This window comes from Crinia signifera, chromosome 2 (assembly GCF_055691185.1).
Source record: "Crinia signifera chromosome 2, ASM5569118v1, whole genome shotgun sequence".
Taxonomy (NCBI): Eukaryota; Metazoa; Chordata; class Amphibia; order Anura; family Myobatrachidae; genus Crinia; species Crinia signifera.
Window position 1 is genome coordinate 251219520 of NC_139218.1, and position 72089 is coordinate 251291608.

Below are 72089 nucleotides of genomic sequence, written 5' to 3' on the forward strand. Positions count from 1 at the left end.
TATTGGAAATGTGACAATGGTCAATGCATGAAAATGTCCACATGAGTTTTTCTTGATCTTTTAAAATTTATCAGATTTTTTCATGCTTTTAACATCCACGCGGGCTACGATTATGAATGTTAAAATATGTGATATATGGTCCCATATACCGCATAAGTCCCATAAGTCTTTGCGACCTGAAGTGCACGTGACTTCCGGAGTGCGGTTGGAATGGTCGGAAACGGGGCAGGCAAGATTCAAAGGAACTACAGTGAAAGGAACTACAATGCCCACAAGCCTCAGTGGTGTGTAACACTGATAGTACCCTGAGTAGACTTCTTTGCAGACTGTGTTTGAACTATATTTATAGTCTGTTAATGTATATATTTACTTTAAACTTTCCTGGTACATAATAAGTGAAGTTTTCATCCCAAACAGTGACACAGAACAAACAGGAACAGAAAGTGCAGCCATCTTTAATAAGAATTACCCTTTATAAGGAGATCAATGGATAACAGTCTCCATGCCTTCATAAAGAGATCATCTCGAAACGCATTAGCAGGAGGCAGTGTCCAGCTGCAGAATTTGGTGTGTGGATTCACCCTGGTGGAAGGTAGGATCTAATATTTACCATCTATATAGTGATTACTGGTATTACACTATAAGATTCAAGCCTGAAACCTAGGTCACCGCTGCTATACTCCAAACGGAGCTCCAAAAGCTTTTTTACGTTTTTTAACATGCAGTTTTTGTGCTATATATTTTGCTTGAATAGATATAACTTTCACAAGTGATGAATCATGTGCAAAGATACATTTTGAGGATTATACACACCTCTACCATTGTGAGTATGGGTATGCACTCCTAAAGAAACCTTTATAAGTGTCCCTAGCTACATGTATGTGTAAGTTAGGTACGCTTGTCAGCCAATAAACACCAATACCCATTTATTGCATAAAGACAATACTACAAATTGGTTTCATATCTGGAAATTCCATCATTACATACCCTAGAGAGGAGACATCCGAGGAGTGAAATTTTTTCAAAGATTAGTACACAATATTATTTCAACTTTCTCAGTGTCCTGTTTATATACCCCTTCACCAACCTCACCATTCTACTTTTCTAGGATCTAAGGGATTGATTCTGGGGTATAAAAAAGGCAGCAAAAACCAAGAAGCCCCTCAATATTTTCTTCCCAAACTCCCAAGAAATGCAAAGGAAGTTAATAGAAACAAACAAACAAGAAATCATCTATATATCTTTATCTTCCATAGAGGACCAGGTTTGCAGCAAAGTCGCCACTCGTACATGGACCTCTATATATGCCTCCTGAAAGAGTGGCTTATTTGGGGGACAGGGGGAAGGCTTGCTGGAAACCTGGTCCTCTATGGAAGTGCAGGCTCCATTATCTTCCTTGACATTTTTACTCACCATTCCCGATAATAAGGTAACTACATGTGCATATAATAAGGAAGTGAATGTAAATAATTGTATTCACTTTAACCCTCTCAGGTCCAACATCTAGTCAGGCTCAACAGCCCTAGTGCTAATAGCAGATTTAATGGTGAGCCAATATAAAATAAAAACATTAACATCATTTAACATTCAATGTAGACCATTTTTAAATAATAATTAAAAAATAATAATTTAAACATTTAAACCAGAAAGTTGAACTGCAAAGGGTTTAAAATATCCATAATAAAAACTATAATAAAACACTCCCTCCGGATAGTTTAGACGGCTATATAGGAATTGCAGCAATAAAGAAGATTTCAGGAAAATTTTAAAAATATAGTATTATTAGAGGCCTTTGAAGAGAATTAAATTTCATCCCTAGACAGAAATTATCTGCTGACCTATAAAAAAAGAGCGATAGCAGTAAAGATAGACAGCAAACACAGTTTCAGCACTCTAAAATGTATTACAATATACAACCTACTGGAAAAAACATTCTGAAAATAAATCATTGAAAATAAGAGGAACTAGGCACTGGAATTAAAACCACCTTGGGTAATTACCTAAACCCTGAGTTTTGGGGGGAAATTATAGATACTTACAGTAAACCTTATACAGGCAGCTCATTTACACAGAAAATAGGATGTTATACAGGTAAAAACTTGAAAAATTAGAATATTGTACAAAAGTTAATTTATGTCAGTAATTCAATTCAAAAGTCGAAAATAATATATAGACTCATTGCATGCAAAATTAGATATTTCAAGCCTTTATTTGTTATAATTTTGCTGATTATGGCTTACAGTTTATGAAAATCCCAAATCTCAGAAAATTAGAATAATTTGAAAAGATTCTATATTGAAGGCTCAATGTGTCACACTCTAATTAATCCAAAACACCTGCAAAGGGTCGCTGAGCCTTTAAATGGACTCTCAGTCTATTTCAGAAGAATTCGCAATCATGGGGAAGACTGCTGACCTGACAGTTGTGCAGAAAACCATCATTAACACCCTCTACAAGGAGGGAAAGCCTCACATAAGGAGTGAAAGGGAAAAGTGTGGAAGAAAAAGGTGCACAAGCAGCAGGAATGACCGCAGCCTGGAGAAGATTGTCAGGAAAAAGCCATTCAAAAATTTAGGGAACTTCACAAGGACTGGACTGAGGCTGGAGTTAGTGCACCAAGAGCCACCACATACGGACGGATCCTGTACATGGGCTTCAAATGTAGGATTCTTCTTGTCAAGCCGATCCTGAACAACAAACAACATCAGATGTGTCTTACCAGGGCTAAAGAAAAAATAACTGGTCTGTTGTGCCGTGATGAGAGTAAATTTTGCATCTCATTTGGAAACCAAGGTCCTGGAGTCTGGCTGAAGAATGGAGAAGCACACAATCCAAGATGTTTAAAGTCCAGTGTGAAGGTTCGGTACTTGTGTATCATCAGGGCACCCATTACGTAGTGGAGCATTGAGAATACCAGTACTATGCTGGCTAGGTAAAGTACATAAGTGGCTCTGGAGCCCTGAAAATACACAATGTTTAATATCCCCACTATCTACATCATACCCCCAGTATCCACGTTGGCGTGGAGTTGATTTTATAAAATGTGGCGTGCGCAGCGAGCCACTGAGCCTAAAGCGTGGCAAGCTCAGTGAGCCCCGCAAGGGGACGTGGATACGCGTTACCTCGCCACGCTTCAGGCTTGGTGGCTTGCTGCGCTCGCCACACTTTATAAAATCGGTACTTGTGAGTTATCCGGGCTGCCGATTTTTTCATCGCGCCCGAAATCGTGGGCATCGCGTCGGTCGTGGCCGTTATAAGGAGCCGCGACGCGATGCCCGCGATTTCCCATAGACAGTAATGTTAAAAGACACGATGGACACGATTTCCGACACGATTTCCCATAGACAGTAATGTTAAAAGACGCGATGGACCCGATTTCCCATAGACAACAATGTTAAAATAACATGACAATGGAAAATTGGCCAATATGGGCATTTCACATTGCATATGTTTTAAAAAAAAATGTTTCATGGCCCCCCACCACCGTTAACGCCACCCCGCTATTGACGCCAACCCGAAGCGTGGCGAGCGCAGCAAGCCCGCGAGGGGCGGCGGTACGCGTCCTCCGACCTTTTCATACCCCTACTATCCACTAGGGCGTGGAGTGAGAATAGAATAGTGTGGCGAGCGCAGCGAGCCACCGAGCCCGAAGCGTGGCGAGCGCAGCGAGCCCCGCGAGGGGACGCGGACACCTGTGAAGCCCGCAAGGGCATGCGGATACCTGTGAAGGTATCCACGTGCGCTCGCCACGCTTCGGGCTCGGTGGCTCGCTGCGCTCGCCACACTATTCTATTCTCACTCCACGCCCTAGTGGATAGTAGGGGTATGAAAAGGTCGGAGGACGCGTACCGCCGCCCCTCGCGGGCTCGCTGCGCTCGCCACGCTTCGGGTTGGCGTCAATAGCGGGGTGGCGTTAACGGTGGTGGGGGGCCATGAAACATTTTTTTTTAAAACATATACAATGTGAAATGCCCATATTGGCCAATTTTCCATTGTCATTTTATTTTAACATTGTTGTCTATGGGAAATCGGGTCCATCGCGTCTTTTAACATTACTGTCTATGGGAAATCGTGTCGGAAATCGTGTCGGAAATCGTGTCTTTTAACATTACTGTCTATGGGAAATCGCGGGCATCGCGTCGCGGCTCCTTATAACGGCCACGACCGACGCGATGCCCCCGATTTCGGCTAAATCGCGGGCATCGCGTCGGTCGGGTGTCCTTAAGTTAAGGACAAAATCGGCAGCCCGGATAACTCACAAGTACCATAAAATCAACTCCACGCCGACGTGGATACTGGGGGTATGACATGGATAGTGGGGGTAAAATGGCTGGTCTATATTTACCGTCCTCCGGTCCGGGCACTGCATCGATCCCAGCAGTCACATTCAGTCCCCCTGCTCAGGCACTCGCCACAGACGCTGTACGCAATTAGCGCAGTGCCGCTGGGGGAGCAGGGAAACCATGTGATGCGCCGCTAGGGGTACTACGCTGAATTATGTACAGCATCCGCTGCGAGTGCCGGAGCAGGGGGACTGAATGCGACTGCCGGGGAGTCATCATGGATCGCAGGGAGTCAGCGGGGATCGACGCGGTAACCGGGCTGGAGGCTGACAACGTAGCGTAGCCGGGCGCCCTGATAATACACAATTACCGAAGTTTCCACAGTCTGTGTTGATTTGGGGTGCCATGCCATCTGCTGGTGTTGGTCCACTGTGCTTTAAGCACAGAGACAATGCAGCCATTTACAAAGACATCTTAGAACACTTCATGCTTCCTTCAACAGACAAGTTATTTGAAGATGCTGACTTCATTATCCAGCAGGACTTGGCACCTGCCCACACTGCCAAAAGTATCAAAACCTGGGTCAATGACCATGGGATTACTGTGATGGATAGGCCAGCAAACTTGCCTGACCTAAACCGCAGGCCCGCCATCCGGAATTTTCGCGCCCGGGACACATTTCCAGTCTGGACTCCTCACTTGACTTACTGTAACCCGGCTCCTGCTCCCCATCTCCTCTTCCGCTGAGCTGCAGCCCAGAGGTCCCGGAGCGCAGGCTTCTTCAAAATCAGGATGCCTGTGACCATTTAAAATGCAGCACCGGCTGGTGAGCCAATCAGAGCTTGCGTGCCGGCAGCCACTCTGATTGGTGTTCGGTTGAATAAGCCTGCGCTTTAGGGACCTGCTTTGTTCAGCACAGCGGAGGCAGTCGGGGGTATTTGCGGTGGGCAAATTGAGCTGCCTGGGCCCATCCAGAGGCCAGGGCCCGGGACAGCTGTACCCACAGCACCCCCCTATTGGCGGCTTTGCTAAACCGTAGAGAATCTATGGAGCATTACCAACAGAAAGATGAGAGACATGAAACCGAATAAAGCCGAAGAGCTGAAGGCCACTATTGAAGCATCCTAGTCTTATATAACACCTTAGCAGTGCCACAGGCTAAAAGCATCCATGCCACCGAGCACTGAGGCAGTAATTCATGCAAAAGGGGCCCAAACCAAGTATTGAGTACATATGCATGATTATACTTTTCAGAGGGCCAACAGTTCTGTATTTAAATTCTCTTTTTTTATTGATTTCATGTAATATTCAAATTTTCTGAGATTTTTGGATTTGGAGTTATCAGCTGTAAGCCATAATCATCACAATTATAACAAATAAAGGGTTGAAATATCTTACTTTGCATGTAATGAGTCTATATAATATATTAGTGTCACCTTTTAGGTTGAATAACTGATATAAATGAAGTGTTGCATAATATTCAAATTTTTTTAGTTTCACCTGTAAATGTGGCTTTAACCAATGCCTTACATGTGGCTTGATTACAAAAAAGACATCTTATACATAATTAATTACTACAGAGAAATATAATGTGAAATTGCACATAAATTGAAATTCTTCCATATCTAGATAGTACATTGTAGATGCAGTGTCCGCACAACATGCAGACTGAAGTATAGTTCTTGGGAACACCATAGGACAGTGGTTCCCAAACTGTGTGCCGTGGCACCCCTGCACTTGCAGGGCTGCACTGGGTTGGTGGTACAGGACAAATTCATATTATATGAATGTAATAAGGAAATGTAAAGCATTCTCAAGAACTATTTAATATCATGCCACAAGAGAATGGAGGGAACTTGAACTTTATATCCCTAATAGGAATAGAAAAAATTTGGAAAATTGCAAAGGTTGGGGGAAAGGTACAACAAACTGTGCATTGGAGGGACATTTTGGATTAATAGAATGAGGATGTTGAATTCAGAAATTGAAGTAGTTTTTGACCTTTGAACCTGGATATCAGGAATTACGAGGAACACATTTTAATCAGATGAACCTGATAACCAAGCCACATACCAGAATACCTGATAACCATTGGGAAACCAAGGATCTACTCAAGGCAAACTATAAATGTCACCTTAAGATAGAACTTAATCCTATAATTATTGGAAAATAACTATAAAAGTAAAATCTGTGATTCACCCAACTCCATATAGGGGGAGTGCCTGCATGTCACTCACAGACACTCCCTTGAGGTGAACCTCTGCATACACAGCCAACCAGCAGTTTTTAGCCACAACCTGGATCAATAAATCTGGTCAAACTGTTTACACTGCACCATTACTTAGGTCTGTCCCTGGTAGCCAAGGTCCCTCAACCTGGGTTCTTTTTTACACCAAGCTGTGACTTGGTTAGACCTAGCAGTAACTTAAAAAAAAGCTCCTAAAATGGTTATTTTTACAGACCGACACCAATGTTCCCTGTTTAATCCACTAATATGTGATGATTAAATACATTAATTTTCTATTGAGAAGTCCTGAATACTATTACTAAGATTCATATAAAAAATGTCAATAGGCACAGAAATGTTTCTTATTACCACCAACACCAAACAGTCAACAAGAGCCTTGCTTAAGGCACCCCTTGAAAAAATTGACTATTGTAAAATAACCCCCAGCCGCAATGTAAAGTGCAGAGCTCAGTGGCAGAACTACCATTGGTGCAGCAGGTGACAAATAAGGGGCCCGCTGCTACCCAAACCAGCAATGTATTATTGTGAACTTAGGTTGGGGTGGAGAAGATGGGCCTTAACCCACAAGTTCCCCCACTGGCAGAGCTACTACCTGCTGCATCCCTGCAGTATATGCAACACCAAAACTCCAAATACCAGCGCAATACGAATTACAAGTAATCTCTCTACATTGGACCTCTGCCCATGGTAATGGACAAAGAAAGGCAATCATTGCCAGGATTCTTACCCAGCTTCAGAATTACAAACAAATACTGGGCACCGTGTCATAGGCACACAGCAAATGGGGAGTAGGACTACTATTGCGGCACAGGCTATTACATCGAGGAAAAAAGGCGTTTTACTGATTCAAGAGGTGTTTCCAACAGCTAGCAACCTATTGGTTTTGAGTTTGCTCCAGTTCTACATCTTCACAAGGTACCTTGGAAACTTAATAACTGGCCCATGCACAGAAAGAGGAAACTTTCTATTAATCCATTATTCTTACCCTCCATCAAACCCAGTAACTTTACCATGGCGAAGTTATTATCACATATTATGGAAATGATCTGCTTATTTTATCAGATTTGTGTCTTATGCTGGGTACACATTTAGCGATATAGTTAACTATCTCGGCATTGCCACGGGAAAACTATATTGACCGTACACACAGTGACGTCACCTGCCCTCACTTAGTACATGCAGTCGCTGATGATATGGCCAAATTGAGCTGCATGTACAGACAATAGGGGGAAGGGGTGTCGTTAACGACCTTCGGCTGCGCGCATCATTTACCATATTGGTCGATATATTCGCGACACCGTCCATATTGTTGACAATATATATTGTCCAATGTGTGCCCAGCTTTATAATAAAATTTAAATTGCAGAACATTCAGGAACCTAATGTTTTCTTGAAGCAACGTGACAATGGTCGACATGAGTTTTTCACACTGTACCATCCATGTGGACTATGCTTGGGACCAGCAAAGGGTCCCAAAGTACCAATACATGCAGGGGAAAATGGTACATTAAAGGGGGTCCACATGCTCAGATGTCAACAGTGACACCAAAACACTTGACAAAAACCATGACTACTTTTTCCAGCATCGAAAAAAAAAAAAAACATAAAAAAAAAAAAAAAAACGCATCTAAAATATATTTCACACAAGCAAAATGCTTTAATTCTTGTGGTTGGGCTTCTTGGTAACATGTATACCCAGGGATATTTTGCTTTGTGTGTAGACAAATACCCTACCCGTATGTTTTTGAAGTGTGGGAGGGAACTGGATTACCCAGAAGGAAAGCCTAGAAGACATTCCATACAGATAGGAATTTAGTTTGTACCAAACTCATGCTGTGTCCAGTAATGCTTTCACTACACCAACATGTTTTTGGCAGCCAGTGGTCTCTTAGGAAACTAAATCAGATGCAATGAATTAGGACTAGCATTGACAGTAACTTACGACATTCATAATCATCACTATTAACTGAAGACAATAAATATAATTTCAAATGTACAACTTTATTATTTTTTTTAATACAATATACACGATATACGATAGATATTTCAATATTTTGTCCACAAGACATACTATGAAGAACTTATGCAATTACTCTATAAACATACTTATATTAAATAAATATTCAATAATTATCAATACATAATAACGTGATAATACAAAAAGTGGGACCTTGGAGTCTTACAATTTTATAACTATTGTTTGTTTGTCCATCTCAATACATAGAGGTCCTATCAAATCAGAAAATGGTTTAAAAAAAAAAAAATATACAGACTTCATTTTAATGAAGACTAAAAAAAAAAAAAACATTTGATTTACACATTAATTACAAAATGTAATAAATTACTGCTTAAGTAGACTCCTTCACGGTCAGTATTTTACACAAAAAAATATTAAATTATGAAAAATATAGTTAGAATTACATAAGAAAGCAATGTATTCAAACAATCCTAATTCATATATATATATATATATATATATATATATATATATATATATATATATATATATATATATATATATATATCTTATTTTTTTTAAAGGATAACTGATCAATGGAACTTTTGGCAGCTCCCCATTATGGTTTTATTTGTTTATGGTTATTTGCAGAACATGTAAGAAAGAAGAAGAAGTGCTCCCAATCCACTATAGTAACAAAGGAATAGAAAATGAAAGATCAGGGAATCAAGTTTGTTGTGAGTTGTATTAAGGTCACTATATAATAGTGAACAATATCAATAGTTTCACAGAAACCAACTTTCATTTGTCCTTCAATAAGACAAATGTATTTACATAATAAAAATTGCCTAACTGGCATGAGTGTAGAAGTGGATTACAAGGGAGTCTAATAAGATGGTAAGCGTTGTTGAATTGATTTTCCTTTCAGAACTCGTCTTATCTGGGAAAAAAAAAAAAAAAGTTAAACTCAAACAATTTACATTGATGCTTTTACAGTCTTATCTGCGTTTTATAAAATACAGTACACTAGCTAGTGTACTGCAATAGGCCCACTACTCTGACTTGTTTACATCTTAGCGCTATTTTACTCCAATAACTAACTGGCCAATAATTCATAAAGAGAAAAATTTGAGCACAATCTAAATGCAACTCCAAAATGGCATTTGAGTGTGCTGTTATAAAGCACTCACTGAACATGTCACAGACAGACATGTTAGCAGATTATAGATTGGAATAAAAGGAAGATACTAAAACAGCCAATAGGGTGCCATTTAAACAATGCTAAAAACTTACAAATGCAATAATATATGTATCTTCATTAAAGCCTTCAGAAGAAATATGAGGTTAAAGTCTGACCAACTTTCATTCAGAGCTAAAAATAAAACACAAAATATTTCTTAACAAGGGGCGATTTTCTACCCCATTTCTAAGAAATCTGACTAGATCGCTTAGAAATGAAACACTGAACGATCAGTGTGTGTATAGACCCGGGTGGTCGCTCACATGCAAAGACAGTGCTTGCATTGTCTTTCCTGCTAGATTGCGGGGCTTTACCTATAAACAATAGGCAAAGCCCCTCCCTCTCTGCACAGATCACTCAGCACACATTGCAGTGTGTATCGCGGGTGTACAGCGATGTGAGCTGAGTGATCATGCTTAATTAAGCACGTTGCTCAGGCTCCCTGCACCCGCCGTACCGTGTGTACGGCTTTAGTTTCAGAAACAACCAAATAGTACACGCATACATCTTTTTTATCACCACCTTTAAACTTACTGAATAGTTTTCTAAATATTGATAACAAGTTATTAATATAAACATTGGGCATCTTGTTCGTGTTCCATTTCCATGATATAAAAGCATAAATAAATGTTTTCATGGCACCCCTAGGGTAAAAGTTTTTTTAAATATTCAGTCAAGTACATTTCGCCTACATGTCATCCTTCGTGTCAGTTATGTGGTGGTGTACAGTTGTGCTTCTGATCCACATGTTTTATGACTAGCAGTGACTACCATTGGCTTTGCCGATCACTTTGACCAGAAGTAATTTAATTTGGTCCTGGACCACCAACCCAAGGCACCCCTAGAATAGCCTTGTGGCACGCCAGGGTGCTAAGGAACAGTTTTGGAATCACTGACTTTATGATTGGGGAATATTACCTCTTCTCCAATGAGTCCATCAGGTACAAGGTGCACAGGTTGCTCATTCTCTAGGTTCCTGACACTTGGGTCAGCCCCCTTCCTCATCAGAAGTCTCACTGCACCCACATGTGCTCTTCTGTACTGAAGACTTGATGCAACATGTAATGCTGTGTTTCCATTGTAGGCCTGAAAAAGATACAATGTTTCTTCAATTTAATCAAGACAAGATAAAATTATGCTACGGTTTGTCAACAATTGCCTCAAAGTTCAGCATCACAAAGAAAAACCGAATACATACTTTGCTGGTGCCAAAAAGATTATGAAATTTAGCAACTAAAAGCAAAGCGTAGTTCATGCATACCTTGGCATTGATGAATTGCAAACTGTTTGGCAACTCTAAGAAGAGACTCATCAGCTCTAGATTTGCTTCTTCACAGGCCAAGTGTAGAGCATTGCGTCCACTTTTACGATCCTATAAATGAAAGATCAGCAATGAGTTACACATAATCTAGTTAAAAAACCTCCATATTAAACGTGTACAATGCACTTTTCTCGATAATGTAATTTTTTTTTATACAACAACAACATGGGGGGGGGGGCTTTTAACGTGCAACACTGTGTACTTACTCTTGCATCGACAGAAGCACCCATCTGGAGCAAGGTCTTAACAGTGTCAACCATAGACTTATTCTTCACCAGCAGGTTATCTGTTGCAGGCGTGCAGTGATCCCGACTCAGCTGTAGCTGCTGGACAATGGCATTGTGGGCAATCACAGCACAATGCAGTGGAGTCAAACCTATGGAACAGAAACAATACAGATATTCTCACCATTAAGTCATAAACAATAATAGCATTGGTAACTCAATCTAAAGTTTCTGGTGGTAGGGGGGGGGTCATAGCAAATAGTAATAGGTAACCTATAAATCGTGTAAGTAATAGTTCATAGACCTACCATCATAATTTGTTGCATCTACATCAGTGTATTGATTGCTAGCAGCGATCCCTTTTTGAATTGCCTGAAAGAAGTAAATGCAGAAATTAAATACAGATGATAGTAATTAAGTCCATCAAGTTCAACCTATGTTACTATGTATATCCCAACATTGATTCTAAAAAACAGTTATCTACACAGGACTAGTGCATAGCGTAGAACACTCACATAGGTGCCAAAATAGGTAGTGGAAGGGCTGGCAAATGTGCTGCTCAGTGGCACAGTGTGGCCACCATAGGGACACCGCTGGTAGTATCAGGAACATTAGAATTCCTTGTCCAGCTTTGCAAACTCCTCCCTCCCTACCTCTGGAGTGTTCATTATCCACTGTATCTAGCTAAACAAAGTGTGTGGCCAGTAACTATAGATTCTCCCTCCCCTGGGACCAGCTCTGTGCCCTTCTCACCTCCAACACTGCTTCCCTCTTCCCCCTCAGCTCCCCCCCTTGAAACCAAACGCACCCCACTTTTCCAGTTTCCCATACCCCCTACCATAAAGCTTGTGGTGCTCTTTGATGAGAATTTGGAGACTTAAAATGACCTGCACTACCCATTACAGCCAGCTCTATGCCCCCTACCTGTCTCAATCTGGCCTTTATCCAGGGCTGGCTGAAGGGCCATTTTAGGAGAGTGGTGGGCAGGAGGGCACTAACCCATAGGGCTGCCATCCGTGGCTGAGAGAGGGGGAGCTCAGGTAAGTTTTCTGTGTTGTACTGGGTTGATCATCTGTATTTTATTAATTTTCTTTATTGCTAGGGCCAGTGGGTTTTATGGGAGGTTTCTTTCTACCATAGAAAACAATGGGGTAAATTTACTAAGATGGGAGTTCTGTTGAATATGAATGATATTATGGGCAACCAATCAGAATCTACTTCTTATTTAGCACCTTCTAGAACAGTGGTTCCCAACCCTGGTCCTCAAGTACCCCCAACAGTGCACGTTTTCCAGGTCTCCACACAGAATCACAGGTGACATAATTAGCTCCACCTGTGGATCTTTTCATATGTGCCTGAATAATGAGTGCACCTGCCGGGTGACCTGGAAAACGTGCACTGTTGGGGGTACTTGAGGACCAGCGTTGGGAACCACTGTTCTAGATGATAGAATCTAATTGGTTGCCCATAGCAACATCCTCATTTTAGTGTTTTATATTATTCCTGTGGGAGACAAATGGTCAGGCTTGTCAGGGCTTTCAATTTCACTGCCCTCACAATTACTAGGTTTGTCTAAAGCAGTATTTTTAACAGAGAGCAAAAGAAAGTCAGTTTCCGGCAGTGTACCAGTTAGAGTATTGCAACTAGTATATAGAATTTTTTTTTCCTCTATAATGAAAATGAGCATTTAGTCATTGTCTAAACCGGCAAGTCACTAACAATGATGCAATCTAGAACATGTAGCTACAATAAGTGCGGCTCACCTGAAGCACTTCCTGGTAACCCTTTCCAGCGCAGACATGAAGTGGTGTCCTTCCCCAATAGTCTGTAGTGCTGACTTGTGCCCCAAGACTGATCAAGTCTTGAACAATTAAGTGCTGATTGGCAGCCACTGCTACTTGTAAGGCACTCTAAGAAGATTGAAAAGGAAAGTATTACACATTGGTATTTTCTCCATGCACAAGGAAACAAGAACAGGGGGGAAAAAAAGAAAAAAATACATATTTTACTTCATTCCAAGAAAGAAAAACAAAGTGATAAGAAGGGTGGGATAGTACAGTACAAATGCAGATATTGTTAGCTGCCAAGCCTTGAGTTATGGACTTTGCCTTTTATTATCTCAATGATAAAGAACACCTGCGTAACAGTGTCTACATGATTACACTTTGATTAACCTTGCAGACTTGTCAAAATTACCATGCAGACTCGTCCATATATTGCTCTGCATATATCACCTACATCATTAAACTGAATGCTAGGACAGAAACGGGCACCTTCATTTACCAAACTTATTACTGTAAATATGTAGGATCAAGGGCAGGTTTCTTTGTTTACCTGGTTGTTATGTTCTTTTATATCCAGCATATTAAGGGCAGCCATCTTTCGTGCTATAACGTAGGACAGAGCTCTTCTTCCTTGTGCAACAGCAATGTGAAGGCACCTGAAGAAGCAGTCATGCATTGTTATACACTAGTTCAACACATAGGCACATTTGTACATCTGCAAATCTGCCACTGCAAAGTCTAAAATACCCACCCTGTTTATCAGTCAGGGTATATTTCCAAAAGGGGAAGAGGTGGCTGAAAAAATGTATCTATTTTAAAAAAAGTATTGTAGTTCTATGATGTACAGATGGAGCCATCCCCATCTAGCCTTCTCCGGATAGCCATGGTGAGCCATGGCTATCCAATGCCTATTGTTCTCAGCTACAATACAATACATAGAACAATAGAGTAGGGGATTAGCAGAGTAATCCTATTACTCACTTAATCCTATGAAAGGGCTAGATGAGGATGGCTCCATCACAAATAAGTAGTCTCAAACTCTTTTATTTGTATAGCACAGAGATGGGCCCCCTCCAGCTGTTATTGAATTACACATCCCAGCATGCCCTCCAACAGTTTTAGCATGGCCTGTTGCAGGGTATGCTGGGATGTGTAGTTCAACAACAGCTGGAGGGCCGAAGGTTCCCCATCCCTGGTATAGCACAACAGTAACATGGGGAAGACCAGAAAACACTTACGTATCACCATCTGCATCTTTACAGACAAGACGCTCAGGAGAAACATTTGCCAATTTCTTTTCTTCTTGTTCTATCTGCCAATGGAAGAAAGATTTGCCAATCTGGAACGGGTTTGATTGGCTTCCACCAGTCTGGCACACTGCTGCGGAGGCATCTGGGGAAGGCTGGACCACATTATGGTCTAAAAATTGATTGCAGGGTGGACTTACAGATGGGCTGAAGTTCTGAGTTGGAATACTGGACTCTGTGGATGTTGTTGCCGATGTCATTTCAGGGGTGTATTCAGTAAGAGATAAGAAGCCCTCTAGCGGGCAATTCTGAAATGCTTTATTTGAGCAAACAGATTCTTGGTAATTCTGGCTTGGAGGGTAATGGTTATAGCTTGCACACTGTAGAGGAACGGTGTGATTTGGAGGACAGCCAAATTGATATTGGTCATTTGTGTGCTGTGGAGAACAGCCACTGTATGACTCACTGGCCTGAGTCGGTGAAAACGCCTGCGCTGCAGGAACATCCTGATAGAATGGTTCCTGGGCATTATTATTTGGAGGCAAGGAATTCATCCAGTTCACTTGCACGGTGCTCAGGGACACTGTATTGGATTCATTTTTTATGTTCATTATACTCTGAAGCAGATCCAAATCAGATTCGTGACTTGTCTCACTTTTTGTATGGTCATCCATGATGTCACAGGAGCTTGGTGTACTTGGTGGGGTCTGGTGGAGGAAAAAAGCGTATCAAATAGTAATCAAACTGTAACAAACTGGTGTAATATTACTCATGTGGATATGCATTTACCAGGAAATAACTGGGCTGGAAGGGACAGGGTTTCTTTGCAGCTGGTGCCTCCAACATGTAATCAATAGTACGTTTTCTGCTTAATATGCCTTTCAGTTCTAAGCAGGGGAAAAAAAAATAATATACATTAGAGAATTAATGGCTTGCCACCCTGACATATGTCCAAGTTCTTGAATTGCTACATTTCTATTGTGCACTTTGTTGTAAAAACCTATAAAGCTCAAAAAGTTCATAATTATGCAAAATATAGAGTCTGATAAATAATACAAACTATACATACCATTGTACTGATCATGACTCTGAAATTTCTAGAAAAAAAAAAGAAGTTTCCATTAGAAATATTTCTTTCTAATATATCATACATAATTGAATTAAACTGTCATTTTTCCCCACTGATAAAACTTGGGAATTTAATAAATAAAATTATATAGGTTTCAAAAACGCTCTACCCAATCTCACTCGCCTTCTGCTCTTATGACAGCACTACAACTATACAGTTTATCTTCCTTTCTATTCAGTTGCAAGAATGAAAAAAAAAATATATATATTTGCTATGTTCTAACAATCAACAGTTTCTTGTGCCGAAAGTGAAACAGCAACATAGGTATAAATAGTACTGAAAATGGAAAAAAAAAAACACAGCATTTACAAGAAATCATACCTGGGACTCCTCTGATGTTTGGCCGGTCTTATTTCTCATCTGGTTAAGAAGTTCCCGTACTGGATTCTTCACCCGAACCCCCTGAAAATTTCCCTTTGTCTGACGTCCTATGCCACCTATTTGCTCAGCTAAAAAGTAGAAATATTGATTTTGGTTAAAGAAATTAACTGCTGGTAACAAATTACTAAAAACATTTTATACCACCAGATCTGCACTAATCAACAACTTTGTTGCACTAAGCACATCACCATGTTGGTCGTCCTGATGAAGGGGATTGCTCCCCGAAACTGTTGACAGCCATGACCTATTTCTTTACTTTTTTTTAGGTTTTGAATTAATAAATATTTTTCAAAATGGTTTATTCTCATTGTAAAGGAGTCAGGACACCTGGTGTAAGTGTAATGCAATAACAAACTATATAATTATAGGATGTACATACTAACTCTATAAATGATGATGATGATTGTTGGCTATGGGCAACTTCTCCATAACGCCCCTCTTTACACTGCTTGATACATCACCCCCTATATATTGTAATGTCCTGTTAAAAGCAGGTGCTCAGCACCATTCTTTCCCTAACCTCGGTCCTTCCTCTGTAAAACCAAAAGCCTGGTAACGTCAATAAAAGGAAGTTAGAGACCATAGTTGGAGAGCACGGCGGTATACAGAAGAGTGCCCAAACAGGTTTATCGGCATAGCATGGGCACACCTCATCTCTGAATCTGCTCTGACGTCAATTCAAGCATAGCCTAGTAAATACACTTCCTTGAACGTTAACTATAGATGTGCCATCTGCTTTCCTGGGCCATAGGAACAGGAACAGGCAGGAGATGCCATCCCTAACTACTGCTAATAACAGCCCTATTGCAGGAATGGTGTAAGTAGCAAAAAGGCACCAACAGAGCGAGCCACAGCAACACCAATCCAAAGCAAAACAGAACAATAAGCAACAATGTTATCAACAAGGGATTGTTCAGCCTAAATATTATATAATTTACCGAAGAGACACAAATTCACAACAACAACAACAACAACAACAACAACAGGTAATATAATGAGTATGGCCAGACACTGCATGTACTGTACTACCAGGTCATCACACCATTATAAACACACAAGCAAATGGATGCAGCACTTCGCATATGGAGGTACAGCTCTCGCAGTGGTAATTACACAGAACGCATGCATGTGCTTAGCATGTAGCTACATGTACACAGCCCGCAATCCTTACCCTTCTTGCAGCCGGGCCAGGACGCGCTCAGGCTGCCCCCGTCACTGTCAGAGTCCGGAGAGCCGGGGCTGGAAAAGTGGGATGGGGAGTTCGCTGGGTCAGAAACCGGGGAGGCGCCGTAGTAGTAGCGCAGGCTCATGGGACTGCTCATGGTGAACTCCTGATCCAATAGGTCCCAGGAGTCCTCAATCACCCGCTCCACGATCATAACAGCCGCACACTGGGGCCGCCGAGCTGTGGGATGAGTGAATGTAGTGACACCGCCTGTGACTATAAGCAATACGTGCGCTGACTGTGCTGTGCTAGCTGGCTGGGAAATTCCGCTGCGATCGTAAATATATGACAGGTCGCAGCGACTCGCCCTCGCTATCCGGGGCCGGGCCAATCAGGGAGCAGCGATGCAAAGGGGAGGGAGGGGGGAGCAGGCTGTGGGCGGGACTTACCGTAAACGCACAAGAGAAAATTGCGCAACCAGATCGCCCAGCCCAGTTCTCTCAGCCCAACTGAGGAGGTGGGGGGTGAGGTCGTGTACGTGACATACCTTACCCTGCACACACTAGGAAGGTACGGTGCTCACACGCAACTAAACAACGCCAAGGATTAGAAAGCAAAACATTTACAGTGTCAAATGTACTTACTCTCTGCAGCACATTGGAGTTAGTACGGGAGTCTGAGGGAGTGGTAAAAGCCCTGCAAATTAATCTTTTTATACACTGGATACTGCATGGAATATTAACAGTGTATAAGGTCAGTAGTATAAGCTGTTTCAAACATTTAAATAAGTGAAGTGGTCAGGAAAAGGTTAAAAATGTCAATAAATAAATACACAAACAATAGTAAAACCAATACTTTCTAAGCTCACAATCTTCTACAGTAATTCATGGTTCAAGGCTCCTGTCTCCCTGTCCTTGCAGCTGCACTCTGGTCCATTGCAATGTTTGAGGGCTCAGAGCCACACATACAGTAAGGGCGAGATGTATCAATTGGAAAATGCGGTAAAACCCAGGTTTTACCGCATTTTCCAATGTATAAAAAATGATACCGCATTGATGGGTATTGCCACCTTTGGGTGGCGATACCCTATCGGCTTCTTTTCGCCGACGCGAGCCCACCGCCTCGCCGACCCCCCCTCTGGCTTACCTTCCTGAAGGGTCCTCCTGGACTCTGGAAGGTAAACCCCTCCTCCCCCTAGTGAAGCAGCCCGACATCCTTCCGGCTGCAGGGGGGAGGAGGAGGCGCCGGGGACAGCCTGCTTAGCTGTCCCCGGCGTGAGGGGAGAGCCAGGCGGCAGGGAGGTGACGGAGACCCCCCGAACACCAGTGTACAGGTATCGCGGGGGGGGGGGGCTCCGTCACCGCACCACGATGCCAGCCGCATATGTTAGTACATATGTGCTGGCATCACGGCAGGGGGGGGGGGAGGGGGCCCAAAGGGCGGCAATGTATTATAATACATCTCGCCCTAAATATGGTATAAGAGGCTGGTACACTCAGAGCCGTCTTATCTATGGGCAGGATTCCAAGGGCCCTGCCCATGACCAACACAACTCCTTGGCAGGTTAGTTACAAGGGACAAGGGGAAGCAGTAGGGGGATGCAACTGCCGGGTGTAGTGGAGGATGGACCTGCAGGGTGCAGTGGGGACGGAGCTGCCGGGTAGAGCGAGGGACGGAGGCGGATGCTGGGTCAGGTTCGGAGTGGTTCCAAAACTGTGCGCCCGGCAGCTGCATGTCTCTCTCCCCTCGGGTACACTGTCCACTAAACTGCATGATGTGGTGGCAGCTCTATTGATATTATATACCAGTGCTATTGTCATAATTTAAGGCACTTGCCAAGAGGAGGGGGGTTTCCGGGCAACCAGAAACCCCCCTGCGTTTGCCTATGACTTATTGGGCCAGTACGGATGGTGTAATGGTTAGCATTACTGCCTTACAGCACTGAGGTCATGGGTTAGTTTCCCACCATGGCTCTAACTGTGAGACATGGGTCTAGGTCAACAGGACATTAGGTCGACACAAGCATTAGGTCGACGTGGGCAAGGTTGACAGTCAAAATGTCGACATGGGCTTTTTCACTTTTTTTACCCAAATGTCAACACTGTCGACATGGACACAGTTTAAAGTGCACCGATTCGCTCGCAATGCTTCGGGCACGGCGTTTCGCTTACGCCCGACACACTATTTTATTCTCCTACCACACTCTAGTGGATGGTAGGGCATGAAATACCACTTGTCAGCACATGTTGGCTCAAACAACAGTGAAAAACCCCATGTCGACCTTTTGACTGTCAACCTTGCCCATGTCGACCTAGTTGCTGTAGACCTAATTACCGTATCCCTTGTGAGTATATGTGGTAGGGAATATACTGTAGATTGTAAACTCCACTGGGGCAGGGACTGATGTAAATGGTCAAATATTCTCCGTAAAGCGCTACAGTTTATTAAGAAACTGTTAATAAATAATTAAGTAATACACGATGAAATATACAGGTTATGCATACTAACGCCCTGATGTATACTGCACTGCAAGTTTCATGCAAGATAAATCCATGAACTTTGGCCATGTCTGCAGGAACATATTCTGTAAATCAGCATTTTTTCATATCCATGTTCTTTCCCTTTTATGGGGGTAATTCCGATCTGATCGCACAGCTGCGAATGTGCAATGGCCAGCGATCAAGTAGTTGCTGCCCTGCTAAAGTGAAATCATGACTGGTGAATAAATGTGTACACCGGGCGAAGATGTCACAGCCGTGTAAATTTGTCCACAACCCATCGTAAAAGGGTCACCATCTAATGATTTTACACTGGGCACAAGTCATTGCATGCTCAGAGTAAACAGAGACCCATCCTGTTGCTGACGTCACACACCCTCCCCTAAACCGCTTGGGAACACCTGTATTTTCCCTGACACTACCCGCATTTCTTACGTGCCTGCGCATTTCTTGGCACTCCCATGAAACAGCCGGTTACCACCTCCAGTCACCTACTTCCTGTCACTTACTTTGCGAATGGCTTTCTAATAAAAAAAATAGCAGGACTTCATCACTGGAAGCAGTCTTTGTGACCCATATGCATGCACAGTTCATCAATGGTCGTCCATTGTCTGAATTTGCAGCCATGTGATTACGAGCCAGATTCACTAAGCTTCAAAAGTGATAAAATGCAGAGTGATAAACAGCCAGCCAAACAGCTCCTACCTGACATTTTTCAAACACAGTCTGTGACATGGCAGGTAGGAGCTGATTGGCTGGCTGTTTATCACTCTCCATTTTATCACTTTTGAGGCTTAGTGCATCTGGGTGCAGCAAATTGGGACCATGTTTACTCCCTGACAAAAAGTTCCTGGTAAAAATACATTTTTCTCTCCCTCTGAACAATTTAGGGATATTAAGAAAATAAGTCCCCTGTAAGTCCCCTGCAAGGACGAATTACTTGTTTTAAAAATATCTATTTTCCACATGCTGTGGAACTTCCATGCATGTGTAGTCTGCTGCAGAGGAATGCTCTGAATGGTTTATTTGGCATGAAAGCCCCCTCCCCCTGACGACCCCATTATTCTATGTAAAAAAAAAAATGGAGATACTAGTATACAACACCAATATCTGTTGCGGTCCCCTTTAGATTCGGAAGAAAGTCATTATTTATAGTTAATAGCCCAACATGGGTATTTTTCGCTGGATATCCCATAAATAACGTTTGATAAATTGAAACAGGAGTTGTTGAATTTCATCAACAGCTATGAGGAGAGCTGACTGAAAATGCTAAAGTGGGCTATTTATTTTGAAATCCGATTGCAAATTTAAAGGCTATGAACCTGCTAATGTTAGCAAACTAAGTTCCTGCAAAGAAATGAAAAGCGATCGGAGCCATAGCAAACTCATTCGCAATTACATACAGATTTGCTACCCATAAGCTATAACAAGGACCATCAGCATTAAGGGTTGGATTATCACTAGGCAGACCAGACACAGCAATAATGACCATATTTTTGCACATACGACCTCACGGCTGTCAGCAGATACACACCCTGGCATGTGTGTGTTTACCAATTCCCTATAAACAGCTCCCGACAAGGTGAAAAGTAGGGTTAAACTTAAAGTCCTTAAACCAATGTTAAAATGACAGGAAACAGTGCTGTACCCTTGAGACCCCCACAATGAATAACCATGTACTGTACTTAGAGGTTTTTATGCTGTCTGTTTATTAATGCAACCTGTAATTATAACAATAAGTCAGAGCCATAAATACCACAATAAAAACCAAGAGAAGCTCCAAGAGTTACAACTAAAAAATAATCCAGCTTTGTAAGCAATGCTCAAATGCCATCGTCACAAAGAAATAAACATTAACATTAAGACACGGCAGCGTAAGGGGAGGGAAGGGAAGAAACAATATTGTAAATTGCATTTCCAATATTGCATGTAGGTAAATCAAATAGTCAATTACCACAATCTATACAGGAATGCCTACTGGTGGCCAAAAGTGGCATTACACATGTATTACACAAAGGACAAAAAAAATTGGATTTATAATCAATTGCTATTACAAACTGTAACAACATATTTTTAATGTTGTACAGATAAAGAATAATGGCAGATAGATTCAATCTATAGAAAAGTTCATCAAGATAAGAAAATAACATGTCTCATGGGTAAGTTCTTTCAATCTATTGGCCTTTCCTCCCCATTTTTAGATAATTAAAGTGAAAGACATATTTGGGTACTTATGTATTATCTGGGCGCCCGGTTTTTTTATTGTATGCCTTAACTTAAGGCATACAATCAGATGCGATGGACCCGATTTTTTTGGAAAAATCGGGTCCATCGCATCGCATGCAACCAAATCACATGCGATGCGAAATGATGCGATCAACCCAATTTTTACATTGGATCCAATGTTAAATGGTCCCTGAGACCCGATTTTACATTGGGTCCAATGTTAAATGCCCCCCAGACCCCATTTTATATTGTATACCCACCCTGTTCATACCCCCACTATCCAAGTGGGCATGGAGTTGATTTTATATAGTGTAGCGAGGGGATTTGCTGGTATTTCCAGCAGATGGGTGGCTTTGTGGATGGCATTGCATAGCGAAAGCGGCTCAGTGTATATCAGGGCTGGGCAATTGCGGCCCTCCAGATGTTGAGGAACTACACATCCCAGGATGCTTTGCATTAGTTTTGCTATGTGGCCATGCTGAAACTGATGCAAGGCATGTTGGGATGTGTAGTTCCTCAACATCTGGAGGGCCACAATTGCCCAGCTCTGGTGTATATGCAGGGCTGCCATCAGGAATTTTTTGGGCCGGGACTCATTTCAAGTCTGGGCCCCGAGCACCCCCTCCTCACTTGACTTACCATAACCCGACTCCTACTTCCCCATCTCCTTTTCCACTGAGCTACAGCCCAGAGGTCCCAAAGCACAAGCTTCTTCAACTCAGGATGCCAGCGGCCAATTAAAATGCAGCACTGGCTGGTGAGCCATTTAGAGCTTGAGTACCAGCAGCCGTTCTGATTGGCTGCCGGTACGCGAGCTCTGATTTTTCTCAAAAGCCAGTACAGCATTTTAATTGACCGCCGGTGTCCTGGGTTGAATAAAACTGTGCTCCAGGACCTGCTTTATTCAGCGCACTGAGCTCAGCGGAGGCAGCCGGGGGGGTTGTGGTGGGCAAAATGAGCTGCACGGGCCCTTCCAGAGGCCCGGGCCCGGAACAGCTGTACCCACAGCACCCCCCATTGACAGCCCTGTGTGTATGCACCGAGCGGCTTTCCCCCCAGCGATGACAGCGGGCAACCTTGTCCATTCATGCTGGGCATAATCGCCCAGTGTGTATGACCTTTACATTAGAAAAGTCATCAGCCTGATAGTCAGCAATACGTAGTCGCAACCCCATGCTGAGGAGGACGGAACCCACATCGGGGTCAGGACCCACAGTTTGAAAATCGTTGCTCTAAAACACTGCTCATACAAGCTTAATTTATATCTTAATAAGTCAGTATTTTTTAACAGCAATATTTTGTTTATTATGGACTTTATTTTCATTGTACATCAAAAGAACCAATACAATCATATGCAATAAAAGTCAAACCAATTAGTGTAATACTAATAAAATAATACTGTGTTCATTATTTGTGCCTTTATTTCTATGTTCAACAACAAAATATTTATTGTGCCTGTTGATTAAGTGCAGTCAGAGCACTGCACCTACACAAACAATTAAGAAAAATTGACACTAAAGGAGCCTACACACATGGAGATGTGCTGAATATTCTGAGTGATGCTAAATCGCTCAGAACTCTAAGCAACTTCGCACAGCAAACAGTGATGTGTCAGCACCATGGATGTTATTCTAGTTCACTCTTTCTGACAAATTCCTTCTTAGATAGACAAAACCATGTGCACTGCAGGTGGGGCAGATGTAACTTGTGCAGAGAGAATTAGATTTGGGTGGGGTTTTACTTCAAAGTGAGATCTGTATTGCAGTGTAAAAATAAAGCAGCCAGTATTTACCCTGCACAGAAAGAAAATAACTCACCCAATTCTAATTCTCTCTGCACATTTTACATCTGCCCCCCTGCAGTGCACATGGTTTTGTCCATCTAAGAAGGATTTTGTCAGAAAAAGCGAACTAGAATAAGGCCCAGTGTGCTGAAGCGATCTGTCAGAGAGAACACTGGCCCTGACCGACTAACATCCAGCATGCTGGGTAGTAATTGCCAGGCAATAGCGATGTGTGGCTATTGCTATGGCCCCTACACACAGAGCGATGTAGGGTAATTTTTGAGGCAATAAGTGAGATCGATTCAAAATTGCCCCTAAATCACTACATAGGCCCCTTAAGGAGCAGTTAAGAAGTTGAATATTTTTGCATAGCGCATGCTACAAAGACAAGTTTACACAATTACAGACTATGCAGATTCATACGCAACATTGACACATTTCTACTGGAGGATAAACAGGCGTAACTGGGTGGTCACAAGGCATATGCACATATGGCCTTATTCTGGTTGGTTCAGACGGATGCGTATTTGCGGACTGGAACCGAGTGTTCTTAGCCCCGCTTTCTGTATGGATCGCTCACACCGTCCGAATGCGGTAAGACGCTGACCGAACGGACCGCGAGTAGATTTTTCATGTGGACACCTCCTCCATGTGTGGGAACCTCCCCCATCATTCGATGGTTGCCGACCATCGAATGCTGGACCGAATGGTCAGGCAGCACCAAGTGCTCCAGACCACTCGGGCATTTCTCTGTGCAAAAGCAGGGATATGGGCGGGCAGCTGGCATCCGGCTATGTCATATGTCCGCCCCCCACACGTGCGTCATGGCCACATTACCAAACGTACGCCCAGCGTTTTAATGGGAACGCCCATGAAACGCGGGGCGTACACATATAGTAATGAGCCCAAACAGCCCTTCATACCCCTCTCCACCCCCTGTTCAGATTGTACAGAATTCACGCCGTATTCACACATGCGCAGATACGCCTCTGCACATGCGCAAACACCAACCATCTTCCGTGCGTATGCATTCGGAGCCATCCGAACAAACCAGAATAAGGCCTATAGTTTGGTGGGGTACTTGTCAATGGAACTGAAGGCTATGCTGAGATATTCAAAAAGTTTCCAGGTCTCATTGAGGGCCTTATTCTAGTTCACTCTTTCTGACAAAATCCTTCTTAGATGGACAAAGCCATGTGCACTGCAGGGGGGCAGATGTAAAATGTGCAGAAAAAATTAGATTTGGGTGAGTTATTTTGTTTCTGTGCGGGGTAAATACTAGCAGCTTTATTTTTACACTGCAATATAGATCTCACTTTGAAGTAAAACCCCACCCAAATCTAATACTCTCTGCACAAGTAACATCTGCCCTCCTGCAGTGCACATGGTTTTGTCCATCTAAGAAGGATTTTTTCAGAAAGAGCGAACTAGAATAAGGCCCTGAGATTCCGCTCATATCATTGGCTCCTGAATTTATTCTTTATTGAATAAAAAACTGAACTTCAGGAGCACTCATCCAATCGTGGAAAGGCAAGGGATATAAAAGCCTGGCTCAAGGAGACAGAAGCTGCGTGGAAGTGTTGTTCCAGTGCCTCAGCATTTAACCCTGAACCTTGTTCCTGCTGAACCCTGTGGTTTCTGTCTCCATCAGTACTCTGTCAACCAAGTTGGTCATTTAAGTTATCCTGCTCCATTTTCTGAAGCCAAGTGAGCCATTTAAGTTCCAGTTATACCCATCCAGAGTTTCCGCACTGAGACGGTCCTTTAAGTTATCCTGCTGTTTAAGTTCCGTTCTCCTGAAGCAAAGTCGGCCTTTTGAGTTATCCATTATCTATCCTGGAGTCTCCACGCCAAGTCGGCCAGTTCTGTTCTTCGTTATTATCACCTATCCCTCAAGCCTGTGTCCTGACCTACCTCCTGTTAACCGTTCAGTTATTCTCCTGCCACCAGTGAGTTCTCCTAGCGAGGGGCAAAATCCAAACCCTCTTGCGGGGGTCCCTGCTGAAGACTGCTTGGCAGTTAGACTCCGCGCCCTCGTCAAGGAGTTCAGTCAATACTCAAGGCCTGAGATTTTATGCATAGGTCCTACATACTACAGACCAAACTTCAAGCACCACCAGCGCAGCCCGCTCTGGGACTGCTGCCAGAGGCGGTTCTTCAACCTCCTCCAGCCGTGACAGTTTGCACCAGCCTCTCCAGTTCCAGCTTGTATACCAGCTCCTGTAGGGCATTCCACCAATGCTCCTACAGTGGCCAGGAATTCTTCAACCAGTCGCAGTTCCTACACAAGTGCCGGGGGTCCATCACCAAGTTATTATTTCAGTTTACCCAAGTAGGTATCCTTCATTTATTCTGTACTCCCAGATCCAGCATGCAAAGTTATTCCGGCATTCTCAGACTCAAGCCTTAATAAGATCCCAGAGTCCTCAGATCCAGATCTCCTGTGTCTCAGGTATCCAGCATTGGTTCACTGCGGTCATGACTATGTCCCCAAAACCCCTTTCGTGACAGTTTCTTTCTTTGAAAAGGTCAGGTTTCTTTTTTCACTTCCAGCGATGATGCTTTTGTCATATATATAAAACAAGTACAATAAAGAGTATAAAAAAATGTATTAACAATTATTGACAAAAAAAGTCTAAATCCAAGCTTTCAGAGCATAAATAATCTGATGATATTAAATGGGCGTATCCCACTAACTGAAAATGGAGTAGTTAAACATAAAAAGGTATTTTTCTCATCTCAAGCGAAGGACAGTGTACGCACACTCGGTATCCGGACGCCGGGTCGATCGGGGTTTAGATCGACCATGGTATGGTCGAACACCCTTAGTCAACCCGGCTTAGTTAGATGCATAAAGATAGTCTGCGGCCGCTAGAGCAGCAGTAACGCTAGTTAGGCCGCAGTGGCTGTTTGGCAGGACTATGCTCGACAGGACTTTTTTTATGCCATTTTGTATTATCCACGTGGACATAGATAGAATAGAATAGTGAATAGAGAAGCATTGTGCCCAAAACATGCCCCAAGTGTAGTCAGCCATGCGAGGGGACACTGTGCACATACAGTATACAGTGTCCCCGGGGACCCATGCACCAAAAAATCATTAAAAAAATCCCGTCGACCATGGTCCCGTCCATGCACCAAACAATGCTAAAAAAGTCCCATCGACCATGGTCCCACCGATCTGCCACCAGTTTCTAACTAGTGTTACTGCCGCTCTACCGGCCGCTGGGTATCTTTACGCGTCTAACTAACCTGGGTCGACTAAGGGTGGTCTAATCTAAACCCTGTCAACCCGCTATACCATTACCCCTTTATTACATCAATTAATTCAGAAATTCCGGTTCATATATGGAATATTTTTTAAGGTATCCTTGTTTGGGGTTTTTTTTGGGGGGGAAATAAACTGTGTTGATTTTACTCATATATATATGACGAAGTTGTACTACGAAACGCGTTAGAGCGGGGCCTGTGAAGTCTGCTCCAACTGCTGCCCGGCTCCCTCCTCCGTAGCTGTTCCCGTGTGGTTCCCGATACACTGACACCTGTTGACGGTGATCCCCAGTGGTGGTTCGTGGTTTCCAGCGGTGCCCCGGCGTTTGGTGGTAGGAGCTTTGCCTGGCATTCAAAATTTGAATACCTTGTGGTACCCAGCCCACAGCGCTGCATGGTTCGGTACGAGTACAGTGTTGCTTTTCCTGGACCGTGTTTTTATATGTTGTTATTAAATTGTCATTTGTGCACTATGGAGCGCCCTTCTTGTCCTTCTTTTTGAATATATATATATATATATATATATATATATATATCAATATCAGATTGGGATTTTTTTTTTTTTTTTTTTTTATTCAATACTTTTTATTGGCTTTTTTGAAAAAAAAAAAACCATTGGTACTGGTTTCCTAGCACGGCCACAATCGCGGGCATCGTGTGCCTTAACTTTAAGGCACACGATGCCCGCGATGCCCACGATTTCCCTTGGAAAAACCACAACTGTGGTACATCGCGTCGGTCGTGTGCCTTAAGAAGGCACACGACGCGACTGACGCGATGCCCACGATTTCCCCATAGGCTTCAATGTTAAAATATTTTAACATTGAAGCCTATGCGCGCCCGACGCGATGCCCCCGATTTCTCCATAGGCTTCAATATTAAAATATTTAACATTGAAGCCTATGCGATGGACCCGATTTGTCCATAGGCTTCAATGTTAAAATATTTTAACATTGAATTTAACATAGGAAAAAATGGGAAAAGGCCCAATATGGGCCATTTCTCATTGGGTATGGCCCCGTCACGATTGACGTGAACCCGAAGCGTGGCGAGCGCAGCGAGCCCGCAAGGGGCGGCGGTGCGCGTCCTCCGACCTTTTCATTCCCCTACTATCCACGTCGGCGTGGAGTTGAGAATAGATTAGTGTGTAGAGCGCAGCGAGCCACCGAGCCCGAAGCGTGGCGTGCGCAGCGAGCCCCGCGAGGGGACGCGGATACCTTCACAGGTATCCGCGTCCCCTCGCGGGCTTCACAGCTGTCCGCGTCCACTCGCCACACTAATCTATTCTCAACTCCACGCCGACATGGATAGTAGGGGAATGAAAAGGTCGGAGGACGCGCACCGCTGCGCTCGCCACGCTTCGGGTTCGCGTCAATCATGGGGGTGGCGGCCACAATGAGGGGACATTATTTTTTACACACTTGACGGGGCCATACCCAATGAGAAATGGCCCATATTGGCCCTTTACCCATTTTTTAATATGTTAAATGGACTCAGTTTCAATGTTAAAATAATTTAACATTGAAGCCTATGGACACGATGGACCCGATTTCTCCATAGGCTTCAATGTTAAATTATTTTTACATTGAAGCCTATGGAGAAATCGGGTACATCGCGTCGGTCGCGTTGTGTGCGTTTTGGTATGCACCCGACGCGACCGACACGATTTTTTCCGACACGACCACCACGATAGAAATCGTGGTGGCCGTGCTAGGAAACAAGTACCAAAACATTTAACAAACGCTCAGCCAGTTAGATACAGTAGATAGCATTTGGTGTACAACACATTAGAGATATAGGGGGAAATTTACTAAAGGAAATTTGTAAAAAATAGGTGTATTTGTATCCAGAAATACACTTATTTTAGACATTTACTATCCCGAAAATACGGCAATTCGTATTCGTAATGATGTGCTATCAATACGAATACGAATTGCTGTATTTTTGGGATAGTAAATGTCAAAAATAAGTGTATTTCTGGATACAAATACACCTATTTTTTACAAATTTCCCTTCGTAAATTCCCCCCATAATCCAGCAAATGTTCACAAAAAATTGACATTATCAGCATTTTAGTAGTAATCGCATTCCCTGCAGTATTTATGAACAGAAAGGCCCGAAGGCGCCATTCGGGCAAATATTCAGTATATCAGGGCAGGAGTGCATTTGGTTGCAGTCGCACAGTTGTATAATGTACAGAGTCGTTCTTCACAGACAACTATCAGGGTAATCGTACACCGAGCAAAATATAGTAACAGACTAAACATAAGCAGTGATATAACTGGCACAGACCAAAAAAAAATTCCCCCTTCAAAAGAAAAAGCATAACCCCATAACCCCCCACCCTGTATGACCTGCCCCCAACATAGGTATACCTGGTGCCCGGAAACCTTAAACCCCCCACTAAAAAAAACTATTGCCTAACTATAACCCCCCCATTTACCCAAACCTAGGGACAAAAAACTAATGACCCCCGAGCCGGATAATACCGGCTCTCCCACCAGAGATATATATATCGGGCCTACAGCGCATATTGGAGTCATTAAAAGGAACAGGATATAAAGCGCACCTGGGCAGGTAAATAACATCATATGTATATAAAGCAGGATATAGAAAGGTAAAACATCTCACACAAAATAAACCAATGCATTTAGAAAGATGCATTATTTAACTACAGTATAGTAATCGTGTCATATCAATCTGGCCATCCACTTGCATATCGGTATGGGGCATACACAGCACCGGTCCCTCCTCCATACAGACCAGAACACATAACACTACAAGCAGCATAACTGAACAGTGTAGGTACATGAGCTAACAAAAACAAGCGTAATATCATTGGCAAGGGTGCAGCCATCGTATAAAGTTGAAATACGAAGTTGTAGTGAGCCTGTATCACAGTTCCAGTCAGGGATATAGACCTGTCCTCATCACACACAGGCTCAGGTTCAATATGTGTTGCAGTGCAACAGCAGGTAGCCTTAGTAAGCATGTCACCATTTTTGGATGCTTCAAGGGTAGATATAAGGAGTAAGGCATCCAGGTCCAAAGCAGTAGGATTTGTAGAAATCACAGGAGAGTAGTAGATATCCTTCCTGTCAACCCCTGATGCGTATACACAGGACATGGAAGACATTTTCATCCGTATGTCTACAGGATATGTGGATGATTCAGAAGTATAGGAGGCAGCTATATCATCCATAGTCTCTCCACTATCTTTGCCAGGGTTAACTGTGGGGTAGAGAGCTTCCTGTTGTATTGCCTCAAGATTAAGTAGAAGTCTTTCAGTCGATGCCTGAATGCACTGTAGAAGATAGGAGATATCCATATTGTGCTATACATGCCACGCACCTCGTGCACAAGTACCGTCCAAGGAAGCTCCAAGATGGCCGCGACCTCACCTCACACTTTGATCTGGTGCACACGAGCAGTAGGGAGCGGACAGGAGGGTCTGGTCCAAAAAGGCAGCCGACGCTGACAGCCCCGGCGACCAGACTCACAGCTCCGCCGAATGTCAATCAGGGAGACTTGCCCGGAGATGGCCGACAGTGCAGGCAGGAGAGGGCCGCCGACAGGATCGGACCAAAAGTAGAGAAGGACACAGGGGATAGTCAGCGGGGGTGCCGCAGTGGATGCAGAAGGGGTTCCGCTATTCTTAGGGAGCAGGTGAGGGGATTTGTGCTGCGGAAACAGGGTTATTATCAGGATTGTCCCAGATTGGAAGGTTTTAAATATCATCTGGACGGGTGAAGAGAAAAGAAACCCTGATTTGTTTTAAAAAATATATAATAATTTGCTGTGATTTGGAGTACACCCATTTGATACCTTTTACCTGATATATGCACCTGAAGCCTAACAAAAAGATACCTTTATGTGTTTTAAAATAGCCTACACTATCGTGAGTTGGGTACGACCAGCTATTGGACGTAAAAGAGGGACCGGAATATTTGGCTAAAAAAAAAGATGCCTTTATATGCCCTTCATATTTCTGACTAGTGTGAGTCAGGTAAACCCACCTAGAATTCCTACTTAATACAAAAGGAAAAACTATTTTTCTTGTTATCTGTAAATCACAATGTACATAGTGATTGGGGTATGCTCCATTTCTTCACTTTAACACACTTATTTAAATCAACACCCCCTATATTACCAGTTTTGTCACATACGCTGCACCATTTATTTATTGATTTTCACTTTAGATATTACTACTCTACACATTGCGATTTTTTTGCTTATTTACCCACACATGCACTTCTCTGGATTAATTGATGGAGAAGATGCCTATCGCCATCCTTTATTGCCGTAACAGTAAAGGAGGATTATACACGATAGTCACTGATGAGAATAGCACTTATATTCCTTGGATCCATGTTAACAATACCTTTATAAGCTTTGCAACATCCACATCACTGTAACAGTATGCCGTCCTCCTTCACTTGAGACGAGAAAGATACCTTTATATGTTTGACTACTCTACCATTTTCAGGGAGTGGGGTACGCCCATTTAATATCATCAGATCACTTATCATCACAATATGCTTTGAAAACTTGGACTTAGCAATGGGTGACAAAAAAAGTCTGATACATTTTGTATGCACTTTTTATTTTACATGCTTTATATATCACAAAAACTTGGATAATATTACCAAAGCATCATTGCTGGAAGGAAAAAGAAACCTTACCCTCTCAAAGAAACAAACATATTGTATAAGCACTTCTTTGTTGCTATTGTTTAGATTGTATAAGTTTAGCACCAGGGGTGTGGATTTTCTAACTTCTCTTTGTAAATCTATGCTTAGATACTGTATGCATATATGTATACTCTATTTTCATATAGTTAATTTGCACCAAGGACATCCGGTACTTGTTTCCTAGCACGGCATTGTATGACATCTCATCGCATCGCATTGCATGCGGGCATATGGCATGCGATGCGATTTTAAATTGTATAAGCCCCTATACGATTTTTAATTGTATAAGCACCCTAATGCTTACAATGTTAAATGCACCCTCACGCCACCCCCACTATCAACGCCAACCTGAAGCGTGGCGAGCGCAGCGAGCCAGCGAGGGGCGGTGGTACACGTCCCCCGACCTTTTCATACCACCACTATCCACGTCGGCATGGAGTTGTTTTTACATAGTGTGGCGAGCGCAGCGAGGGGCCGCGGAATACATGTAAAGTAATACGCGTCCAGTTAGACTAGGTGGGTCGCTGCGCTCGCCACACTATATAACATCAACTCCACGTCGACGTGGATAGTGGGGGTATGAAAAGGACGGAGGACGCATACCGCCGCCCCTCACGGACTCGCCATGCTTTGGGTTGGCGTTGATAGTGGGGGTGGCGTTGGGGGTGCTTTTAACATAGTAAGCACCCATTACAGTGCTTATACAATTAATTATCTTATAGGGGGCACATTAACATTGAAAACACCCATTAGGGTGCTTATACAATTTTAAATCGTATACCATTGTATATGCCATACAATGTGATGGTATACAATTTAAAATTGGATAACATCAGCTGCCATCGCTTAACATCGCATCGCATACCATCGTATGCCTTATGGTCTGCGATGCGATGGGCGACGTGCTAGGAAACAAGTACCAGACATCCTGATGAGAAGTGTACTATGTGACCAGGTATAGAGATAGTGTGCTACGAACCAAGTATAGATGCATACATTTTGTTCTGGCACACAATGCCAGCGCAATGATGGCCTGTGCATTGGTTCCAGAAAGTTAATAGAAGAGAGTAATGGTCCATATACATTGGGTGATTTTGAGATGAAAGCAGCTCACTTTTACCATTTGAGCTACTCTTAGCTCAAAAGTCGCCCAGTGTGTATGGCCCGGCGTTGAGCGCTGATGTGCGTTCCGCATCATATCTGGCCACCGCCGCTCACCTGCTGGTATTACCAGCTGAGCTGGATGGCTTCCTATAGCGTCCTGCTATGGAAAGCTGTCCACCACCTTGAAAATCACTTGGACAGGCGAAAATTGCTCAGTGTATATGCACTGCGATTTTCATCATCACTATGTCCATGAAGAGGTTGGTACATTGTTACTTAATTGAAAGGGACATCGGAGGTCCTGCAAAAAACTGATGGGAGACCTTACTTTGTTCATACAGTAGGTTGAACAACATGTAACAGTGGAATTCTTGCAGGTGTTCACGTAATGGTATCTTTATGACATCTCTAAACACATGCTGCATGAACTCAACTTACTTCATTGTTCAACCACGCGTTCCCATAAAGGTATCTTGTCACCAGCCAGCAGTCAGCATATGGTTAAAAAGACAGGGTTTATTCCAATATAAAAGCAACTTGATAAAAAGTCCAAAACCTAGAAACAATGTGGCAAAGGTAGAACAAAAACAGAGATTTTAAACCAGTAAATCGTGCGCTATGACATGCAGCTTTGGTACAAGACAGGGGATTGAAGAACCACTTCAATCAGACAGATACAATACCAAAAACGAGTTCTGAATTGTCCCAGTGCGCTTAGTCTCAGATGTAACTCTCTCGGTTTGTGTTTGAGATGTGAGTAGACCCCAAAACAGAAAACAAGAAATAAAAAATAGTGTAATACTATTTTAAATAAAACGATGCTCCAAATTATTGATAACCTTGTAGAATTTTAACCGTACCAAAATGATATGTCTACTGATTTTGTAGACTCAAGCGTATTTATCATTGGGGGCTGTATCCCAAAGGCAAATCACCTCCTCTTCCCTCTTTCTCTGAATGTAGTAGTGGACACCCGGAGGAGCACAGAGAGAGAAGAGAAAAACTTGGTGCAATAACGTTTTATTAACAAGAAAGTGCAGTAAAACAAATAACAAAAGGTAGGATCTCAGGACTCTCACCCTATGTTATTGTCCACAATGGAATGTTGCAGACAATACAAGCATGATGTGATACTCAACAGGCGTCCCTGGGTGCTGGATCTTAGGGTTCGATTGTCCTGACGTCCTCCTTCTATTTCCACAGACCGCCGACCGGTTTCGATACACAAAGTATCTTCCTCAGGGCGATACTTTGTGTATCGAAACCGGTCGGCGGTCTGTGGAAATAGAAGGAGGACGTCAGGACAATCGAACCCTAAGATCCAGCACCCAGGGACGCCTGTTGAGTATCACATCATGCTTGTATTGTCTGCAACATTCCATTGTGGACAATAACATAGGGTTCACATCTCAAACACAAACCGAGAGAGTTACATCTGAGACTAAGCGCACTGGGACAATTCAGAACTCGTTTTTGGTAATGTGGCAAAGGTGTCTGTGAGAGGAGGTGCTCAGCTGGGACAGCTTCCAGTCTCCCAAATCCTCTGTGCTGCAGACATGGTAAGGTAGGGAGGAAGCGGCTGTGTCTTGTGTCCAGCAGCCGGCAGCGGTCAGGGATCTTAAGTGAATGCCGATGTCCTCACTGCTCACTCGATTTAGCGGCCCTAATCATCAATCAACGCGTTTCGGATAGCATCTGTATCCTTTTTCAAGATGTGCTGCTTCTGCACTTGCACGCTTTTTAAGGGGTGGCTGAATTGATCACATGGAGTCCGTTGGCCTATAGATTTTCACCTATGCCCGGCTTTCATTTAATCAGCTGTTCTTTAACCCTTCATTGCACATATTATTGCAAGTATATTATAAACAGTTAAATACATTATAAAAAATACAATTTAAAAAAATACAACTGTACAACATATGTTTAAAACATGACTTTTGGCTGGAAATATTCTAAGACATTCACAGTTAAAAAACTATCTTTAAACAACCTTTTTAGAAAACTAAACAAATAAATTAGATCATATGAAGCCGGGCATATGAAGCCTGGCTTCATATGATCTATGTAATTTGTTTAGTTTAGAGTGTATCAAATCGTTGTGCGCACACACGGAAGGATTTGATACACTTTACAAGAGATTGGTCTAAGATCTTCATGCATGCATGGAAGATCATAGACCATTGTTAACGATCGGCAAGTGAGCGCATCGTTAACGATGCAGGGAACAATTTGAAAGATTGGTCGTTCCCGTTGATGGGGAACACCCACATTGGCTTTCAAATCATTCTGTGTGTGGGCAGCAATAGAGAAAATACTTTGTCTTTCTTGCTTTTTTTGTGTGTGGGCACATTAAGGGATAGGATAGGGGGCGTAGGCCAGGACAGGATGCTTGAAAGGTAATGTGGTAAAACCTTTAAAAATTACATCACTCATATGCGCCAAGCTCTGGAATATATTCTGGAATTTGGACCCACTGTACAAGGCATTGCATAATAGCCAAAGTGCTTCTTTTCTTAATGCACATACATAAGGATTTCATGGTCATAAACCTGGAAGTCTTAATCAGTAGAGCTGTCCTTTCCGATTGCTTTTCAAAGATACGGCTTTATAAAGCATTGTTATGCTTGCGATGAGTGGCGAGATGTATCGTCTGTCAAATGTCATTTTTGATGCCTAACACTCAAAGTCAGCTGAAGAGGAGGAGGAAGGTGTCAGAAGTGATGCTGAAGACCAGCATGACTACCAGAGTTAAGTACTAATTACCAGAGCTTCTGGGTGATTTGGGGCTGTAGAAGGAACCAGGAGTGATGGAGGGGACTTGATAAAGGTGAAGCAGGGAGCCACAAAATCGTGCAACCAGTGACCGGCTGCGGGAGGGTTGTTTGCGGCTGTGGTAGGGTGCAGACAGGTGGCAGCTGCCTGAAAGATTTGCCCACTCTTCCGGGGACAGTGAGCACCACCTGATACATGGGGTGAGAAGCCACATTCACACTAGACAAGATATATTTTACTATCTCATCTAGGATGAGATGCACTAAGCCTTGAAAAGTGATATGGACAGATATAAACCTCCAACCAATCAGCTCCTACCTGTAATTTTTCAATGGCAGTATGGATCCGATTGTCTTGTGGTTTATTAGGGTTACCACCTTTGTGTTGAGAGATTCCTGGACAGTTACCCGCCCCTTAACACACCCACGACCCACCCATTGACCTGCCTTATGGTTTTTTTCTACCTTTGCTTCGATTGTATTCTTGATTTTGTACACACCATAATGCCCAATACATGTTATGTCACACACGTGATACCCATTACATGTAATGCCACTCACCGCGATGCCTATTACATGTTATGCCATACACCGTGATGCCCATTACACATTATGCCATACCCCGGGATGCCCACTTTATGCCAGTACTCAACAAATTCTTAATTTTCTTAAATTAGGACAAAATGGACAGTGCACGCCAAAGGCGCACACCAAAAATTTACACCGTGATGCCTATTACATTTCACATGCCCAATACATATCATACCACTTGCCATAATGTCCATAATGTAAGGGCTCTACAATTTTTTTTCCAAAAAGGGACACCAGGGACTGCCCGCGTCAAAAAAATTTACACCGTAATGCCTATTACACGTCACACAACCATTATATGCCACACACCATAATGCCCATTACACGTTATCCCAAACACCATAATGCCCATTACATCACACACTGACCCTTTCCTTCAGGGAGAAAATGCTCTGTTCCTGGACTTCCCTGGTAATGTATGATTGCCATCACCTGTGGGGAGCTAGGTAATGGATAAGAAAGGCGTTTCACCGCAGGTGCTGGCAATCATACATTACCAGGGAAGACCAGGACAGAGCATTTTCTTTCTGAAGGAGAGGGTCAGGTAGGCAACCCTGGAATATACTAGGAAGGAAAATGTTCAATTGACAGCACACAATCACACATTACAAGTGCACAGGGAGGCAGGTAATCCCTGTGAAGCATATACTGCCAGTACCAGGCGCCCACACATACAGCAGCCACGTGGTAAGCAGCACCGGCCAAGCGCCAGCCACCTGCATGATCTACAGCTTATCCCTGAGTGTGCTGTGTAGTGTAATAACACGTCCCAGAGCTCTGCATATATCACACCATCAGAGCACATACACCAATAAAAGACCGTCCCTAATACAGAGAGGAAGTCACATACTGCACCTGCATTGTATAGTCACTCAGTAGCAGCAGGGGGCACACACAGCTGCTGTCTCCTGTCTGTGCCCGGGTTCTCCCGTGTCCGAACCGCCGACAGCCCGCTGTATACTCCCGTGACAGCAGCAGACTGGAGTGAATGCCCAGGGGAAATCTGTCACAGAGAGTGCGGGGTGATGGAGTCTGTGTATCGCAGCCGGAATTCCCCACGTGCTACAGTAAACGTGTAATGCGGGACATTCCCGGAGCACATGTACTGCGGAGGGAAAACAGGGCTGCTGCACCGCCACCAGCACTCCCTGGGCGAGATGTACTAAAGGGAAAATGCGGTAAAACCCCCGTTTTACCGCATTTTCCTATGTACTATTACCCGACCGCACCGTCACCGCAGTGTAGGGTATCGCCACCTTTGGGTGGCGATACCCTATAGAAGCCTATGGGCTTCTTTTCGCCGCCCGACGCCTCCGCCGAAAAACCCGCCGACCCCCCTCTCCCCCTCTCTCTCTTACCTGGTCCAGGTCCTCCTGGACCCGGAAGGTAACACCTTCCTCCCCCTAGTGACGCAGCCGGACGTCCTTCCGGCTGCAGGGGGGAGGAAGAGGCGCCGGGGACAGCTTGCATAGCTGTCCCCGGCGTGAGGGATGCAGAAGGGGGCAGAGAGGTGACGGAGACCCCCCGCACACCACATTCCAGGTATCGCGGGGGGCCTCCGTCACCGCATCGCGATGCCAGCCGCATATGTTAGTACATATGCGGCGGCATCGCGGCGGGGGGGCCGCGATGGGCGGCGATGTATTTTAATACATCCCGCCCAAAGGGTGGTAATGTCATGCAGTATAATATGTATACAAATACCCCCAAATCTACACAATAAATAGGGTGGTCTCATCGTTCCATCTGATGTGATACACATCAGATGGGATGATGACACATACGAAACAGTGTTGTTACATTAAGCATGTAACTTATACAATGTATTTCATACTTGCCTACCCTCCTGCATTCCACAGGAGACTCCCTGAAATAGCAGCAATCTCCCTCTCTCCCTCATTAGTCCAGCAATCTCCCTCATTTCACCTAGCCCACATTACACTGTTACATTTTTGGGGTAAAAAAGGAATAAGAGACAGATATTTACACTGAATCATCAGCGCCATTTCCCAGTAGCTCTTACTAACTGCTTTGAGGCTCATCTACATTTGGATATAATGGTGGCCATACACGTCCCGATGCGGGCTGTGTGATGTGTGCATTGAGGTGCGCGCTCCCGCGGCACCTCATCGCACAGTACAAAAAGTATGTGCTGCACATACTTTTTGTACTTGCTTTTCATCGCATTGCATGCACACGGCATGCAATGCGATGTGATGGATGCTAGTTAAGCACAGAACGCGCGCCCACATCGGGACGTGTATGGGCGGCATAAGTCATTTTAAAAGATTCCTCTCAGATGTAACAATGCACACCCACGCTTCTAGGTGCTGCGTTCACAATCACCTTTTCACAATCTCTCCGTATATGGAACTAGACACGCCCTTTGGGTGGAGCCTGACACGCCCCCTCAATGGGGCGCTGTGAAAAATTCTCCTGCTAACTATAATCTCCCTGAAATTAGTTTTCAAAAGTAGGCAAGTATGATGTATTTTGTCGTTGTACAGTGGTAGTGTGGAAGGCGATGTACCTAGTTTAAGCTGAAACGTGCCTAATTGGAGACAGATCCATGCTCATTTAACTTCTGGAACCAATCACATCTAGCCACTGGGTATATAAGAAGGCGCCTATATAAGAAGACGGGGGTATTTGCAACCAGAATATGTTTGCAGCCTGGTTGTGCGTGCACCCATTGCGAATAGTGGGATCGCTGGGTGCACACATCCAGGGCGGGGTGCGGAGAGAGGCGTGGGGTGGCGAGAAGCCCCATTACATATGGGAATACCTAGCGTTTCATGTGCATTCCCATGAGAACGCTGGTCATTCTCGTGGTTGGTAATGAGGCCGTGACATGGGTGGGGGGCGGGCAGCTGACATCACCAGATGTCAGCTGCCTGCCCATTTCCTTCCGAGGGTGCACGCATGCGTAAGGTTGCTCAGAGCAACCTTACATGTGCGTGCATGTTCCACATCATTCGATGGTTGCCGATCATCAAATGATGTGGGTGTTCCCCCGCAGCATGCAAATGGATGTTTATGTTAAAACACATGGTGCGATGGGGGGCTGTTGGCCGAGTTTGGTGTACTCGCAAGCAGCTCTGGGCACTGGAATCTATCATGGCGCCGGAGCCGTGCCGGCACCGCCAGCTCGCCCGCTCCCCTGCACTCTCGTCTGCCATGGCGCCACCCACTCCATCTCCCCTGCTAGCTCCCGGCTCCCCGCTGTGTACGCTAGCCAATAGGTGCTTGCTGTCCAGCAGCCAATCAACTGGTGGCTGCTGGACCATGAGCGCCTATTGGCTAGCGTGGTCCAGCGGGAGATGTGAATTTTAAATAGCAGCACACAGTGCACATCTCCCAGGTACAGCGGGGAGCCGGGAGCCAGCGGGGGTGCTGACCGTACACTTCCCCTGACAGCTGGGGGGGGGGGGCCTCCACACTACTCCCTCCCTGTTCCACACTACTCCCTCCCACCCTCTGTCCCTGCTCTGCACTATCACTCCCACCCTCCCTGATATGCACTATTACTCCCACCTTCCCTCCCTGCTAGCAATTTCAGTCCCCCTTGGCAACAAGTCCCCCTTGGCAACAATATTAGTCCCCCTTGACCACAAGTCCACCTTGGCAACAATATTAGTCCCCCTAGGCAACGAGCAATTTTAGTCCCCCTTGGCAATGAGCAACTTTAGTCCCCCTTGGCAATGAGCAATTTTAGTCCCCCTTGGCAATGAGCAACGTTAGCCCCCCTTGGCAACAAGCAATTTTAGTCCCCCTTGGCAACAAGCAATTTTAGTCCCCCTTGGCAACAAGCAATTTTAGTCCCCCTTGGCAACAGGCAATTTTAGTCCCCCTTGGCAATGAGCAATTTTAGCCCCCCTTGGCAACCAGCATGAAGCTCCTTGGCATCGAGCATGAAGTTCCTAGCAATGAGCATGTAGGTAAGTGGCACTTATGTGTCAGATGTGTAATAGGCATTACGGTTTGTTATATAGTATGAAATGAGCATCATGTGTGACCTTATGTGTAATTGGCATTACAGCATGTGGCTTTATGTGCAATGGGCATTACGGTGTGTGGTGTAATGTTAGGCAGCGTCCCCTTTACGCCACGCAGGAGCCCCGCCTACAAATCGGGGGAGGGGGCAACTGCAATTAGATACAATGCCGCTACAGCAAAAGTTTCCTTTTCATTTGAGCACACCTTATAGATATTAACTTGATAGATAAACTTTTTCAACCTAGTTTCCTAGCAAATATCTACATTAAATCATTTTCACTTGACAAAACTTTTGACAAACTGAAATTAATAAGAGCCTCATTGGCAATGTGGTCTGTGAATTGAACACTGTAGATATCGTTGTGAAATTCATGTGAGATCGATCCCCAGTCAATTATTTTTTCTCTTGATTATTTGCTTATTCATTGAGGGTTTTCGGAATCTTCTGTACCTGTTGCAGCAGCTCCTGCTCTGCTGTAGGTAGGTGTAGGCAAGGGTAGGTGGATAGTTGAAGCCTTGCCCTGGCTGCTGCGGCAGCTCCCGCCCTGCTGTGGTTGGCAAGGGTAGGTGGATAGTTGGAGACATGCTCTGGCTGCTGCAGAAGCTTTTGCCCTGCTGTGGTTGGGAAGGGTAAGTGGAATAAGAATTGCATAAGCAAAAACTTTCGCCAGTCCGTCGCACAGGCCTTAAGACTAGTATAGTATAATACCAAGTTTTTAGCCTAATGTTTACAGTACCCGTCCTTTCACTATCACTACAGTGCTTGTCATTCAGATGTGACCTCTCTACTACTGTTGCTTGGGTTAAAATGACACTGTGAGAATGCACTGTCACTGCATCAAGTTCTAAAAAGTAACAATCCTTTTTGTTACTATGTTGAACCAGCAAAATACAAAACAAACCACCAGTAATGCAAACAAACTACCAATGAAGGCAATTTGTATTATTTTACCTTTTTCTTTCTTTCGTTTAATTGAAATTAGGGTTTCCAATCCTGGGGCATTTTTTCAATCCCGAAAATCGGGATTGAAAAATGCCCAATCCCGGGATCACGGGATTGGTTTCCCTAATGAGATAAACCTGCCCCGGCCGCCCCGCATATTAACTTACATGTGCGGTGAGCAGAGGCGTAGGGAGGGCGGAGCCACCGGAGCTCATGCTCCGGGCGGCGATTGGTCGGATGGCGCCGCCGGCCCGCCCCCCCTCCGCAAAAATCATCCCTGCACGAAAGACTATATGGGCAGCGTGCGCCGGCGGCTGCCCTGCCCGGCGTCTGCCCTGGCCGGCGCCTGCCTCCTGCCCCCTGCCCGGTCCGTGACGCTAGGTGACTCCCTCATGTAAATTCGTGCTGCTGCTGCTGCTCGGACCGGCTTCCGGGCAGCGCAGCGCAGCAGCACTCAGATTCCTCACACAGTGTCCTGCCTCTCACTCCCTCCTCCGTCATCAGCCTGCCACAGCCATCCCAAGCGCTGGTGAGGAGAGTTTCTGCTGCCGCCCGTGCCGCCCTGCTAACATTATTCAAGGTGGATTTCTTTTTTTCCCTCTTTTTACAGCTAATTAATGATGTAATAATAAGATTAATAATACACTTGGGGTTTGGGGGATTCGTGGGTCCTGGGGGGTGGGGGCGGATAGTGAATCTCTCTGACATCTGCTGCTGCCCTGCTGTGCTGTATATATATTTATTTATTTATTTACAGCTGTCAGCATCTTATATAGCGCAGCAGATTCCGTTACAGTGTCTTATATAGCGCAGCAGATTCCGTTACAGCGTCATATATAGCGCAGCAGATTCCGTTACAGTGTCTTATATAGCGCAGCAGATTCCGTTACAGTGTCTTATATAGCGCAGCAGATTCCGTTACAGTGTCTTATATAGCGCAGCAGATTCCGTTACAGCGTCTTATATAGCGCAGCAGATTCCGTTACAGCGTCTTATATAGCGCAGCAGATTCCGTTACAGCATCTTATATAGCGCAGCAGATTCCGTTACAGCGTCTTATATAGCGCAGCAGATTCCGTTACAGCGTCTTATATAGAGCAGCAGATTCCGTTACAGCATCTTATATAGCGCAGCAGATTCCGTTACAGCATCTTATATAGCGCAGCAGATTCCGTTACAGCATCTTATATAGCGCAGCAGATTCCGTTACAGCATCTTATATAGCGCAGCAGATTCCGTTACAGCGTCTTATATAGCGCAGCAGATTCCGTTACAGCGTCTTATATAGAGCAGCAGATTCCGTTACAGCGTCTTATATAGTGTCTTATTTTTTAAGTTTTTTCTTTTCAAATGTAACATGCAAACACATGTTAGCCACGCCCCCAATTCATTGCCGGGGTAGGGGGGGGGGCGCGAAATATGCCCTTGCTCCGGGCACCATGGCACCTAGCTACACCGCTGGCGGTGAGGTGCGGTGCGGCCGGGAGGGTGGGCGGTGAAGCTGGGAGCCGGTGGGTGGGCAGTAGAGTGCGGGTGCCGGGAATCCGGAAGCCGGGCAATGCAATGCAGTCAGGGTGGGAGGGCGGGCAGCGCGATGAGCGACTATGTAGCCTGCACAGCATTACCTTGTCACGCTGTGCAGAGCCACGCTGCCGGGATGGGAGTAGCTGGGCAGCATTTGAGCACTCGCTCAAATGCTGCCCGGCATTAGACAGTCTAATCCCAAAATCCTGGGATTGGAAAGTCCAATCCCGGGATTGAAATCCCAGCATTTTAGGGGCCAAATCCCGGATCCCGATGATCCCGGGATAGGCCACCCTAGTTGAAATCAAGAGGGAGGGGCAATTTCATGTACAAATACATATCTCCAAAAATGCTGATATGTCCAAACCAAGGCAAAAGTTTGTTGGGTGGAGAGCATTTTAATTGTTTCACCTCCTCAGGAGTCAAATTTAGACAATTTTATTGAGTGGCTGCAAATAACTGTCACAGTTTGCAGGCCACCTGGCAGTTGCAGAGAGTTCACCAACTGGCACATTTTCCAGAGCACATGGAAGCAACCAATATTTTTCTGCAAATCTACAGACTTTTAATTTGATAGATGGCGTGCCCTACATCATCTTATAAATTTGACACTCATAAAAGTCACCATTCTATTAATATATAGATAGCTCGAGTCTAGAGCAAAGTATTGAAATCTTTTGAAAAACATGTAGAAAGGTATTAGGTGATTGTAGTCAAAATTGAAGGTGGAACAGATGTTTTCCAACAGAAGGTGATCAAACAATGAGGATATGGTTCCCAGGCTTCAAAGTGGATTTAGGGAATTCAGAGTCATGATAAGGAGGGCGGGGAAATAAAAGGAGAAGCTGGGGGTGAAACCTGTGTGACTTTGCTAATAAGGTCTCAGACTTCTGGGTTTTCTATTGTGAAATAGGCATATTTACAGTAGTCATAATAACATAGTATATGTTATAAAAAGAGCACATATACCAATAATTCAAATGAAGAATATTTTTATATCATGACTATTGTTTTGATTTGAGTAACACAGAATACATGCCGGGGGAATTAACACACTACTTATGGTTCTGCTTATGGTGATTGCGTTCAATATAATTTGATTAAGTATTTATAGTAGTCTCAGAGGCGTAACTCTGGGAGACAATGGAGTAATCTGCCGCCAGGCTCCTGCTCCCAAAGGGGTCACCTCTCCTCCCCTGCAAATTTAAATCAGTTCATTGAAAACCTTTTATATCGCTTCTGTGGCTGACTTCCTCTCCTAGTAGGACCATAGACATCACACTCTCTTTATTTTAAACATAACATACATAACATTTATTTATATATTTACAGTTTCCTATATAGCGCAGCAGATTCCGTTACGCTTTACAATAGTAGACAGTGATAAGACAAAATGGGTAACAACAGACAGACTTGGAGGTAGGAGGGCCCTGCTGCAATCATACAATCTAAAGGGATATAGGAGGGAAACACAAGGACAGGCACCAGTAATAGCATAGCAGTCCCACCAAGTTATAAGTCCAGAAGGGAAGCTATATAATAAATAAGTGCATGTAGAATTTAAATATGATAGGCTTGCCTGAAGAGGTGAGTTTTCAGGGAACACTTGAAAGTTTGGAGACTGGCGGAGAGTCTTATTGTGGGAGCAGCCAGATGAAAGTCCGGTACTTGTTTCCTAGCACGGCCACAATCTGGAGTAATCGTGTCCCTTACTTAAGGGACACGATTACCCCCGATGGACCCGATTTCTTTTGAAATCAGGTCCATTTTGCCGGCTAGGATACAATATCGGGGGCATCGCGTCGGTCGGGACCATTAACATTGGTCCCGACGCGACCGACGCGATGCCCCCGATATTTCCATAGGCTTCAATGTTAAAAAATATTTTAACATTGAAATCTTGTCGGGAAAGTTAAAATATCGGGGGCATCGCGTCGGTCGGGACCATTAACATTGGTCCCGACGCGATGCGACGCGATGCCCCCGATTTTTGCATAGGCTTCAATGTTAAAATATTTTTTAACATTGAAATGGTGAAAAATTGTGAAAAAATGTGAAATGGGCCAATATGACCCATTTCACATTATAGATGTCCCCGTCGTCACCCCACGATAGACGCCAACCCGAAGCGTGGCGAGCGGCGGCGGTACGCGTCCTCCGACCTTTTCATGCCCTACTATCCACTAGGGCGTGGAGTGAGAATATAATAGTGTGGCGAGCGCAGCGAGCCACCGAGCCCGAAGCGTGGCGAGGGGACGCGGATACCTTCACAGTTATACGCGTCCCCTTGCGGGCTTCACAGGTGTCCATGGCGACGCGGACACCTGTGAAGCCCGCGAAGGGACGCGTTTACCTGTGAAGGTATCCGCGTCCGCTCGCCACGCTTCGGGCTCGGTGGCTCGCTGCGCTCGCCACACTATTCTATTCTCACTCCACGCCCTAGTGGATAGTAGGGCATGAAAAGGTCGGAGGACGCGTACCGCCGCCCCTCGCGGGCTCGCTGCGCTCGCCACGCTTCGGGTTGTCGTCTATCGTGGGCTGGAGTTTACGCGCTTACATTTGGGGGGGTTTGGAATTTTTTTCATTTAATCCAATGTAAAATTGGGTCCCAGGGACCCAATTTACATTGGATTCAATGAAAAAAATCGGGTCCAAAATCGGTCGGTCGCGTTGATCGCATCGCATGCGACCAAATCGCATGCGATGCGATCGACCCGATTTTTCCGACACGACCACCCCGATCTAAATCGGTGTGGCCGTGCTAGGAAACAAGTACCGAAAGTCCTGTAATAGTGAATGGGAGCTGGTGATCCGTGCAGAAGAGAGACGCAGATCTTGTGCAGAGCGGAGTGGTCGAGATGGGAGATATTTTGTGATAAGTAGAGAGATATAAGCTGGTGCAGTATGTTTAATAGCTTTATATGCTAGTAGAAGTGTTTTATATTGAATACGGTAAGATACAGTTAACCAATGGAGGGACTGGCAGAGCGGATCAGCAGAAAACGATGAGCGTCTTGCAAGGAAGATCAGCCTAGCAGCAGCAGCATTTAAAATGGATTTTAGTGGTGAGAATCTGTTCTTGGGAAGACCAGTTATGAGGCTATTGCAAAAAACAATGCGGGATATAACGAGTGCATGGATAAGAGATTTAGTAGTGTCTTGTGTGAGATACGGTCATATTTTGGGTATGTTTTTTAGATGCATGATTTAGAGACAGATTGAATGTGGGGAAGAAAGGACAGGTCAGAGTCAAGGATGACCCCTAAGTAACGAGCCTGTGGGGTAGGGTAGATTGTCGAGTTGTCAACAGCGATGGAGATATCAGGATGGTAACTGTTCTTAGTTGGTGGGAATATAAGTAATTCTGTTTTGGAAATATTGTGGTTTGAGTTGGCGAGAAGACATCCAAAATGAGATGGTGACAACTCTGGGGTTGATAGATAGATTTGAGTATACATTCATACTTACACACATGCATACATATGTTTATATAAGGTGCTGTGTGTTTGTGTGTGTGTGGGGAGGGGGGGGGGGGCACCAATATTTATCTTGCCTCCTGGCAACTGGGGTGTACTTAGGACACTGAGTAGTCTTATTCACACATCGGGCGGGATGTTCTAAAGGGAAAGGGCAGGGTATCGCCACCTCTGGGTAATGCCCCTTATAAAATATGCCCCTGTAATGCCCCTTATAAAATATGCCACACATTATAATACCAATTACACCTATGTAATGCCCCTACACATTATGCCACACACGGTAATGCCTCTCTACAATATGCCACACACAGTTATGCCCCTGACACCATTTTATGTTCTACACACACAATAATGCCCTACACACAAATTATGGCCCACGTGAACGGTTCTTATTACTTTTAAATTACCTGCGCAGTGTCATGATCGTTGCCAGGGGTTTCATGGAAGAAGATGCAGCTTTCTGCATCTTATCCCGGCGTTGCAAGGATTTCCAGCACTTCCTGGTAAAACTATACTCGCAGTGGCATACTGTAACTATACATTTTGTGTCCATCTGCCCCCACCGTAGTGCCATGCACATAATGCCCCCCCCCCCGGTAGTGTCATATATACAATGCCCTTCATAGTGCAATATACACAATGAAACCTATAATGCCATATATGCAGTGCCCCTCACGGTGCCAAATTCATATTTTCCCCTTATAGTGCCATATATGCAATGCCCCCTCATAGTGCCATATATGCAATGCCCCCTCATAGTGCCATATACGTAAGGACCTCATAGTGCCATATACGCAATGATCCCTGTAGTGCCATATACGCAATGCCGCTTATAGTGCCTTATACACAAAACCCCGTAGTGCCATATATGCAGTGTCCCCCATAGTGCTATATACATAATGCCCCCATAGTGCCATATATCAAATAAACCTCGTTGTGCCATATACACAATGACACTCATATTGCCATATACACAATGCTCCCCCGTAGTGCCATATATGCAATGCCCCTCATAGTGCCCCTGTAGTTCTATATACATTTGTGCCATATATGTAATGCCCCCATATTGCCATATAGATAATGGCCCTCCGTATGGCATTTACCGAATACACTCTATGCTGACCATGCCCCTGGCCAATGACAGTATGAAAGAGTGGGTACAATGGCACTAGTAAGTCAGAGTGATCTGAAATGTCCTAAGGATGATTTAGTGTGGGAACTTCATAAAATGCATGGTGTCTGCCTGGAGCAACTAAAGGATTCTACAGGTGGCACTGTAGCATAAATTCTGGCTGCAGGGTGGCATTCCATGCATCGTGCTAAACAGGTGCAGAACTGTAGAGCAGTGAAAGTGCCAACCACAGAGCACTGCAGAGGTACCTCTTGCTCCCCTCTAGCATACCTCCAAACTGTCCCAAATAGCACGGGAACGTCCTGATTTTCGGGGACGTTCCCCCGTCCCTCCCGTGACCGGCAGTGTCCCGCGGTGGGGGGGGCAGTTGGGAGTCCCCCTGTAAGTTGCCGACCAGCGTCTATTCCCGCAGTCAGAGGGGCTGGGGCATGGCTAGAGACTCACAGAGCTTCTAAACGTGATTATAGGCCATGCCCCCTTTCGCGTTAAGCCACGCCCCCTAATTTAGGGACCACGCTATTGTCCTATTGTCCCTTCTTGCGGCACCAGAAAGTTGGGAGGTATGCTCTAGGTATGCCATTACAGACTGGGTTAACATTGGAAGCACTTTCTGCTAATCACAGTCCAAACTGGCAGTCCCAGTGGGAAAACAAACACACCCCTAAGCAGTAGTTGCTGATATTGAAACTGATAACTGAGCTGTGTAGGTTAAAGTTTACACCAAGCTTATAGTCATCTTGTTATGTAATTTCCTAGGTCAGAGTTCGTGTACTAGCGGAAGCATGACGCCCTTGGGAGAGCGCATCGGGCTCGCAAGGTAAAAAACCTGTGCGATCTGCATGCGATTTTGACTATATAGTCAAAATCGCATGCTGATTGTACCCGTGTGTACACACCATGTATGAAGATGTGCAGATCACCTTAGAATAGCAGCTCAGGCCTCTCCCTGGTGCATAGCATACCTTCCTACTTTATTTCTGAATTGGGACAATCCGCGCCGAATGCCAACCCAAAAACAGGACAGGGCTGTTATCGGGACAGTTGGGAGGTATGCATAGTTGCATACCCTTCTGCATTCTGCAAGAGACTCCCTGAAATAGCAGCAATCTCCCTGATTTCACCTAACCCACATTATGCAGTTGTAAATGTTTTGTGGAAAAAAAATTCAGAGATTATATTCAAATGGAATCACCAGTGTCATTTCCCTGCATTGGTTATAAAGAACAATAATTCCTATGGATACATGCATAATTTTTAATAATGTTTCTTGTGGCCACTTATATGGAATAACTTGTAAAACTCAATACATAAGCAAGCCCTGATACATCTCTTTTTCAACAAATACAGTGGATCTTACTAATTGCATTGGGGCTCATTTACATTTGGATGGAAAGGCCCCCATACATTTGTGCAACTTCTCCAAGAAGTGCCACTCGATCTCCCGATATAACGCATGCAGGTACATTTACATGTGATATATCCAGGGGTTAAACTGAGGGGAACCGGGGTGGAACGGAGTTCCACCACCTCTAAAGGTAGGAGGAACTGAGTTCCACCTCTACCACAGCCCTGAACAATTATTCAAACAGAAAAGCCTGCCCCAGTGGCTTCTTCTTCTGGTACGTCATATGTGATATCATGCCATCACCGCTGCTGAAGTGAAGAAGCGCCACTAAGAAGCAGGCTCTGTGCTTGTTGAAGAAAGGGTGAGAGGGGGCTGGAGAAACACAGAGGTAAGGAAGCTGCGGGAGGGACACTGGGCATGGAGCTTCTGAGGGACATGGACAGTGAGCTGCTGGAGTGACAGATGTGTATAAGCAGCACAACTGTGGACATTATGTGTATAAGGGGCACTACTGTGTGATTTAATATGAATCAAGGCCACTACATGCAGTGTAATGTGTATATGGTTATGCTACTGAGTGTTTAAATTTTTTAATGGAGTTACTATTGTGTGACCACACCTTCTTGTGGGACCATTATCCCTTTATGGGAGGTAGGGCACAAATTCCCTGGCACTGGTCTAGGCTCTGCCTAATGAGGTTGTGGTGTTAAATGGGCAATCTGGGGTGTCTCCTCTTCAAATGCTCCTGGCGGGGAAGTTATGGGGTAATGTACCCCCCCTGATAGCCCAAGCCTTACGCGTGTGGAGACAGGTGCAAAAGATGACAAACTTTGAGGATATCGATCCACAAACCTCGGTTTTTTCCTTGTCAGAGGTCAAAAAGTTGAAGGGCTTAGGAGGGGGAGTGTGGGAGGCATATGGATTGCTGGAAGCTGGAGCGTGGCTACAGGATGGGGGTATTCGATCCTTTGAGGACCTACAACAGGGGTACGACCTCCCTAGGAAAATGTACTTCAGTTATCTCCAGGTCAGGAGCGCGTTAGCATGCATGATAAGGAAGGGATCCCTGAAGATTAGGGAAGCTCCCTGTAAGGAATTTGTGAAAAAATTGGGTCCCTGGAAGCACCTTTCCAAAATATACAGATATATCCACTCCTTTAATCAAGAAAGTGGCTGGGACAAGCTGAGGTCTCAGTGGGCTAGGGTTATCCCTCGGGTCCAGTTAATAGATTGGAGGGAGATTCTATCGGCCACAAGTAAATCTTCAATGTCCCTCTCAGTACAGCAGGTTCAATTCAATATTTGTCATCGAATATACTTTACTCCGGCGCGAATGAGGCATATGGGGAACTCCGCCAGTGCGGGGTGCCCTAGGTGTGGAGTGGAGCCTGGTACACACTGGCATTTAGTCTGGGAATGTGTGCATGTGCAAGCGTTTTGGTCTGCCATTTGTAATATTATGCTGGAGCTGGGTATCCCAGGTTCAACCTTCAGTACTATATGTTTAGTCTTGGGGGTAGTGGACGTCCAACTAAGTGGGCATTGGACCCAATTGATCAGGATTTTAGTATCATGTGCTAAAGTAATCATAGCAAGGAAATGGATGGCAACGGTGGGGCCTTCAGTGGTGGAGTGGACCAATTTAGTCAATGCCACCTGTTCTCATGAAAAATATGTGTATGCTACACGAGGGTGTTATTCTAAATTTTACAAGGTATGGGGTGGGTGGACGTCATCCAAATTCTATATAGCTTTGTAAAGACACTTTGACTCACTTATTACTAAACGTTCTTATTTGCATTTTAAGTGAATTATTTTTTGCACTGTTTATTAACGATAACATTTGTTGAAACAACTATAAGATTATGGTAAATAAGTTATGGGCACGATTGAGGATGATGTGGATTTATTATTGATTTTATTTTTTAGTATAATGAATTAGTAATATGCATTATGGGCTATCTGGTTATAGGAAATAACGTGTATGCTACACGAGGGTGTGTCTCTAGATTTACCGGGTACGGGGTGGGGGGAGGATATCTAAATACTATATAGTTTTGTTAAATTATTTGGACTCACTCAATAATAAATGCCTTTATTTATATGTAGAGAATTATTTAGGCACTGTTTAATAACGATAACTTGTGTTGAATCATGACAAGATAGTAATTATTTTAGGGGTGTGTGAAGTATAGGAGTACAAGGGATATAAGTTTAAGCACGAGAATTCATGAGTAATAATTTTATATTGATTGATGATTGGTTCTCTTCCTTTATGCGTTTATGGGCTAGAGCAGATGGGAATGCTTGATTTAGTGCCGTCTACAGCCTTAGTATTTATAGCATATAGGTGTTGAGATTTCCTGTATAGTTGGGGGAGTGACCGGCCATGGGGATGTAAGCATTGTTTTATGTATATGTGATGTATTGTATTTAAGTGTTATGTCTGTACTTTTGCATAAGAAAAATAAAAACTTAATAAAAAAAAAAAAAAAAAAAATGAGGTTGTGGTGGTGGTGGGTGGGGGGTGGGGGGGTCAGTGTTAGGGGAAAGGAGTTTCAGCATCTCTCCAAGACCACTTTAAGCCCAGGATATATTGCATGCAATCCCAGCAAGTGCTGCCAGAGACTGTCCAATCCGACATATCCTACATGCAGCAATTGCGATCTAGGGGCTCTGATCTGATGGGCATGGGACCATGCATTGGATCGGAGCAGATCTAAAACACATGTCATTTGCCTGATTTCACCCGATTTCTCAGCCCAATGCAAAGGAAACGCAATCTAGCTTCTATGTGTCACCTTCACAATCTCCCTGAGATGCTTTTTCAAAATAGGCAATTATGCCCTGGTGTTGTCAGCTGGAGTAAGGAGGAGCCCCTGATAAAACCATAACAAAGAGTCAACACATCATTAATAGACTGTCCGCAAAGAAATAATGAGAGATAAAAAATAAAAAGATAACATATGAAGAAGAGAAATAAATAAAGCAACAAAGAGATCATTGTAAAAGTGAATTAAGCACAGAGGACTATAAACCTTATTCCTAATGGTAACTAAGGGACAGGGATTAAAAATAAATACATTTTAATAAAGAAGCAGTATAACCAGGATGTGATCAAGAAGTAAAAAATAATAAGACAAAACCTACTATTAAACATGATACAAGGTCTATTAATTTATGCCCAGATCTGGAACCTGTAATTAATTTTCTTGTCCCTTCAATCACCTTCCCTTATTGTGCCAGCGCCACACGTACACAATACCAAGAACTGATGTTACATGTTGTATTATTACACATCCGCCTCACAATGCTGGTGGCAGTATCCTTCAATTGTTATGTAACTAGAAACTACAAACACACACGTGTCACATGCTATATATGATTAATATATTTCTAAAGACATTTGTGGATGGTGAAACATTATTTCTCAAGAAACGATGTCAGCGGACTATTTTAATGCCTTACAGTACAGCTTTAGGAACTTTTAGGAATGTATATCATTTCAATAATCGAAACTAAAGGCCCATACACACTAGGTGATTGAAAGTCGCTCAAAACAGCAGGTTTGAGCGTCTTTCAGCTCAAAGCCGCCCAGTGTGTATGGCCCGGCGATGAGCGCTGCTGCACGCTCCCACAACATCGCTGGGAAAGCCGTTCATCTGCTGGTTATACCAGCAGATGAGCGGCTTTCAGGACGGCTTTGCATAGCGCTCCACTATGAAACGCCGTCCTCCCCCCCTCTGTCGGCACCGCACTGGCAAATTCCGCATTCAATAGCACCGGCAAATTCCTTCTCAAATAGACAAAACCATGTGCACTGCAGGTGGGGTAGATGTAACTTGTGCAGAGAAAATTAGATTTGGGTGGGATTTTACTTCAAAGTGAGATCTATATTGCAGTGTGAAAATAAAGCAGCCAGTATTTTCCCTGCACAGAAACAAAATAACTCACCCAAATCTAATTCTCTCTGCACATGTTACATCTGCCCCACCTGCAGTGCACATGGTTTTGTCCATCTAAGAAGGAATTTGTCTCTGAGAGTGAACCAGAATAAGGCCCACTGGACGCACACTGCTTGCCGGGTAGGACAGCAGCTACCGTGATCGCGGCTTAGCTCTGGTCGGGCAGAAATCGCATACTGGAAGTACAATAGCCGCAGACATAAGTTATCATCGCAGTCGTGATGCTAGGATTGTATTCCTCAGAAACTGTGCTGCAGCCATGGATTCCTCCACGGGTGGCAGGCTTGCCCCTGTCCTCTGCCCAGGCTTGCCATCAGCAAGGGTCTGCAGCTTGAGCGCTTAAAGACACTGCGGCAGCAGTGGGGGCAGAGAGGAGAGTGGGATGGAGTGGAAGTGGAGAAGGCGCACAGCAAGACAGCGAGGAGGTTTCAGTCTCTGAGCCTAGAACAAGAAGCAGAAGGAGAGATGGTCGCCAAATGGTATGTCAGCTGGTGCTGGTATTCTTACTCCTGTAGTGTCATCTCCCCATAGCAGCCAGAGCATAATTTCTTGCCTGCCAGCGCAAAATATAATTTGCTGTTGCCAGAGGCAAGGTGTTCTGGAACCACAGGGCATCCCTGGTGTCCCAATAGACAAAGCTGGGCCACAGTAGCAGGTTAGTGGGAGGAGGATGTACCTGCTGTGTGGCTGGGCTGCATAAGCATAGAAGTCCTGGGGATCACGGCAAGCCATGCAGTATAGTGGTTGCATTAGAACAGGGCTCCTCCTGAAGCACCAAAAAGACACAAAAAAAACATGTCAACCTTTTTCGTGTCGATCTATTGCTTGTAGAAAGAGGGGGGACTGGACTGCACACCATATTTTTTAAACATAATGGGGCAGATGTATTAAGCCTTAACAAGAGATAAATGCAAGGGTGATAAGGAGAGATAAACGTCCAGCCAATCAGCTCCTTACTGACTTTTTTCAAACACAGGCTTTAACATGGCAGTTAGCAGGTGATTGGTTGGACATTTATCTCTCCTTATCACCCTTGGATTTATCTCTTGTTAAAGCTTAATACATCTGCCCCAATGGCCCTTATTCAGATCTGATCGCAGTACAAATTTGTTTGGAAATGGGCAAAACCATGTGCACTGCAGGTGGAGTAGATGTAGCATCTATAAAGAGAGTTATACCACTTTCACACTGTCTAAACGTTTTCAAAACCGGTAATTTGAAACAGTATTTAAAAACGTGTCTGAGCCTTCACATTGCAGTAGATTACCGTTTTAAATACTGTTTAAATACCATTCACATCAGTCAACCCTTTTAATCCCCTGAACATGTTTCAAGGCAGAATGCAGGGGACAGCCTATCACAGGTCTGTAGTCTGTTGATTTTACTAAATACCGTTTCAAAGCCATTCTCACTGCATAAAAAACGTCTCTGAAACTTTTTGAAATACTAGTTATCTTTAACAAGTAAATTAACTCTGGTGCTTTACCACTGCAGCCTTAAACATTTTCAAATGAAAAAGAAAAAAAAAACGTCAATATACCATTTAACAAGAGCGGTGTGAAAGGGGTATTAGATTTGTGTGAGTTATTTTGTTTCTGTGAAGGGTAAATACTAGCTGCATTATTTTTACATTGCAATTAAGATTTCAGTTTCAACACACCCCACCCAAATTTAATTCTCTCTGCACATGTTACATCTGCCCCACCTGCAGTGCACATGGTTTTTCCCATTTTCCGAACAAATTTGTACAGTGATCAGATCTGAATAAGGGCCAATGAGAGGTGCTACCAAGTTAAAGCTTCTAGTTCCATACAGGAAAAAAGAACAATACTGATGCACACTTTAGGTGCTAAGAACACTGAGAGTAAAAATTCTGTTGATAAACTCTTATAATTAACATGGAGTGCAATTGAAGTTCTTAGGACACATTTGCGCAAATATGTAGGCCCATCCACCGCATCCATGAGATGGGTCCCAAACATTTCTAATACTGAAACATTATATAAATTGGTTGTGTCAACATTTTGACCATGTCAACCTAAGGTACGTCAACATTTTCATGTGTCGACATTTTGACTGTCGGTCCTATGACCCATACCCGTACAAAATATGATCACATTTATTTTCCCTGCTGCCTCATTATGCACAACGTTTGGAAACATATGGTTTATTATTTCAGATATTTGGGGTGACATGGACCATCATTGGCTGGTGGGCGGGCCTAAGTCCCGATCGGGGGGAGGAGCCCCAGAAGTAAACAGAAGACCGGACTGTGGGAACAGCATTACTGGGTTCCCGGGAAGCGCAGAAGACGTCTGGTAAGTATGAGTTCTATCCACAGGTACCCCACTATGGATTCTACAGGAGAAGGGGACCGGTCTACTATCAACATAGGTGAGTATGGATCAATGGGCTACGTATGAAATAAAGTTTTACTGTAAGTGTGTGTTTGTGTAACTATTTGTACTGCTGGGGCACAACTAGTCCCAGTGGGCCCTTTATTGCCCCGCATGCTGGGACTTGTGGTTCTCCAAGTCCCTGCATGTGGTGCAGGCTTGCTGGGACTTGTAGTGCCACATCAATACACAATAGTTTTTCTATTTTTTACACCAAATATCAGCTTGATGCCCACAGCCCAGGGGCATCGAGGACAGCCCATGGCTTCAGCATGGGCAGGTAAGTTCTGGAGGTGGGGGTACGACCCCTTCTTTGGGGGGGTCCCCACTTCCCCAGGACCCCTGCCCATGCTGACCGGTCAGGGGGATGAATGCTTTGGCCGGGGGGGACTTGTTTTAAAAGTCTGCCCCCCGGCTGTGGCATTACCCTGGTGGCTGGTTGTGCCCGGTGCTGGTTCTTGAAATACGGGGGACCCCTACTCATTTTGTCCATCGTATTTTGGGAACCAGGACCGGCCCTTGAGCCTGGTGCTGGTTTTATAAAATCCAGGGGACCCCTACTATTTGGTTTGCCCCATGATTTTATGAAACCAGGACCGGCTCTTTGAGCCCGGGGCTGGTTATGCTCAGGAAAGGGGACCCCACGCCGTTTTTTTTTTTGGGGGGGGGGGGGGGTTACAATTTTTTATTTAACTCTATTTTTACACCAGAAACATGCACAGATCACAATGATCTGTGCATTTCTCTGACCAATTCGCACATCAGAACCTGGTCTGAAAAAAGTGCGATTTATAGACACCTCAAAAGTGAGATTTCCGTTTGCGCATCCCATTAAATATGCGTTTTTTTGTTTTTTTTCTGTGCGAAAACATCCGGATGCGATAAAAATGCTAATTTTTCCCACTCGGCGCACCCTATTAAGTGGACGATTTGAGGAAAAAATGCGATAACGCCATTTTGTTTACTAATTATTGCCAAAAACACTTTGTCTCATTTGGCAACAATGGAAGAAATAGTTCACATAAAGTTCAAAGCTATAGTTTCACATAAAGAAAAATGTTACCATTGTGGTGAAATTGTGTAAGTATAGCAACACTTTCAGAATATCAAAGTAAAACTGACACTTTCAATCACCATAACTATTTTTTTACATGTTCTTATTGTCATATTTATTAATCTGTGATTTAATAAACTGCAGAAAAACTAGCATAACAAATAACCAAAGAAAGGTGATAAAGCATAAACAGCATGCTCTGCATGTTACATGCCATCCTGTACCTCCTAACACAGCTGCATCACAGGTATGTCACCCTCTACTTTCTCCTGACCATAGGCGTGTTGGCCCACTCTTCACCGTGGCTTCCAATGCCAAACCGCCCCTGGAAGGGGTTACCATGAAGAATTACCAGATTTCTCCAGATAAGTTCACTCTCGGGATGGTGTAAGGAGGCTGGTGAGGGGAGAAGAGCAGCGAAGACTGCTGCTTTCTTGCCTACTCTCAATCGCTCCCCCTCCTTCCTTCTCTGACTGTGGCCAATGAGGTGCACCAGGAAAGTAGCAGGGGAATAAAAAACAGCCGAGTTTATCTGCAGTACTTGGAGAAGCGGGATGCAGTCAATTTGCCGGCGGTCGGAATCCCGACACTGGAATCCCGACCGCCGAAATCCCGAAACTTTCTCCCTCTGTGGGTGTCCACGACACCCATAGAGGGAGAATAAAATAGCGTGCCGAGCGTAGCGAGGCACCGGGCCCGCTGCGTGGCGAGCGCAGCGAGCCTGCAAGGGGGGGCGCTCCACGTCCCCCTCATGTCGGCATTTCGGCGGTCGGGATTCCAGTGTCGGGATTCCGACCGCCGGCATTTCATATCGGACCCGGAGAAGCATATGCCAGATACAGTGATGTTGAAGGGTTAGGTAGGGTGTGTGTGTGTGTGTGTGGGGGGGGGGGGGGGTGTGTCTATGTTCCCAGATATGGGGGGGGGCCTCCACTTCTTAGGAGAGAAGAGCTAAGTGTCTACCTCTACTTGCATTAGTCAGCAGAGAAATCTGGGGCTTACTCGGCTGTCCTATTGGGTGTATTATTGTGACTGATGGTCGCAATGTTGGATCCCAGCATGCAACATTGATTTCAGTGCTGAGATCACAGCTACATGCAGGAGGCATCTCTTCTATTGAGACATCTCCTGTAGGCCCCTCCTGGAGAATGGATGGAAATAGAATGCTGCGTACATGCAACATTGCAATTTTATCTATCTCTAAATTAGGACCTTTGTCCCAAAAAATGGGCTGATGTTACGTTTAGAAATGGTAGACTATATACCCTGCTCTCTGGAATAACTCCTAAATAAGCATTTTTACACAAGAAAATAAAGACAACCATGGCAAAGGTGGCATCAAGGATCTCCTCCATGTGCCTGGAGGATTGGACATTAAAATGTATTTAATCCAGGTCATCATCAACATCAAGGACACCTTAGTCTGAAAGGTGAGCATGTGGTAAGGTGTCAGGGACATGGAGGTCCTTCCACATTGTACACCACGTACAGATGGTACCTTTGGAGCTTGACCATGAAACGTTGCATTTGTGTTGTGGCAGTATGCAGAGGAATGGTAATAAGGTGATAGCACTGGACGACCATTGAAGAACTTCAAAACCTTCTCACAAACAAAGACTAGAGACACAAGGTCCTTTTCAATCTGAGTGTAATGTGACTCAGTCTCAGTATGGGCCCTGGAAACAAAATGTATGGGGTTATTACACTGCAGACAGACAGCACCAAGACCATGCTATGCTGGGAGATATTGGCAGAGATATAAATGCACATCAACAAAATGGAGCTATGCAAGTGAGCATAGCCATGAGGCAAGAAATAGCAGCATTGCAGTCCAACAAACAGCCCTCAAAGTTGCCATGCAAAGCTGACAGAGTGGACCTGCCACCGCACTGTATTGAGGCAGAATTTTTGGAAGGTAGTTGGTCATACCCCAAAAAACTCTGAAGACTCATCTTATCTGTGTGTTAAGCCGCATTCACATTAACAGATACACATTACCAGATGCCGATATTGGCGGCAGAGTGGGGCAGCATCGGCAAGTGCATATACTGATGCCGGGCAATAGTGGGGTGAGTTACAATCATGCTGCGTCTGCAGCATGACCGTCATTATCGAGGACTTCCTCATCCAAAAATGTTCGGACGAGGGAGGTGGTCATTAATGATGATCTCACTTGCTAATGCAGCATAATATTTATTTTCTAGTAGTTACAATCTGTCACCTTATCATCCCTCCCAACTGTCACAATTTTTTTGTGACTCTCCCGTGTCCCACCCATGGGAAGTAGTGTCCAACGGTTGGGATGGGCAGTCTGAAGTTCCTCTGTCCATTACTGGCCTGATCAGTAGAGCAGTGGTGGATATACCCTGTGCTCAATACAGAATGACCAGGGGCATGATTAGCATCTCGCAGAGTGCTTGCCATGCTCCCAAAGGGATGGGAAATGGGCCGGCTGCAGCATTCCCATCCGGTCAGACCCATTTTCGGACATATACCAGATACCAGTCCAGATACCTAAAAATGTTACCAGGCGCCGTAAACTTTGCCGCCGGCTTCCCTGCCCTGCTTACCCACTCCCCGCTGCGCCCCGGCGTCGAAGTCCACCGCTATTTTTAATTAAAGTCACCCGCTGGATTGCTAGCAAATAGGCGCTTGCGGTCCAGCAGCCAATCAGAAGCAGCATTGGCTGCTGGACTGCGAGCGCCTTTTGGCTAGCAATCCAGCGGGAGACTTGAGCTCAGATTCAGTTGGGCACAGCGGGGAGCTGAAGGGCTGGGCGGACGGGGGAGCAGGCTGCATTACCCCTTGGCAATGAGCAATTTCAGTCCCCTTGGCAACGAGCAATGCCAGTCCCCCTTAGAAATGATCAATGTCAGTCCGCCTTGGCAAAGAGCATGAAGCCCCTTGGTTTCGAGCATTAAGCCCCTAGCATACAGCATGAAGTTCCCAGCAATGAGCATGTAGGTAAGTGGCACTTATGTGTCAGATGTGTAATGGGCATTACGGTTTGTTAAATAGAAAGTAATCATGTGTGGCCTTATGTGTAATTGGCATCATGGCATGTGGCTTTATGTGTAATGGGTATTACAAAGGTCGCAAAAATGTGCAATGGGCATTACAGTGTGTCGTATAATGTTAGGCTGCGACCCCTTTATGTCCCGCAAGAGCACCGCCTACTACAAATCGGTTGGGGGGGGGGGGGGGGCATGGAACATGCCCTTGCTCCGGGCACCATAGAACCTAGTTACACCACTGTGGAAGAGCTCTGCATAGCAGTGTTAAAATCTTTTCTGTCCATTACAACATATTTTAATAGTAAGCATGTTTATGGATTCTCTTGATCCTACCCCTCTGAAAAAACAAATGTGTCTGCTTTGCCAATCATCTGGATCATCCGCAAATATGCCTATCGTTATCACAATGTGCACCTCTTAGAGGTAAATTTACTAAAATGGGAGTTCTATTGAAGATGGTATTGTGTCCATAACAACCAATCAGATTATGGGGGTAATCAATCCAGGATTCCAACGTGCCGACAGTTGGATTCCTGGCTGTTTTCGCCAGCTTCTGACACTAATTCCACTGTTGGTATTCAATGTCCCGAAAGTCGAGTGTCAAAAACGTATGTGAATTGACGGAAAACTGACGTGACTGACAATCCACAGCGATTTTTGACAAAACAGATCCGACATAGGGGAAATAGTAGAGTGGTGCAAACCATCTGTTTTTTTTTTAGAAAATTAAAAAAAAAGTTTACTTCAAAACATATTATTTTTAGCCTCTTATTTTTTGTAAATTTTGCCTAGATCTTAGCGATACCCTGAAACCTTGTTAGGTCTCAAAACACATATCAGAACTTTTTCCTTCATTCTACAAACCACAATTTCATTTTTCAGTCAATGATCTAGATTTTTCAATGTGTATTAAGTTACTTCCTTAATTCCCATCCATTGCTGGCTTTAAATAAAAAATCCCCCATATATGAGTAGTTTCACTATGACTTTGCAGTCAGTACACAATATAATACATTGTATTTATAAGGTAACAGGTATCAACAGCTGGACACATTTTTAGAGTCAGGTTCACAATGGTATTTGTGTCCATTCTAAACGAAAGTACTTAAACATGTATGACATACAATGAGGTTTCACTGACCCCCCTCCGCCTATCCACGCCACCCTAAAGTGTGGCAAACTCAGCGAGACCCGCGAGGGGTGGCGGAACGTGTCCTCCCGACCTTTTCATACCCCCACTATCCACTTCGGCGTGGAGTTGATTTTATATAGTGTGGCAAGCGCCCTCTGTGCAGGCTTCTGCCAATTACGCAAGGAAAATTAAGAGTATTTTCCTGGCGTATTTGGCAATTAGAGGCCGTTTACTGCTAATTAGTGGACGTATTTTCAATACAGATGTTTAGTAAATTAGGAATCACCATTCCTTTGAATGGCGATTCCTAATCGTATTATGTCGATGGCGTATACATTCGTATTTGTAAATTCAAATACGAATGTGCCATGAATAGGAATTTACGTATTTTCGGAATAGTAAATCCCAAAAATACACATTTGTAAAAAATAGGTGTATTTTTGTATACGAATACACCCATTTTTTACAACTTTACCTTACTAAATTTCCCCCCCATTATGTTTAAGGAATAACAATAACGAAGATATTGGTGGGCATACATAAAATACTGGGACAGTTAGGTCACATTTTCCTCTAGCATAGATCTACTAATGTACAGTCACTCAGATATAACAGAAGGGTCGGGGATTGAATTTTTATGCTCAGTAGGAAGGTAGGTGCCTATGGGCCTACTTTGGCTTGAGTTGTAGGTTTGCGAATAATCGAGAAACAAAGACTTCCAGCAGCTAGCATGCCGTGTGGCCGCCCAGCACAGGGCATGCCCTGCACGACGGGATCCTCCCCGAGATGAAACTACAACATTTTTGCAATCACATCACTATTACGTGAGTGAATTGCTTACATATTAAGGGTAGGCCCCTGGCTGCGAAGCAAAGGCAGTTGCCTGGGCCGCCGTGTGACGTCATGCAGCCACTGCAGCCTGCCACACAAACGGTCTGGACACGCCTGCTTTGTCCACACTGTACCCCCGCAACACCATGTCGACCACCCCTCACCCTGCTAGCCATTAGACTATGGTCACAATTTTTTGGGTAGATTGCCGAAAATTGGATAATAATCTATTTTCAGTAATCTGCATATGAAGTCTGTAGGGGTGTACACACGCTTCGATTTTGACAGGTTTTCTAAAGTTTTTTAAGACGCTTTCGATCCGCATTCAATTCGATGCGTGCTCCCCCTTTCTCTATAATCGAAAAGAAAGATAGACTGTGCAGGCAAGGAAATATCAAATAAGATCTACTAAATCAAATGTGCACACTGTGCCTTGAATGCGCATCAAAATCAATATCAAATGCAAAAGTGCAGATCGAATAGGGAATCGAATGGAAAGCAAAGGCCAAATTGAAAGGGGGTTGAATTGGGGAATTCTAAAGGAAATCGAATCGAAAGTAAAACGATGCATGGGTACACATTTCTAACAACCTACTGTAAGTGGGAAGCATGTGATAGAAAGGTTCTCTGTTCACTAAAATAACATCTGTACATGCTTTTGTATATAATTAACTTCTTAAAACAAAAAAAAATTTGAAAATACAAAAACACTTTATTTCATTTGATCACGTCATACATTACTAGAAAACTCTATACATAAAATATTCTAAATCATCCTGACAACACACACACAAATATATATATTAAATCAGCATGAAAAACACAACTCATTTTAATTTATTCAGTGACTCAACATTTTCTCTAATTGTGGCCATAAAATCTGGTGTACAGGAAAATGATTTTGACACACATGGCAGCCAATAAGATTTTATATAGCTTGGGAACTGACACCAAGGGCTAAATGTAATAATATCCGAGTTGCCAGAGGTATGAGACCTTATTGTGGTTGACTCGCAAGCCTGCAAATTTTGCAGCCTTGCGAGTCCCCCAGACGCAGCCTGCAGGGCCACCAGCTCCCCCCTCGCACGCCACGAACCCCAGCACTGCTATAAATGGATAATTTGCATAATCATCCATTCACTGTCTTGGGTGCAGGAGAGAAATCATTCGATGGTTGCCAGCGCACGCAGATCTGAGACACCTCTGTGGTGTCTCAGATCTCCGAGCGCCCTGTGCAGGAACCCATCCCCTGCACCCACCATTACCATGGAAGCGCCTATGAAACGTTCCTATGGGCTGTGCCCCCTGCCACCACCCCCCGCTCGCACTGCTAGGTGCGAACGGGATGGTGAACATGAAGTTCGCCGTGCCTGCGCGCACCAAGCATCTGCATGAGCAGACACTAAAAATCAGTCCCCCGGGCGAACACGCGGTGGGAACAATTAAACAAGAATAACCCCCTTTGTGCGAATGTGCCCTTTTTTTAAAGCAGATATCATTTACAAGCCAAACCAACCTGGTTTTACCATGTAAATGATTGCTGCTTTAAATAAAATTGGCAGATCTCACAAAATCTCGTACCTCTGGCAAATCAGAGGTTATTACATTTAGCACTAAACATCAAATTAGAATGACCCATTTTACCCATGCACCAGCTTCTACTTTCACAACACAAATACTGTCAAGGACTACCAGGAAAAAAATGGTTAATGGATTCTATTAATGGTTTTAACAATATGTTCAATTAAAGTGCAAGGTGGTTGTTTTTTTTTGTAATTCTATAATTAATGCAACAAACTGAAATAAAGGTGGTTAATGTAAAAAGTTTCAAAAACATGTGTATTAACATTCTAAAAACAGTAAAATATATATTTTCAATTTTAAGGGGGGAAAAAAAACCCAGAACATATAAATAACAAATTTCCAGCTACTGTAAACCTATTTTTAAAGTAAATCAGTTTTGTTACTCATAATAATAATTAAAAAAAAAAAAGATCATTTACAGGAATATATTAAATAGCAAGGACTCATTTTGGGTGCATACAGCAGGGTAATTATAAAGAAGGTTCAGCACATAAAGGGCACTGATTGTGAGCTGCCTCTGTACAATACTGAGCTCTCTCCTTCTGCAACGCACTCCAGGCCAATAACAGAAAACCATTGGTTATTAAGGGGTAGGTTTACTAAGCACTGTTTTAACTCATTGACTAAATGGGCTTACTGCTGAGGGATTTGGTTCATTAGGTCTACAGTAAAAAGTTTGAGAGTGTCTAGGTCGACCCAAAAAAGGTAGAACTGCACGACACGTGAAAATATTGACGTGTTTTTGGGGTGACAATTTTTAACTTGTAGCACATGAACCCACAATTAATGTACCGCACACCATCGCATGGATCACATTGCACACCATCCTTAGGGCAAGGTGCCACTCTCCACTATCGCTGTGCGCAGCACAGATTACCGTTCCCTATCATAGTCTACATGGATGGTAGTTTGAAAAACGTAAAAATGTTTTTTTTTGTTTTTGTTTTTTTAATTGTGAAAAATATATTGTCGACCTTAAGCTGTGTCGACCGTTGTCATGTTAATATTTTGACCATTACAACCTATTGACTATGGTATCTTATTAATGTCAACCTGAAGTTCAGATACCACTGCTGAGAAATCAGAGATTTCTCATGAGTCCCATTATTACTACAAATGATCATAATCAGTGTTCGCTTACTCTTCCTAACAGGTAAATAGGTGCTTACTTGCTAGTCTGCATGGGCAACCCTTATTCATACTAGGTCTACGTGTGAATGCTTCTTCCCACACCTGAGACAAATGTTAGGAAATTAATTGCTACCCTGCACACACGGCCTTGGGACTTTCTACACCACAATCCAAATGAACCTCTCTTCTATAAAAATAAAATATAGTCACTAAAAGAGACGTTCAATTGGGGCATACAAATGACAAAAACTCATCTATCTGATTCTTCACAATAACACGATCGGGGTGAAGAGCATGGGGGAGATGATGTGCAAGTGACATCTCCCAGGCATCCACAATTTTTATGTGAAGTCCTGCAAACATCGACCTCATTACAGTGTCAAGCTGTAAGGAGAACCAATCACTATTGAAAAGGCTCACTTCAGGCCCAAGCTCCTGGACATTGGCAGAACGAATGATAATGGCAGTGTTAGGACTGCGCTCCAGTAGGCGCTGGACAGCGGCTCGTATATTCCTGAGGCGTCTTATATACACCTCCACTGGAAAGGTGCTAAAGTGAGACCAGATGGTTATGGCTATTACAGTGTTTTGTCCTCCAACTATACCATCCAGTTCATTGGCTATGTAGCGGAGCTCATTGCTGGAAACTGTTGAGAAGCGAATGGGAGGCCCATGGCAGCGGAATTTGAGCATTATATTATGATCCACATCAATGGATAAGAATGGGCCAACGTTTTTAGGACTTCCAAGGTCAAATTGCTTAAGCTCTAGAATAGAAGAGAAAATGTAAATTACTTTTTTAGTTTTATGATCAAATTATTTTCTTAAATTCAGGCATAGATACATCACACCAATTTTTAATTACATTGCATTTACATGCAAGATTTGAACCAATCAGCTTTAGGGGTAAATTTACTAAAGCTCATAGCAACCAATCAGATTCTGACGATCATTTCTCAATTGCATCCTAGAATATGACACACAGAATCTAATTAGTTGCTATAGGCAACATCGCCTCTTAATTTTTAGAAGCTTTAGCAAATGTACACCCTATTCTAGATTAAGGTAAACTGCATTGTCAGTAATTTAGATATAGGGATATACATATGAAGCAGCGTAAAGAGTTGAGAAGTGAAGTAGTAGAGAAGTTGCCCATGGCAACCAATTAGATTTGAACATTTATAAAGTACATTCTATAAAATTATACATAGCAGCTAATTGGTTGCCATGGGCTTTATACATCTCCCTTTATAGTCTAATCTCATGTTTAAAGTCGGCTGTGTCTTCATATACTTTCGCAGTGCTCAGAGTTCTAGATCATTACTAAAGAAACCAAGTGTGATAACTGTACAACAACTGCGACCATACTAACACTTTACCTGCAGCATACAGATGTGTCCACATTCATCTATCCTCCAAGCGATACAAGTCACGTTATACATAACATATGACTAACACCGAACTTAGCAAAATAAGGTTCTGTGTGTGACTGCCACTGTATCTGCATAAGAAATAGAATTTTCGTTTTTTCCAGAACATTTTATATGCAGATATAGCTGTTGACGCACACAGAATATAGGCATGCTGCATACCATTTTAACCAACAGAAGCTGCGCGTGTCAAATCCACTTCATTGTAATCGGAACAGTTCGCAACAAAGAGCCTGGTGCTACCAAGTCATGCCGCAGAGTTAATGGGAAAAAGGGGCTAGATGTACATGAGGACATCTGTTTTTTATTTATGGATTCCTTGGCATCATCCATATTACTGGTTTCATCAAAATCAAGTCTCTGTTCGGCTATATCGACCTATGGTTGCGGCTAGAACCACATCTGTTTCTTGACTTTACCATAATGCACTGGGTCCACGTATACCTGGAGGGAGAATATAAATCACTATGCCTGAAGCGTGGTGAGCAAGGCAAGCGCGCATGGGTACAATCCAGCAACAATAAAAAGAAAAGCATCTTCAGCTACGTAAATTACAGAGAGAGTAAAAAACTCTGTGAGGGCATCTAACAACTTCCGCCCTCAACTAACGTCACACAGAAACAGAAGTGGATTTAGACAGAACCATTGCCCTATATATTCGTTTTTACACCCATCACTGCACTACAATGTAAAGTTTATTTTGCTGTTCATTTCAATAGTATGAAAAGGAACACAATAAAAGATAACAAGGTAATTTTACCTGGCACAAATTCTGTCAGATATTCAAACCATTGCCTTATTGTGGAATCACCAAACAAATGCACCACTTTCCCTTGTAAACAGTCCGTGATATCAGAGGGCTTGTCAAACTGCCAAACAATGGATCTCCCAGACATCCACTGATTTCTGTAATAATAACCTGCCGGCAGAAACTTGGAGCTGTGGAGAAAAGGTTTGTCTAAAAACCAACAAAGAGTAGAACAATTAATAACCTGCACATGTCCAATTTCCATGCTGAGGCCCTTTTTGTGCAAATGTTTAGCTGTTGGAATTAGTCAGCAGTACATAGTCAGTCAGTGTTGGGAAGTTCTATTTAGTAGAGTCATTATAAAACAAACAGTTCAGTGTTAGGAATGTAAGAGAGCACTCTCACAGTGTGACGGCCATACTGCAGTACCACAATGACAGCTCCATCAGAACTGCCAGTAGCTTTCAATTTCCCAGTGGCTTTTTTGTAGGACGTGTGGGCAGTTGTTTTTTATTTTTTTTCTCTCTCTACTCAAATTGCACCTGCAGTTGAAATAACTCTACATATTTAATTTACTTGTAGAGAAGCAAATACTTGTGTATTATCACGGCGCCCGATTTCATCTAAATCGCATCCGATTTAATCGGTCGATTTGCGGCCGTTTTTTTGGCCGATTTGATCTGCGATGCGATTTTGCGTCCGATTTTTGGCCATTTCCTGGTGATTTGCATGTTATTCCATCCTTGCACACCCCCAGGTACTATGCGATGGTATGCGATATGATTTTCGGCAAAAAATGCCCCTGATTGTACAATTAAATATCGCATAGCAACGCATGCCAGCAAGTGATGCGATGTGATTCGCAATGTTAAATGCACCTCCATTGTTAACGCCACCCCCACTATCAACCCGAAGCGTGGTGAGCGCAGCGAGCCCGCGAGGGGCGGCGGTACGCGTCCTCCGACTTTTTCATACCCCCACTATCCACGTCAGCGTGGAGTTGATTTTAGATAGTGTGGCGAGCGCAGCGAGCCACCGAGCCTGAAGCGTGGCGAGCGGACGCGGATTACTTTACATGTATTCCGCGTCCGCTCGCCACGCTTCGGGCTCGGTGGCTCGCTGCGCTCGCCACACTATCTAAAATCAACTCCACGCCGACGTGGATAGTGGGGGTATGAAAAGGTTGGAGGACGCGTCCTGCCGCCCCACGCGGGCTCGCTACGCTCGCCACGCTTCGGGTTGGCGTTGATAGTGGGGGTGGCGTTAACAATGGCGGTGCATTTAACATTGTAAGCAAACATCAGGGTGATTGTACAGTTACAAATCGAATCGCTTCACATGCATCACATGCCACTATATTGCATGCGATGCACTACGATGGAAATCGGGGGTGTGCAAGGTGTGCAATGATGGAACAGGATGCAAATCGGACGGAAAAAGTGAAAAGTCGGCCGAAAATCTGCCGCAAAATCGTATCCTATTTTTCCATGCGATTTGCGGCTGATTTTCGGCCGATTTCGTGGGTGCCGTGATAATACACAAGTACCGAGAAGCAAACTAAGGGCCCCATTTAACAATGAGACGTAACCCCTTTTACAATTTCCTAAAGGGATTATGTCACATTATTCTATGGGGGTGATTCTGATTTACAAGCTCCCCTCCATGTAAGCACAGGGGAGCGATGTTCAGCATCTGCGCATGCGCAGGCACATGTGCAGATGCTGGGCGTGAGCGGGCACGGCAAACGCTAGCAGTGCGGGCGGGGAGCGTTGCGCGGTGGTGAAGGGTCATGCCCAGAGTTTCATCGGCGTTCCAATTAAAACTCTAGGCGTTACCATGGTGATGGGCCGTGACATGGGTGCTGGGGGCGGGCAGCCGACGTCAGCAGCCCACCCGCTTCCCGCACAAGACACTCGCAAATGTAAGACACCATAGGAGGTGTCTTACATATACGAGGGCTGGAGAAATCATTCAATGGTCCATGACCATCTAATGATTTTGCTCCCGCACCCAAGGCTGCAAATGCTAAGCATCCATTTGCATGCCTGCAGGGGATCGCTGCTGCATGTGAATTTTGATCATAAAAAAATTGCACAGCTGATTTCTTGAGGTAGCATAATTCAATACAAGCATGAATAAGGTGCTGGGCTTGAGAACCACTGATTCATTTTGAAAATAAACTCATGTACCTTTAATTTTCCAAGGATGCACAGTCACTGTATCGGGGCCACTTGGCAAGACTGGTACTTTAATGTTCACACCACTTAAAGAAAGAAAGAAAAAAAGAAAAAAAATAAGCCGCAAAAATGTAAAAACATTTTTTAAAGTTTAGATAAAAGCTGTGAAATGACATGGGTGGTGGGCTTACCACAAGTACAAAGAGTGTAAACTAAGTTCTCTGCTTAACCCTTTGAATTTGTGAATTTGTCAAAATAGGTGTGAAAATTGCCAAAGAAACATTTTAATTCATCAAAATGACCTGTAATGTTTACCACATATAGGAAATATAATATTTTTTATTTGAATTTATATAACAAATGTGAGCGACGCTGGCATTTTTAGCGGATATTTTGCACATCTCTCACAGAGATGTTGGAACACAAAGGGTTAATAATGATTTGCTCCGTCCACAGGAACATCTGAATGCAAATCAATTCTATCTGGGGTCTATCTATACAAGGATAGCTAGAGAAGGGGAATGTAGGACGCAGCTATTATAATACTGGATATAGTAATGTGATTAAGCCTGCCTGCCCCCTGAGAACTAAAACATCTCCCTTCTCAGCAAAATCACTAGTTTCTGAAGAAATTATTCTATTTTTTTTTTTTTATTATCTGATTTTATCCAAATAAAATTAAAATTTTTATGGGAAAAGAAAAACTGCTGTGTGAGTAAAATAGTCGATTCAACTGTGAGTACCGGTACACCTCCGAAAAGATACCTTGATAAGATGAATTCATGTCATAAGAAACCCAGATAAACATATCGTCACTATGTTGATATGTGTAAGTGTGTTATGAAAATAATCACCTCTGGGAAAAAATTCTTTTAAAATAGTTCCTAACCAGAAAAGTGCCAACTGAAACCACCCTTAAGGGGTGTACACACGGAGCAAATTTGTGCTATTTTCTAAGCAATCTGACTAGATTGCTTATAAAGTAAGCACAGATCTCTCTGTGTGTATGCTCCGAGAGATTAAATAGCTCTTGCTAACTAAGTCAGTGCATGCAGTCAAAATCTAGTCAAATTGCTTAGCAAATAACTGCAAATCTCTCTGTGTGTACAGAATGAGAGAGACTGATCACAATCTCTCATTCTGAACCATTACCCTGACTTTTTTTGCTTAAGTAAAATTGCTTAGCACAAATCTCTGCATGTGTATGTGCTCCCCATGGGAGATCTTGACACCAGCAAAATTGCTTAGCAAAATGGCTTAGCACAGATCTCTACGTGTGTATGCCCGTTTAATCTTATCGTTCAATGTAAACTGAATTTATATTAAAAAAAAAAAAAAAAAACACACAAAATGAAAGAAGAAAAAATTAGATCAGAAGAATAAATTAAATTATCATCTGAAGTATTCTTCTATTTCTAAGATTGACACCAGCCTAGCGCCTACTCTCTCTCTCTCATAGCTCAACCCTCTACTAACACGCTAGAATTATATTTCTGCAATTCTGGACCTAATTCAGCATGGGTTGCTAATCAGCAAATTTGCGAATTGAGCGATTATCGAACGACTATGCACTGCGCATGGGAAATTAGCAACTAAAAAGGAGTATGGATAATAAACACAATCCCTTCCCAGTTTGACTGACAGGAAGCCAGCATTTGAGGGTGGAAACCTGCTGTTTTCTGTGAGTGTTGGAAAAACGTAGGCGTGCCCAGGCATTTTGAGGAGGGTCTGTGACATCAGCACTGACCGCTTCCAGTCTCAGATCAGTGGAAGACGCAGAGCTACAGTACTCACATTTGCACAGAGGACAAAAACTCTGATGTTTCCGGATTTGTGAGTGGATTAGCGATCCTCTCGCAATTTAGCAATTGGCATTTTCTCTTTGTATCTGGATGGCAGCTTGCTCCCCCACATTAGGAATCCATGCTGAATTAGCCCCTTTATCTGCATACCTTTGTCTCTTTTGCATGCAATTATTGCTTATAGTGTTAGTGGTTCAGTGGAATGTAAATCAGAGCCTTAGTTAAGTGTACCTTTGAAAGAACATGTTTTCTTGGAAGGTCAAAAGATTTTTCAAGTAGCCTCCTTTAGCATGATTGACTCGATGTGTGCAATGTAACTTGTCAGGCTTGTAGCAAAACCAAGGTTCTCCAGTCTTCGGGTCTGTGAAGTTACACAGAGGCAGTTTCTCAGGTAGACACACATTACACATTTTGGTTTCCAAAGTGTTACCAGATCGGAACAAACTCTTAAAGTAGACTCTGTCTGATTTCTGTTCACGTAAACGTTGAAGGACCTGGATCGCTTCACTTGGGTGAACCAAAGTCACAGAGACCGTCACGCTTCCTGGCCAAAGCAAAGTGAAGTACACACTATAGAATCCATTCTTATGGTCCAACACCTTTCCTACTGCACCAGCATTCAGCAAAGGAGTGTGAATCCTTGCTTGCAAGTAGTCTCCTCCATATTGCTTTGGATTACCTTCAAAATCATGCAGTCTGACCAGAACTTCCATTGCATCCCCCACCTTAAACCGTGACTCAGACTTTAAGATCACAAAGTGGCTATGTGCAGCATCTGTGCTCCTTAGGAAAATGACTTTGCCCCGTGGTGGCGTGGGCCATTCCAGAGCCTTCAGTAAGGATTTTTGCTCTTCATGCTCAGACTGGGACAGGGTTTGATGATGATAATCACAAAAGTGTTTTTGTCTCACTGGTGTCAGAAGACGAGTTGTGTCACCATACATGTTGGACCATTCTGGCTCCAGACCAATCCTGTGGTTGATATGCTGCCAAAAAAATAAATAAGTCTTAAAAAGGCGTTCAGTATAGCAATTGCACAATAAATGTCTTCACACTATCAAAAAATAAACCAAAAAAACAAATGTCCTGACTACTATATTTATTTATTATTTACAGTTTCTTATATAGCGCACACATATTCCACTTGTTAGGAGCCAAATAACCTACCAGTATATTTTTGGATTGAGGACGGAAACCGGAGTACCCGGAGGAAACCCACGCAAGTACAGAGAGAATATACAAACTCCGCACAGTTAGGACCATGGTGGGAATAGAACCCATGACCCCAGTGCTGTGAGGAAGTAATGAAAACCATCACACCATCCGTACTGCCGAATAGGCTACTATATGCTGCATATGAAGTATTTGTATAGTACATGCTACTGCTGATGAACTTGAAATGTGCTTAATGTGTAGATCATGTTATATTAAATGAGCTTATATTTCATTGTTAATTTATTTAGCTCTTCCGTAGAGTAGCTTTTGTTTTATTCTTTGGGGGTTTGCAAATCCCCCATTCCTTGCTGTTGCTGCAATGTGCTAAATGATTGAGGGGCCCATTGACCATAGGATCGCATATGCAATGTGAATTGGATGGGATCTACCTCCCAAGATCGCATTGCAATATGCAATCCTATCGGCGGGATGTGTCCCCCTGCAGATGCAGGGACAGAAGCTCCAGGGTTCAGATCCAGGGGGATCTGAACCCTGGCTAACCCCACTGCCCCGATGGCAGTGCGGTCTGCAGACCAAGGGCTAAAATGGCGTTAGCCCCAGGACCTGATGTGATGCTGACCAATATCGATACATTGGGCAGTACTGCATCCCTCATAGAAAGCTATGGGGGATGCGGGTGGGGCAGGAGGGATCGCAGCAGGTATTGGAGATTCTTGCTGTGGTCCCTCTGTGATACATTTAGGGGGGGGGAATCCCCTGAAAACTGGTGTTTTCAGGAATTAGCCACAAATATTCAATAGCAAATGGGCCATTATCACTCAGGGGTAAAATATACTAAGATGGGAGTTCTATTGAAGATGGGATGTGGCCCAAAGGAACCAAATTCTATGTCATTATTTTCCACCTTCTAAAAGGTAATAAATATAATCTGATTGGTTGCTATGGCCAACATACCATCTACAATAGAACTTAGTAAATGTATCCCTTAGAGTAGGGATATAGCCTAATAAGGCTGGTGTGCTTGGTAACAATAGTTTTTTTCCTAGCCAGGATACAGCCATAAAAACAGTAAGAACTACACCTTTTCCTGCAGGAGATGGGTTGAGGGGAATAAGTTGAATGGGTTTACCAGAATGAGCTTAGACAAGTACATTTTATACAAAATATCAATGGGAGGATTTGGATTCTTGTAAGTATTTTGCAGACCGTAGTGGCAAAGACTCCACCCACCCCGACCACACAGTCCTGTGATCCCCAGTCACCCTCCAAGTCGCAACTGAAAGCTCTTCTGAGCTTAGGTCTATGAAACTGGTAAAT

General features: G+C 43.8%; 2 protein-coding genes across 6 annotated transcripts in view; both read right to left on the reverse strand.

Moving 5' to 3' along the window:
* Positions 1–9063: 9063 nt before the first annotated feature.
* On the reverse strand, positions 9064–37243 carry NFKBIZ (NFKB inhibitor zeta). 4 transcript variants are annotated; one of them, XM_083174239.1, is made up of 13 exons: positions 36769–37243; positions 32990–33107; positions 15755–15882; positions 15374–15401; positions 15094–15191; positions 14296–15011; positions 13608–13713; positions 13037–13183; positions 11582–11645; positions 11256–11425; positions 10990–11100; positions 10647–10814; positions 9064–9428 (listed from the first exon to the last, which is right to left on the reverse strand). In XM_083174239.1, exons 3-13 carry the CDS (start codon positions 15791–15793, stop codon positions 9375–9377), a joined length of 1701 nt encoding a protein of 566 aa, XP_083030365.1. In that variant the 5' UTR covers positions 15794–15882; positions 32990–33107; positions 36769–37243; the 3' UTR covers positions 9064–9374. The 4 variants fall into 4 exon arrangements, with proteins under 4 accessions (XP_083030365.1, XP_083030366.1, XP_083030364.1 ...); XM_083174240.1 differs by lacking the exon at positions 32990–33107; XM_083174238.1 differs by lacking the exon at positions 36769–37243 and having other exon boundaries at positions 32990–33648.
* Positions 37244–63235: 25992 nt separating this feature from the next.
* The window catches only part of NXPE3 (neurexophilin and PC-esterase domain family member 3), an 11915-nt gene continuing 3061 nt past the window's right edge, over positions 63236–72089 (reverse strand). For both annotated transcript variants that reach the window (XM_083174242.1, XM_083174241.1), the window contains exons 3-6: positions 69828–70582; positions 67807–67880; positions 65630–65827; positions 63236–64206 (exon numbers count right to left, since the gene is read on the reverse strand). In XM_083174242.1, the coding sequence (XP_083030368.1) occupies positions 63662–64206; positions 65630–65827; positions 67807–67880; positions 69828–70582 (1572 nt within the window). In that variant the 3' untranslated portion in view covers positions 63236–63661. The remainder of the gene's footprint in view (positions 64207–65629; positions 65828–67806; positions 67881–69827; positions 70583–72089) is intronic.

Bases quoted from the DNA above. Each gene is read 5' to 3' on its own strand.
- NFKBIZ (XM_083174237.1), bottom strand. From the start codon at position 17,193: ATGATCGTGGAGCGGGTGATTGAGGACTCCTGGGACCTATTGGATCAG. The intron at 15,402-15,754 runs GTATGATTTCTT...TTTTTTTTCTAG, and splicing joins AAACATCAGAGGAGTCCCAG to AAATTTCAGAGTCATGATCA. The intron at 13,714-14,295 runs GTAAGTGTTTTC...CTGCTTCTTCAG, and splicing joins AAAGATGCAGATGGTGATAC to GTGCCTTCACATTGCTGTTG.